At 38.6% G+C, this 60,004-nt stretch overlaps 8 protein-coding genes and 2 long non-coding RNA genes across 17 annotated transcripts in view; 5 read left to right on the plus strand and 5 right to left on the minus strand.

Annotated features, from left to right (window-relative positions):
- The window catches only part of LOC112283588 (uncharacterized), a 3,358-nt gene extending 1,375 nt beyond the window's left edge, over positions 1–1,983 (minus strand). The window contains exons 1-2 of one of the 3 annotated variants that reach the window (XR_012217726.1): positions 516–1,139; positions 1–326 (exon numbers count right to left, since the gene is read on the minus strand). The exon at positions 1–326 is cut by the window's left edge and continues 1,375 nt beyond it. Coding sequence is in view for 1 of the 3 variants with exons in the window: in XM_090251364.1 (XP_090107490.1) it covers positions 192–326; positions 912–1,139 (363 nt within the window). In the remaining 2 variants the exon portion in view is untranslated. Of the gene's footprint in view, positions 327–515 lie in introns of all 3 variants that reach the window. The other 2 variants (XM_090251364.1, XM_024522482.3) reach the window with 2 other exon arrangements.
- LOC149989177 (uncharacterized) lies at positions 250–1,875 on the plus strand. The gene is made up of 2 exons (XR_016503417.1): positions 250–378; positions 539–1,875. It is a non-coding gene; the product is annotated as an uncharacterized LOC149989177 (long non-coding RNA).
- A 4,253-nt stretch (positions 1,984–6,236) lies between the features above and the next one.
- LOC112283511 (pre-mRNA-processing factor 19) lies at positions 6,237–12,257 on the minus strand. The gene is made up of 18 exons (XM_024522263.3): positions 12,072–12,257; positions 11,717–11,802; positions 11,529–11,600; positions 11,329–11,391; positions 10,984–11,070; positions 10,604–10,748; positions 10,100–10,224; positions 9,735–9,851; positions 9,456–9,551; positions 9,065–9,124; positions 8,820–8,894; positions 8,530–8,634; positions 8,111–8,227; positions 7,899–7,976; positions 7,496–7,592; positions 7,209–7,260; positions 6,977–7,047; positions 6,237–6,708 (listed from the first exon to the last, which is right to left on the minus strand). The coding sequence occupies exons 1-18, from the start codon at positions 12,082–12,084 to the stop codon at positions 6,599–6,601; spliced, it is 1,569 nt and encodes a 522-aa protein (XP_024378031.1). The 5' UTR covers positions 12,085–12,257; the 3' UTR covers positions 6,237–6,598.
- Positions 12,258–14,530: 2,273 nt separating this feature from the next.
- LOC112283512 (tyrosine--tRNA ligase 1, cytoplasmic) lies at positions 14,531–17,356 on the plus strand. The gene is made up of 6 exons (XM_024522264.3): positions 14,531–15,482; positions 15,655–15,737; positions 16,081–16,226; positions 16,374–16,479; positions 16,842–16,901; positions 17,094–17,356. The coding sequence occupies exons 1-6, from the start codon at positions 14,732–14,734 to the stop codon at positions 17,112–17,114; spliced, it is 1,167 nt and encodes a 388-aa protein (XP_024378032.1). The 5' UTR covers positions 14,531–14,731; the 3' UTR covers positions 17,115–17,356.
- A 4,413-nt stretch (positions 17,357–21,769) lies between these two features.
- On the plus strand, positions 21,770–23,831 carry LOC112284074 (DNA-directed RNA polymerases II and IV subunit 5A). The gene is made up of 4 exons (XM_024523592.3): positions 21,770–22,446; positions 22,613–22,792; positions 22,933–23,046; positions 23,247–23,831. The coding sequence occupies exons 1-4, from the start codon at positions 22,132–22,134 to the stop codon at positions 23,370–23,372; spliced, it is 735 nt and encodes a 244-aa protein (XP_024379360.1). The 5' UTR covers positions 21,770–22,131; the 3' UTR covers positions 23,373–23,831.
- Positions 23,832–24,191: 360 nt separating this feature from the next.
- LOC149989178 (uncharacterized) lies at positions 24,192–27,456 on the minus strand. The gene is made up of 3 exons (XR_016503418.1): positions 27,261–27,456; positions 25,279–25,365; positions 24,192–24,435 (listed from the first exon to the last, which is right to left on the minus strand). It is a non-coding gene; the product is annotated as an uncharacterized LOC149989178 (long non-coding RNA).
- LOC112284071 (uncharacterized) lies at positions 27,447–33,116 on the plus strand. Its single transcript, XM_090251365.1, has 15 exons — positions 27,447–27,864; positions 28,064–28,297; positions 28,406–28,530; positions 28,675–28,891; positions 29,103–29,228; positions 29,480–29,733; positions 29,986–30,093; positions 30,476–30,617; positions 30,807–30,975; positions 31,107–31,264; positions 31,425–31,748; positions 31,925–31,999; positions 32,219–32,288; positions 32,406–32,563; positions 32,772–33,116. Exons 1-15 carry the CDS (start codon positions 27,601–27,603, stop codon positions 32,919–32,921), a joined length of 2,574 nt encoding a protein of 857 aa, XP_090107491.1. The 5' UTR covers positions 27,447–27,600; the 3' UTR covers positions 32,922–33,116.
- A 781-nt stretch (positions 33,117–33,897) lies between these two features.
- LOC112284070 (putative receptor protein kinase CRINKLY4) lies at positions 33,898–37,897 on the plus strand. Its single transcript, XM_024523589.3, has 3 exons — positions 33,898–34,730; positions 34,954–36,299; positions 36,579–37,897. Exons 1-3 carry the CDS (start codon positions 34,487–34,489, stop codon positions 37,668–37,670), a joined length of 2,682 nt encoding a protein of 893 aa, XP_024379357.1. The 5' UTR covers positions 33,898–34,486; the 3' UTR covers positions 37,671–37,897.
- Positions 37,898–37,989: 92 nt separating this feature from the next.
- Positions 37,990–41,014, minus strand: LOC112284073 (AUGMIN subunit 2). The gene is made up of 6 exons (XM_024523591.2): positions 40,545–41,014; positions 39,842–39,976; positions 39,594–39,698; positions 39,087–39,155; positions 38,776–38,889; positions 37,990–38,564 (listed from the first exon to the last, which is right to left on the minus strand). The coding sequence occupies exons 1-6, from the start codon at positions 40,656–40,658 to the stop codon at positions 38,136–38,138; spliced, it is 966 nt and encodes a 321-aa protein (XP_024379359.1). The 5' UTR covers positions 40,659–41,014; the 3' UTR covers positions 37,990–38,135.
- Positions 41,015–46,221: 5,207 nt separating this feature from the next.
- LOC112283654 (uncharacterized) lies at positions 46,222–50,416 on the minus strand. Of its 6 annotated transcripts, none has more exons than XR_016503419.1 (4): positions 49,180–50,024; positions 47,694–48,820; positions 47,438–47,503; positions 46,222–46,683 (listed from the first exon to the last, which is right to left on the minus strand). XR_016503419.1 is itself a non-coding variant. In XM_090251368.1 (4 exons), coding segments are annotated over exons 3-4 (1,062 nt in total). In that variant the 5' UTR covers positions 48,755–48,820; positions 49,180–49,301; positions 49,527–50,020; the 3' UTR covers positions 46,222–46,682. The 6 variants fall into 6 exon arrangements, 5 of the variants coding, with proteins under 5 accessions (XP_090107494.1, XP_024378455.1, XP_073390941.1 ...); XM_090251368.1 differs by lacking the exon at positions 47,438–47,503 and having other exon boundaries at positions 49,180–49,301; positions 49,527–50,020; XM_073534840.2 differs by lacking the exon at positions 46,222–46,683 and adding an exon at positions 50,076–50,416 and having other exon boundaries at positions 47,341–47,503; positions 49,180–49,922.
- Between the last annotated feature and the right edge of the window lie 9,588 nt (positions 50,417–60,004).

The raw sequence follows: 60,004 nt of genomic DNA on the forward strand, positions 1-60,004 counted from the left end.
GAGGCTACAGAAGAGATTCATTGCCTCAGCCACAAACTACTTAACCGGCTACACGAAGGTTGTTTGTCCTCGAAGCTGCGCACCCACTCGAGGCTCCAGACAGCACTCGGAAAAGCCGGGCGTCCACAGTGCGGTGCTACACCACTCCACTGCGGAGGTAACAAGTGGCGGACCGTCTACGATAGGGTATCTCAGGAAGCATTGCGAGAAGAGAAGCTCGCGATGGCTCTAGACCTGCGGAAACAGAAGAATCGAAAGAACCACGGGCCGTAGTCGTAGGCTGAGATCAGCCGCTTCGCCCTGTGTCGGATTCGAGCTGCGTCACTCTGCAGCACCGCCCGCAATTTTGATCACGGCAGGCATCAGGCTTCAGCAAAGGTAAAAGTGTCATAACATGTTTTTATTATTATTATTATTTGAATTATATTTATATGAACAAAGGATCTACTTTTCTTCCTGAAAAGAAAGACTACAACAATACAATCTTCATTACGATTTGGATTGCTTGGGCTGACCATCTGCAAGTGGTGAAGTTCAGAAATGAAAAATCGCCATGCCTCCAGCATTTGTGCATGTTGAATCCGTCGAGATTTGTCTATAAGATTATTGCCTCCAGTTTCGTTGTAGTTCGCACGAACAGAAGAAAAACAATTCGGTTTATTTCAGGCATTGCTACCCAAACCCCCTACAGAGATGCGGATCAAAAACACTCGGCGTATTCCATCGCGTATCTGGAACGACCATTCGGGTACAATATACGTAGGATCCATGGACGAAACAGAGATATCGGATTCATCGTCGTAAGAAAACCCAATTCCGCGAAGGCAATGCAGTTTCATTTTGTGGCCATCAGAGGCGCCTGCTCGGGGAAGCAAATTACTGTTGAGTGTGAGCAGTAAATTTTGCCTTACCATGCATGGGTTATCATGCAACCCTCGCTGTCGAGTCTGCAGCTGTAGTTTCCCACGCAATCCTGAGGCAACAGATCTGAATCCACCCGTCGGCTGACGCCTCTGCTTCTCCTGACTCGGCAAGGCATGAATCAGACCATGGCAGTCTCTCGCACTCATGCTGCCCTGGATTGCTGATGCATCCCCTGGACACCGGGATGGTACTCCTTCCTTGCCGAGGAAAATCATTGCAGAGACAACGAAATTACGAGAATTCTGAATAACGTGAAAATCGGTGGATAGTCAGGCAGGCAGGCAGGCAGGCAGGCAGGCAGGCAGGCAGGCAGGCAGGCAGGCAGGCGCAGCAACGGATCCCGAAGCTCATGGCCAGACAAACGGATCAGACAGACATCGTGGGGTCCCATGTGGTTCATGCTTTGTAGATTGGGATCTTGACTCTCACAGAGACGACGAATTTCCGCGGGGGAAGTCGCACAGGCCCCCACTGCCTTGAAGCCCTTGGATCCACACAGCCCTCTCATGGCATTGATGAGCATCCCCCCCCCCTTTCTGTTGGTCCGAAACTCTTCGCCTCTCTCAGTCAAACTTGCTTGGATTTATGCTTCAAAACAAACTCTCGCGACACCGAAGTGTTCAGTCTTTCTTCATAGTGCGAGTAACGGAGAGAGAGACAGAGAGAGTGATGGGAACCATTTGGGAACGATGTGGGAACGGAAAATATTCGGATCGTTATCATTCGGTCAGGGTGGAATCTTTCTAAGATTTGTTTTACTTTCTAAGCAGTAGTCGTAACGTGTGGATCAGTAAATCCCAGGCAATGGGGCTGGGTTCATATATTTGCTGTGTACCACAATAGCCATGCTAATGCTGAACTGGAACACAGTTGGCAAGAGAATGTCGCCATAATCCTGGCTCATGCTTTTAACCACCATCTAAAGGAGGTACACTCCAATGCATATAACCAGCTGCCTTGCATGTATGAATGAATGAGGGTGGATGGATGGATGGATTAGTTTAAGTGGATGTTATGATGAGCGGAGGAAGTAAATGAAGAGTGGAGTACTCTCCAGAAAAGAAAAAGAAAAAAAAAACAAAAACAATCACCACAACCACATGGAACAACACCCTTTGTGCCATCATAATTGAGGCCTTACACACAAAAAAGGAAAGGTCTTTTGTATTTTGAATCAAAATGGGCGCTGTTGAATGGCATCAAATTAATAGAAAACTCAATTATTCATGAAAGAACATCAAATGCATGATGGATGTTTTTTTTGTCGTTCTCGGTGTTCTGAAGTCTTTGAATTCTTCAACAATGGTGTTCATCTTCTTTCTTTCTTTCTTTCTCTACTTATTTATTCTTTTGAATTGGTATGTACACAATTCCTTACCAGTTAACTTAATTACTTTTGGGGGAGGGAGGGGGGGTGTGGACAACAATGTTTGCATCGTTAATTTTATACTATAGAAAAAGCACAATATATAAATTTAGTAAAATTTTAAAAATAGAAAAAAATAAGAGAGAAAAGGACTGTCAGAGAAAGTGATCCCCATCAAAGGTCAATTGTTGCTCTTTGCACAATTCAGAAGCTTGTGGGTATGACAAAAACTTTAAAGCCAGAAACTTGTTCAGACCATTCTCCTACGGGCAGTGCCCAAAAAGTCCCCTATACTCTGCCCTTATACTACCCCAAGTGCTGCCCCCTTTTTTCCATCACTGCCTTCCTTCCCACCTTCCCAATTGTTGTCTTAACCCACAGGATGACGTCACCTACCACTCTTTCCATTTGCATGCTAGTGAGTTGTTCTAACTATCACAGAGCCCACACCTGGAAGTCTGTCTCAACATGCTTCACAAGGGCTTCTACTTGTAAACAAAATCCCATCACTCAGTAGCTATGACTTTAGTACTGGAACTGGAGGATAAGGAGCATATGCCACGAGTCTTAAAATGACTAGTGGCTCTCCACCGTAGAAGATTCCCTCAGTTTTGGCTCACCCGTAGAAGCTTCTACAAGACCTTAGGTCAGGAAGTCCATGACACCCCCCTCGCCTCCAACGTGGCAGTAATATTTTACCCGTGGGTTGTGGTAAGGAGACAGACTCGGGTGTAAAATGTCCTCGTGTCGAGGCTAACACCAAGGCTGGCAGGATCCGGCTCGGAGTTGCTTTGGGCCGTTGCCAGGTTCGGCTGAGCAGACAAGGGAGATGGCCGGGTGTCGATATCTGGCCTGGCCCCAGGTTTGGATGCCGAACCCGAGGCTATGCTTCACGTTCTCAATCACTGGAGGCTTGGATGTCAGATTCCGTAACAGAATCGTCCACTCTGACTTGCTATTTAAGGTAGTTGACCTATTTCTGATAACGTAAGAATTTTAGCATATTTTCCGTAAGTGTATGGAAAAATAAAAAATATCCTCATCATGGGGATTCCAGGTGTTTTCACACAATTTTGCCCTAAAACGGAATTCATATTAATGTTTTAGCTGAAGATTCTTTGACCTAAATCTGTCATATAGGCCAATCTAATTATGACCAATGCTAAATTAAGACTAAGTTGGCATAAAATTCTTAATTTCTTACTTAGTGGCACCATGGAATTGAGGCAAAATGTGAATTAAATAATGTGAAACCAATAGGTGTCAAAACTGATCAATATTATTATGTCAAGTTGATTGGAAATACACCACCTTATAGATCGAAAATGGGGGATGGTAAAGAATGGGTTGACTACCTTAATTATCTTCAAATGACTCTAACATGTGAAACTTATTGTAGTCCAGAATCCACCAACATTGGTGTCTAATATCTTGTTAGCTAATTAAAATAATAATTGGTACTTGGTATTTTATGATATGTATGTTTATTATCATTGTAGCAACCATTTCATGTGTTCCAATCAGTATTGTGGCTACTATGCCGGAATTTGGAAGGTTTGTACAAGTTTGTCAATTAATAATGACTATTATTATCATTAAAACATGACTGATTAATTGCTTAACTGATTTTTCTGTTTTTTGGTTTTTTGTTTTTTATATTTGAATTAAAATGAATATGTAATAAGAAAGAAATTATATGACAAAAGCATCTCAAATGATATGCAGAGTTACCTTGGTTACACTACCAAATTATTACACGCTAAAGTTCAGTTGCATATGTAGATTAATCCAAATTAAAGATAAAGTTATGTTAAAATCAAATTGTGAGCTAGTGTAGCCACTACTAGTTGGTGGCAATACTGTATAGTGAACATGGCCTACCATATTAGTTATATCTTAACAAAATTATGTGTCCAAATCAATTGAAATTAAATTGCAAGGCATGTTGTTAGTGTATTTATACAAGTAAACATTTATTTATTGATCATACACTAATAATATATGTATATTAGTGGAAATACGTACAATTGTACACAAGAATTATTTTGATACAAAATAATACAATGAGAAAGGCAACATATATGAAAGAAAAACACACATTTATATATTGTGAAAAGACAAAGACAAAGATATATATATATATATATATATATTAGTTATGGAACTTGAGTTTTACCATATACTTGTAGATTGGGTCGTGAGCTTACATCCAATTGCATTATTAAATTCTATTCTTGTAATATACTATTTTTTTTTAGAAAATTGTTAAATTGACGCTTATAACCATGTATATATATTGTACAAGTCCACTTTATGTACTTTTGGACCTTTGAATGTATATATATATATATATATATATATATGCAAAAAAAAAAAAAAAAAAAAATTCTAAAGAGTTGTTGGGATACAAATATTCAAAGTATTATGACTTTATTATTATTGTCTATAATTTTTTTCTACTAATTTATTTAAATAAATAAATAAATAAATAAATAAATAAATAACTACAAATTTGTCTCATTAGAAGATACTATGTTCATTTCCTTTTTATTCACTTTTTGAAATTTCAAAGGTTATAAATATAATAATATATAATATATACAATAATATATATATTTAAACAAAAAACTAAAAAAAGATATCTGTATTTTAGCAATCAAATGAATAAAAACTTTAATTGTGAATTAATCCAATAATATGTTTATTAAAATCTACAATATGTATAAATGGAAAATTTTAAGAGTATTGTTTACATTGTTTAATTGTTAAAATAATATTTTGAAGTTTATTACACTGGAAAATCATTTTCAGAAAGATCATAAATGGATGATTTGGTGGCATTTGTCTTCCAGACCGAATCTCTTCACTCAAATGACAAGCTTGGCACATAAATCTATAGTAAATAAATAATGATTAAAAACTTCATAAATCCTAATCTTGTAGCTGTACAATCGAATAAGTGTCAACCTGTTGGTTGAGCACCTTTTGTCATACCCACGAACAGCTTTCGGTTTTCTTCTTCTATTCCACGTGCAAGAGTAGTGAATTACGAAAAAAACGTAACCGCCTCTTAATTTCTCCAATTGTTTACTTTGGAGTTAAAACCTACAAGTCGGTTCATGCTTGAATACAGTGGGAGTTTCTCTAGGGCAGTCTGCCTGCAGTCCTACCCGTGTTTAACATTCCTCTCTTGGGTGACACTGAATTCTTTTCTCGTGATAGTTGTCTCAAGTTTTAGACATTCTTTTTGAAGGATCTAATAAATAACTAAATAATCGAATAACAGAGGTTTTGGTAATAAGTGACATTGATCCAGTGTGTCATATGATTAAAAACCTATACCCATTTGTCATGGAAGGGCCTCGCTAATTGATAGATTATGGCGAGTTTCATGAAATAAACTAGTTGATGAAATGGTTTACTTGGCGGTTAAGGAGTACGAGCTTTCAGATAATTTTAATAGCTACAGGCAATGCTTTGCACATAAAGGGGCAGCAAAACAAAGGGCATTTGAGTACCTGTCAAAGGGCATATAAATGTCAATGCTTCCATAAATAATAATAAAATAAAGATAAAAAAAATAAAAACCGTAAAGAAATCATCAACATCGTGTGATGGTCCCCAGAGGCTCCTTCAGATGTGTGAAGTGAGGCCAGGATTTCGTCCACAGATAGTGTGCAACTTAAGGAACAACCACATAATTTCCCGTTAGGCGTGCTGAGTACTACGAATGTCAGTGATTAACGATAACTCTGTCAACTAAGAGTGGATTCATCTAGGGCTGGATCTAAACTGACAAACGTTCTAAAAGCAGAAGGGTAGAAATGAAGGATCGAAAGAAAAAAAAAAAAAAAAAAAAAAAAAAAAAAAAAAAAAAATCGAAACGGAGCGCAACATGCCGTCGATTGCGCAAAACTAATGCGACATGTTTGAAGGAACTTCAATGTACGAAAAAGACAGAGGTTTAATTAGCTGCCAAAGACAAGCTGAGGAAAATCTGAGACTTGGTGCAACTTGCACCACAACAAGAGATAGCCTGAGCATCTGCTAGCTTCCATACTGCTTAAATTATAGCAAGCTAGTGACACACAACGCAATTTCACTTAAATGACGGCCCTACCAAGACATAGCTAGATATGGTCGCAATTGATTAACTTTCCCAACCTCTTCAGATGTAACGTCTTCGCTGAGCCAAGGCACAATGTAATCTAACCCATTCAGAGACTGCGAGAAGGCCCAAACCACGGGGCTCACAAGGACTGAAAGTCGGACCACCGCTCAATTTACTCTTCAAACCAGCTCAGGGTATTAAGATTCAGAAGTAGCCGTAGGAGCACCAAAAATACGCAGGTTACGGTCGCTGCTGCCAACTGCCAAATACGACGCATCTGGACCAAATCGGACTGACGTCACTTTGCCTGTCATGCAGAAGCAGAAAGAGAAGTCAACTCGGTGATTCGGGTGAGTTGAAATGCAAGAACCTGAGTTGTAAGCTGCACCTAGAACTGACTGAACATTCTGATAACTGATTAAATGAACTAGTATTATCGTCAAATAGAACCCTAAAAATTTCTTCGACTAAAACACGCTGCAAGAAATTACAAATCTGAACTAAAGTCATCCCATGGTCTCTAAACAGTAAATCAAGTTGGTCACAATAAGCATCAAAACAAGAAGAGTCATCACCTGTCCCAGAAAGATCAGGGAAAACTTTAATGGTATTCCACTCCTGCTTGACACTTGCTACTTGATACAACCTGCATGACATACCACAATAGAGAGTTGCAGCAAGTACTTGGAGAGCCGATCAGTAAACTAAGTAAGGAGGAAGTCGACAAGGCATACCCGTAAAATATTCTATTCGTTAGTGCTGGAAAACCTGCAGAAGAGTGCAAGTATATTCCGAGTTTGAATGTACCTTATGTCTGAACCGCCAACAGCTAGGTAGCTTCCACTGTAATCAAATTCAACTGCACTCAAGCAAACTCATGTTACAATAAAACCTCATTCAATACTATTTTTTTAAATTACATCTTAAACACCGGTCACGAACTAGAAATCGATTCTACATGCTAAAAGTAGTTACCAGCACCAATATCAACACAAAGAGTCACAAGCAAATGCACAATATTGATGCAAAAGATTCACACAAAAGGAAAGTAGCCAATATGATTTATTCATTTATAAGAAAAAAGCCTGGCAGACCTGTATTTGTTAGTGTGTTACTGTCGTAAGGTGCAAAGGAACGGAAGTTCTTCAACTTGCGCAGATCCCACAGCTTAACTCCATCTTGTGCAGCAGTCTGGAAAAAAATCCACATCAGCAAGTAGACTAAGGTTGCAAAACCAAGGCATATACAAGGCTAACTTCAACGATAATACCAAGCTACCCTTGGCTTCGAATGGGCTGATAGACTTTCAGGATTGTCACATTAAATATACAGGTCGGGGGGGTTCGTCTCAGCCAACATGGAGCAACAGTAATTTTTCTCTTTCAGAAAGGAAAAAAAAAGAAAAAAAAAGAAAAAAAAAGAAAAAAAAAAGAAAAAAAAAAAGAGAAGGAATTTTGATACGTTATAAGACGATAGAGCTAGGATAGCCAAACTTACAGCCAAAAAGTAACCGTTCTCAGAGAAAGATATATCCGTCACGGGTCCTGTGTGCCCTTCAAACTTGGCAACATTTGCCTGAATTTCAAGTTGGCGTTAATCCCACGGCACAAGTGATCAGATATGAATATCTTCAGTGGAAATTGAACATCAATGTCAAATAGTAATTGTGTACTAATAGCAAAAAAACCGGAAAGGGAGTATATACAGACCTGAGATTTCACATCCCAAATGCGAACCAGTGATTCAGTAGTTCCAGTCCCGAGGATAAGGCCATCAGGATGAAAAGATGCTGATGTGTACCCATCTTGCACACTTGGATCATTAACCTGCTCACGTACGAAAGTTCAAGACATACAACATTAAGAATGAACACATTCGATACCATTGTGCATCATTTAGCCGATCGAGAAATAACACAGGGGGGAAAACAAACAAGGCCTAGCATATGTCATAGGCCACTTTCAAACCACAAACAGCCTCACCAGCCTCAATCTCGCAATTATTAAAAAAAAATAAAAAATAAAATGAAAAAACATCGCTGCTCCTTTATATGTTAGAGGAAAAAGAGCAATAGATGTTGACAGTAAGCAAAATGAAAAAGAGGACCTTTCACAAGGATGGCTCATACCTGTGCAAGACAAAGTCCAGTGGAGAGATCATAAAAGTTCCAGGTCTTATCAGCAGAGGCTGTGACAAAGTAATTCTGAGTGGCATGCACAGTCACTGCTCGTACCTGCAAATATTTACAAAAAAACCCTAAATAATCAACTCAGAGTCAACCATTAACCTTCTGAAACTGCCATTATCAATAGATGCTACACTGCAAGCCTGGGGCATTCTACAAATAAAAATACACACCAAGCAACAGATGTTTCAAGGAAAATGTCGTTATGTGCATTTTTAAGTGGATGAAAGTACCTCTGCAGAGTGGTCTTTCAGCGTGTGTTTACAAGTATAACTCCCATCCTCTTGTCCTTGCCAAATTTTGACCGTCTGCAATATCCCAATACAAAAGATAATGAGTTCATACCTCCGAATATAATGTTGCCACTCCATATCTACAACGGAATTGACCAAAACTGGATGAGGCTACGCAATGCGCATATGTTAGAAGGAAAAAGGAAAAGAATTCAAAAATTCAAAATCAAATTGATCCAACGTACCTTATCAACAGAGCCAGTAAGAGCACATTCGTCTTTTGCAACGAACTTCACGCTAGTAACCTGCAAATAGTTCAAGAAGAAAAGATCAATTCTTTCTATAGAATTCCCCTACCTTCAACACTCGCAACACAAAGACATTAAATACAGTTTCTATTAGGTGGAATTGCAGCGTCTGATTGTAAATGTTCATTCACCATCCAACAATAAATAAGAAGACCTTCGAAACTGGATTAACACACTGATGTATACATCAAACGATACGCTTAGGGGGACATCATGGCAAGGCGTTAAACATGTTGACGTGAAGGCAATCTACATGGAGTGCACCTTCTAAATGCAAGTTCACAGATCAAACACGCAAAAAGCAACCAATAACCAACTTGAGTCTTACACGTTTGCTGTGACCAGATAGAGTAGAGACGAGTTCTCCAGAACTTCGGTTAAACACTACAGCTGTACCGTCAACACCTCCAGATAACACAAGATCCTAAAACCGGAAAGAAATAAAATCGTGAGATTCACATCCGAGCGAGAAACATTAAGACAAACATACCGCATTCAGTTCATTAACGCAAATCCCATGCTCAATTCAATTCCTGACAATCATACGGATATTAACAAATTAAACTACGGAATATAGTAAACTGTGAGATGGAAGTAAAACAATTACTTTAGATTGATGAACATCAATAGACAGAATGCCTGGTTTCGAGCTCGAGTGCAAGGGATGACTGGTCAACTGGGTGTACTTTTCCAGAGCATCAGGAGTGGCCAATGTTGGTGAAACCTGCAAAAGCGATTTTCCTGTTACTTACAACTTGAACAATAAACTGTGGTAAGACATTGAGCCAAAACACATCTGCACATCTTATCCAACATGGATACTCCCAGCGGTAAAAGATACTCTCAACTAGAAGTAGCCATAAGATACAAAATCTCTCCAGACATAACCTCGTCATATGTACACACCACCTAAAAATTAAGAATGGATCAGACCAAAATGAAAACCCAACTTAGAGGACGATGAGAACAAACCTGTCGCTTTTTACGTTGTCCAGAAAGACGGGCATTACAATCAGTCAGCTCTTTGATTATGTCGGATGAAATGCCCTGCCTTGGTTTCTTTCCAGGGCCTTCAGATTGTGTGTCTGCTTCAGGAGCTGTATTTTCGATTGAAAACTTAGAAAACTAAATGCAATATGTTGATTGTTTCGCTCCTTCTTCAGAGTAAGTAAACCAAAAAAATACTTCAAGAAGCCCTAATCCTATTGAAACAAAGTAGTTGCTTGTCTTACGAAAGTATAGAATCAAGAGAAAGTTCAACTAAAACTTAAAATATCGAAGTAAACCGACGTAATAATGATCTTTCAGGAAAGACAAATTAAGAGTCACATATATACGTAACGTATATCACAATGTAAATTATGGGAAGAAAAACAAAAAACAGACTCACCACCATAACCATGATTCTTATACGCACTGTCTTGAATAAACACCCGGTTCACATGAGAACTCCGATCATCATAAAATTTTACGTACCTCTTTTTCCGTTGCTAGTAACAGTTGGAGCAGCCGCAGGGGCCGGTCCAGCAGTTGGTGCTTGTCTCTCCGCCTTCAAAAGAAGCTCTCTGGCCTCGTCTCTCTCTTTCTTCAAACGAGCAATTACTCGGCAAGCGGCATCGTGCTATTTCATCCAATGAAAGATAACATCCAGCTTCAGTCCTTAACTGAAGCCTACTAAGACACCTCAGGTACATGATTACAAATAAAATGCACAAGCACTGCTTCAAGCTGTAATGATCAGCAGTCGTAGAATTTCGTACAATTCCAAGCGTTGACCAAATACTTAAGCATTCACCTATCGTTCAACGAGAGCTCATTTTCAACTGCCAGAAAGTATTGTACGAGAATATGCAAACCTGATAGAGTGCGTGGCTCAATTCTTGGCGAGCAGTATGTAGCTGCTGCTCCAGTGCATAGTTGGACAAAACAACTGCATCCCACTCCTGTCTCGTACACGCACACATGTATAAGGCTCAATATTAACCAATAGCATTGAATTTGTGAAGTAGACAATGTAAATTTGAGCTGCTTATGTATAAAATCCATACAAAATAAATTCATCCACAGTCTCGACTGGGACGGAGCGAATTGGATTTAGACACGTGAACTTCATTTGCGAGAACTCCATCAAAAACAATTCAGTGACTTTCCGAAACACAAGTTCATATCTTTCAAGCTAGAAAAACCCTAATTTGACTTACATTTTGAAAGAGTCCAAGCATTCCCGGTATGCTTGCAGCTTGCAAAGGCCTTGGCTTCACAGCCTGCAATCAATCACGTAGGACTGTTTTCTCAGCATTCAACGTTAAAAATCACTGATAATGAGGCTATTGTTGCTGAATACATTTCAACATACAATAATGAAGAATTAAAAAAGTTTCAGAACGCCATATGCGGAGACCTTGTTTGTTTTGATTGAGATGAGGTCATCCACAGACATTGCCTCTCCTGTTACAGGGTCTGTTCCATTATCCTGCGAAGACCAGGGCATCACGTCAGCTAATCACCAGTGGTAACCTCCTCGATTATTTCGTGCAGGTAATACGAGAAAACAAACAAAGAACATGCTCGATGTCGCGGAAACATTACCGCTAGGTGCTTAAAGATCAACCTCCGCTCGAACAGCAAGCCAGATTTGCGCGACACCACAGGGTCTTCAGGTGTCACACCTGATACTGCAACCACAAAAAAATAGAATTAGCTGCACTATATACCTACTATTGGCAAGACACACTTTCCGGGGTCCAAACAATCAGAGCCAATCTGGTCGCTGAGGCTGTCCAACTTGGCAACCTATCTCGGCGCAGTCCTCACGAAGCATTATCCAACACACCGATTGCGAGAGGGTCTGAAATGTGACCGTTCTAAATTCCCCCCTACCCCCTACCACTATCACAAAACTCGCGAAGCAAACACATCCAGAAGAAAAGTCTTGATCACGTACTGGAGCAAAACATGGTGACGGTGAGTCGTTGAAGGCCTCCACGGCTGGAAAAATAAATAAACGAATGAATAACAGCAGCAGCAGCAGCAGCGTCCCGATAGAACCAGCACTGCTCGCTCGCAGAAGGCGGAGACTACACACGCAGGATCGCCATCGCGAACGGGGGAAAACAATACAATACGAAAAAAAACAAAACAAAACCGAGAAGAAAACGGCAAATTGCGAGAGGAAGAAGAATACGAAGCGATTCTAGGGTTTCGCAAACCGAGCTTAATCGCGCAGGCCTCGTTTTTTAATAATCAGCTGCAACCGTTGTACTTCCGGGTTTTGCTCAAATATATATTCCACACAAACAAATTCATTATTTCTCATCTTGTGTTTCTTAATCTTTTTTTCTCAACGTCTCTGGCAAAACTATCACACGTACTTAGGATTTCTTTTTGCAAGTTTATTACTGATGTTCTCTTTTTCTTAACTCTATTGCTTTTTTAAGTTAAAAGCTTATCTTTTGAGATACAATGTATGTAATGTGATGTGAAAATCTACAATTGAATGGTAGAATGGGTTGAATGAATCATAAAAACTATGTACTTCTTTTTTTATAAATTGTCTATATTATATTCTAATAGACTCAAATATTTGAGTTAGATTAATATATTTTTTAAATAATTATATATAGAGAGAGAGATATTATATTCAAATTATGAACATGTAATTATTAATATTTAAATTAAGTTTTTTTTACATTTCTATTTTTACTAGTGATTTTGAATTATTAAATATTTGTAAAATTTTGTGTTTCACTAATAAAGTATTTGTTTAATTAGTTAAAAATTTATATCATGAATTGACACTATTCTTTGTTTGATCAAAAATTATTTTATATTTTAAAATGATATTCTAATTATCATGTTATTTATTATGATAATTGTTATAAGTAGAATATCATTCTACTTATGAATGATCACACAATTGGTCTAAAACAACTTTCATTATTAGATGTGGCATCTTAGAATAAATTGTGATGCAATGTGGATAAAAAATATATTGCTCCACTCACCAATTCACAAATGCTATTGTAACACTAGCAATATTTCAAAGTCTTATTTAATTGAACTTTGATTATCTTCTAAACAATCATAAATATTTTGTAAGAAACTCACTCTAGTATGATGTACATTTATAACACATTTGGACCCATTTTATAATATATTTTCTTTAAAATATGGAGCTTTTTTGATTTTAAGAAAATTCAAACAATTGTCAACTAGACTCTTTACAAGCAAAGGACATGCTTTTAAAACGACATTTTCTAGATCAATGAATATTATACTAGAAACTATCCAGTTAGCATATTTTATATTTGTTAAAAATAAGAAATAAAAAATAATGGTGATTATGATTACGATACATTAATGACATGTTTGGGATTGCTAACATATAAAAAGTGCTAAAACATGGTAGCAATATTATCAAACTTTTACTACCATTTAGTCCAGATTTTTACATTAAATGTGTATATTCTTAATAATAATGATATCTTAATATATTGTGTAAATATATAATTAAAATAAATCATATATTTAGTAGATGCTAAATTGAATGTACTTCATTAGTATTTTAATTATATTATGTTTTGTCAATTGATAAACATTTTGAATCTACAAGTAATTTTTAGTATAACTGTTAAGATTTTTAATAATATCAAATGTGTACAATTTATTATTATTATTATTAATCTTATTGTTTACAAATATATTTAAGAAAAAAATGTTAAGTACTGTGTTTTTAATACTAATTCTTCTAATTATATATATATATATATATATATATATATAATTATTTTTGTTCATCTAATAATGTCACAATGTTATTTTAGACACTCTATCTTTAAATTTGTTTATTTGTTTATTTATTCATTTTTGACAACTTGTATTTATTGTAATAATATATTATAAAAAATGTCCTAATCAAAATGTATCCACGTTTTTTTTAAATTAAAACTATCAAAGTCCATTCTTGATCAGTTTATCATTACATAACTGGACGATGTATGAATCATCAAACCTTTTATATAAACGGCAACACACACATTTTTATTGTTGTAGCAATCCATTTTACTTAACAAAGATGAAGTAGTTAAGTTAGCACGTACAATTTAGTTTAAACACATTAATTTATAGTTTACTTTTTTAAGTCGTATCTCCGATGAAAATGCCATCTAAAATTTTCAAAGATGAATCATCTTTCTAACAAAAATTAGCTAATATTTTAGGAGTAGCAATCTACTCTGGAATAAGACTGAAAAATTTCAAACAAATAATAAAAACAGATACCCAACAATTCCGTCGTGTTTTTATTAAACATGATTCACGTGCTGATTATGGAGGAAGCAGCGGAGAAATAGCAAAGAAATAAGAGGTGAAGAGTGAGGGAATTAGGGTTTTACTCTGGTTGCTGGAGGTGCTCATGACTAGGTGATTTTTTCGCAGCGCACCCTTCAGGTCCACAAATCAGGGTTTGCTGGTCTCGAGGCTCGTCTTAAACCCTCCTCTTCACAGCGGCGGCCTACTTGTAGTCACTGGTCCTGGAACTCGTGCATTTTTGCAGGTGGGATTTTGCATAATTGACCTCCGTTGTCGATCTCAAAGCTCTGAGCTATGGCGTCCGCCGCCGAGGAGTTGGCGTCTGTGGTCGAGAAGGTAGACGTGTGCTCAGAAGAGAAGGCTGATGAGAAGAAGGGAGAAGAGACTGCGGAGATGACATTAGAAGAAAAGCTGAAGCTGGTGTTGAGCGTCGGGGAGAATAACAAGTGCATTCCCGAAGAGAATGACTTCGCAGAGCTGCGCAATCTGTTGGCCAAGAAGAAAGATCCCGTTTGTTACGATGGATTTGAGCCGTCAGGGCGGATGCATATTGCCCAGGGGATCATGAAGGTGATCAATGTCAACAAGTTGACCAAGTCAGGGTGTGTTTTCAAGTTTTGGATTGCGGATTGGTTCGCGCAGCTCAACAACAAGATGGGTGGAGATTTGAAGAAGATCCAGACCGTGGGACGTTACATGATTGAGGTGTGGAAGGCTGCGGGCATGGATTTGGAGAGAGTGGAGTTTTTGTGGTCTTCGGATGAGATTAATGGGAGAGCCTCCGAGTACTGGCCTCTTGTCATGGATATTGCCCGCCGCAACACATTGAACAGGATTACCAGGTGTTGTACCATCATGGGTCGCAAAGAAGGAGACGAAATGTCTGCTGGGCAAATTTTCTACCCGTGTATGCAATGTGCAGACATTTTTTTCCTCAAGGCCGACATTTGCCAACTCGGCAATGATCAAGTTAGAGTGAACGTTCTCGCCCGAGAATACTGCGACCAAATTAAGCGGAAACTTAAACCCATCATTCTCTCACATCGTATCCTGCTCACCGTTAGTCCGATATTTTTCGCAATTTTGATTTATCTCTTCAATTTTATGATAATTGAAAACTAAATGTATAGCGTACTAGGCTTTTCACCTGTCAGCAGCTTCGTACAGGTTAACTCAGACTGAAACTTTGGAGCAGTTTTGCCCTTGACATGTTACAGATATGCTTCCTGGTTTATTGGCTGGTCAGGAAAAGATGTCCAAGAGTGACCCAAACTCGGCTATCTTCATGGAGGATGATGAGGTAAAATTTGTCATTGAGCTATGCGTTGTTTGGTCTTAAGGATGCAGTTAGATGGAAGAAGCATGCCGTTTGAGATATATTGAAAATAGTGTAAGCGCAGGTGTTGAAAATGTTCATGTCCATCCTGAGATGTTTGAGCAGGTCGTAGCAAAGTCTGCCTCATTGTGCATTGTTGCACCATCGCTTTGTAGCCAAGGAAGAATTTTCTGCATTGACTCTGTTGATTAAAAGTTAGCGAGGCAGTCGAAAGCATCAGGAATATCTAATCACTGCCCGAATATTTCCAATATTTGCACTAAAAGACGCAAAACATTTGATAAGTCGTCGCGTCTTTGAACTGCAGGCGGAAGTGAAGAAGAAGATAAAGCAAGCTTACTGCCCACCCCAGGAAGTTGCAGGAAATCCATGCATTGAGTACGTCCAGTACATTATCTTGCCATGGTTCAACCAGTTTGAAGTCCAACGTGCTGAGAACAACGGTGGCAATAAGTAAGACTTTCGTTTACTTCGTTTTGTTTGGTTTCATGGTCTACCTTTGTATTGTTGCATCCGAAGGAATGACTTGTACCATGCACATTGCTTCTCGAGGCTCATAGTACGAAACATATATTGAGAGCGGTTTTTTTTATTTCACAGAACTTACACTGATATTGAAGAATTGAAAAAAGACTACGCCGAAGGCTCACTGCATCCTGCTGATTTGAAACCTGCGCTCTCGTCAGGAATAAACAAGATTCTGCAGGTATGGCTCTTGATATAAGCTGACCATAGCGTAGTGATTAAAAATCCCTACTGCACGTAACCTGATGTTCACATATCATTTGTTATTCTCCATTTTTTAGTGAAGTTGATCGTGCACCTTTACCAAGCTTCACGTGTACAGATGCTTCCTTCCTGAAATGGTCAATTTGCTCTGCCTGATTTCGTGAACTTAAAGTCGATTCTTGGGTGTTGGTATTTATAGAATATTTTGATTTTTTTTAATTTAAAGTCAAAATTCAAGGAAAACAAAGACTTGTCTTATCAAACACGTTGGCAACCGTGCCGGTCATGGACAATTCAGTTGGTCTCTGTGCTGATACCTTGTTGATATGATTGAAACAGCCTGTGCGCGACCATTTCAAAAACGATCCTAAAGCGAGAGACTTATTGAAAACAGTGAGGGTATGTATTACCCGAGAGCTTCAACGACCTAAATTTGAGCATGCTTGCTTTTTGAGTTTGCCTCGTTATCTTAAAACTTTGGATGCTTCAATGTTTCCTCTTTTGTACACTTGTTAAGAATTCTGAAATTTGCATGCATGATTGAAGTCTATTGTATCTGAATTGATGTGTTTTTCTGTTTTCTTTACACAGAGCTACAAGGTTACAAGGTAACGCACCTCACGATTTCCTAAAGATGGCGCGATTGGTTGCTTTGTTGCCTAGCTATTCGATCATCTAATTCTGCGGAAGTGGTCCTGGCCCTGGTTTGAGCTCCTGACGGAACACATACGGCAAGTATCAGTTCTTTCTGAAGAATCTGTAGACCCTTGTTTATGAGTTAGCAATTATGATGACCATGTATTCACTTCGAGTGCATTCTTTGTAATGGATATTTGGAAGTTGTCTGAGCGGAACTTGTGCATGCTATTCGTGGTGGTTGTAAATCATTTGTCCTTTTTGGATTGTGGTGGTGTAGTAGGATTGAAGAAGTTGCCTGGATTTATAAATTCAAATGTGATATGTCGCTTGGACCAAATCCAATATGTGGTGCCCAACAAAATGAAATATACTTGTGAAATCTGATCAAATGAAATACATCACAATTTCTAATCAAATGTTTTGTAATGATCATTTTACTCGGGACCGTCGCGTACAAGGCAGGAAATGCTTGTTTTTGTAAAGACCTCTAATTTTTCTCATCACTACACAGGACATAGTTAACACTCAATAATTGTGTGTACCAAGATGAAAATTTTATTCAGTCCTGAATCGTCATTCATAGATATTGGACTAGTCTCCCCCATTCAAGTTCTCAGTTGTTTTGGAATTTTCTCTAAGAATTGATCATCAATTTGCAAAGCATTGATGTCTTCAGCACGTCATGTATCTGAAGCCTAGAAAAAATCTGTTATGATTATCACACAGTTTCATAGAATGACCACCGAGATTTTTTTCGTTCTTTCAAGAATATAAACATGTGACTACCTATTTCATTCATGTAGTAGTATCCAATTCAAATTCCAATTCAAATTGTGATTACCCATAAACATGTTTACCATTCTAGCTGTGATTTTGATTCAAATTGAATTGAAAGATAGAGACATGTTAAAGATTATATATATATATATATATATATATACCAAATGCTTGAGTACTTTGTAAAAATATATAGACATACCAGCGTAATGATTTTAAGGTAAATGTTTTAATGTTTTCCTCAATTTATTTTAAAACAATATCATTATTTTAATTTGTGTGTTTTTTACTATAAAAATCTAAAAATTAAAAAGAAAGAAAAAACAACACAAATATTATTTCCTATGGCACATGAGCCACTCTCATGATTAGAGGTGATAATAAAAGAAAGAAAAAACAACACAAATATTATTTCCTTTGGCACATGAGCCACTCTCATGATTAAAGGAGGTGACAATGAATGATGCTTTAGACAACATTGACTAAAGAAGTGTTGCTAGTTATCTATTACCTTAAAATCTATGGTATAATAGTAGTATATTATAATTTTAATCCAAAAGTCTTATGTTCAATTCTAGTTGGTATCAACATCCTAGAAATGGATCTTATTTGCCATTATTTGACCCTTATATTAGAGCTAAGAGTGGTAAGACCATTTGGTACATAGAGGTTTTGCATTTGTGTAAAGAATTGCAACAACATACAAAACAATACTTTCTCCATTTTAGTTTGTTTGATTTGATTTTGCTTTGAAGAAATTGACACAAATAAAGTGATATGTTGAAGTGGTGCAATGTAGTAAAAGTAGATGGATGAAATCATCAATATATAGATAGCATCTTAGATGGATGCACATAGTTAAACAAACATCATTATCTTTAAACATGTAAGTTGTGTATATATATATTAATTAGTGAAAACATGTGTCATTGGGCAATGAAAAGCTATAAAATAATTTGTTGTACATATACTATACTAGAGGTCTTTTTGCAAGTTATGCATGGTTTTTGGTTAATTAACATTTTTTTTGATTTTGGCCAATGAGAAAGTTTCTTTATGTCTTTGTCTTTAACTAAGCTTTCTTATAATGTAGATATATTTAGTTAGCAAAAAAATCACAAGTGTTAGTTTTGACTTTGAAACATGTAAAATTTAGGATTCTTTCAATGATTCGATCATCAAATTACTAAATAAATATATATTCATGTCTTACTAAAATTTCATGTTTTGATAATCTATTGTAACTTATTTTAAATAAATCTTTTATAATTATCACATTTAAACCAAATAAAACAAATTCTTTTAGTTATGCATGTAGTTATAAGTAGACATTTACTACACACACTTGAATTTAGTTAATAAATCTAAATTAACTAAATTCAATTTATTTTAAAGTAGTCATAATCTATTTTTAAAAAATTAAAAAATTAAAAAAAATAATGTGGTTATTAATGCAATAAAACATTAGACTAATTGTCAAAGCTGTTAAAATAGTAATAATAATAAAAATAAAAATAAATCAATCAAAACCGAATTATTGTAATGAGAAAATATATAAAAAGATTGATTTTTTTAATGAAGAAATATTGGAAAAAGTTACACATTAGGTCAATGAATTTAAAAGATAAGGACAGATGATTTGTTTTGACAAACTTCAGTAATCAAAAGCAATATTTAAATTTATTGTAAAATTATCAAAAAAATTAAGAAAAAAATTATAATTTTATAATAAAATATATTGAATTATTTTACGTAAATTAAATTTTCATAAAATAAATAAAAGTGAATATAAGACAATCTCTACAAACAAACAAAACAATGCAGAAGATTCAAATTATTTATTTTATTTATTACTTGATTAGTCTTTAAAATAGACAAATTATTAAGTTTTGAAAATTATAACTTAAATATTTAACTTAGATGTATTGTACTTCAATTTTTAATTTTTTAAAAATTAAATTCATTTTTTTTAATAAAAATTGTATGTGTATTATAACACCTCCAAGTAGATGTAAAAATTAAACACTTTCATAAAATAATATGACTATATTGTAATAAAATTTTAAATTATAAAAATAAATATTTTTATTATAAATATTTAATGCTTTAAAAAAACTTAATATTTATTAAATACAAAATATAAATATAAATATATTCACCAATAGTTTTTAATAAATTATATATATTAAAAAAGTAAAAGATAGAATTTTTTAGTAACTTATTTATTTTTTTGATTATTTTTTATAAAAATTTGTTACAATTTATATATACTAGCATGTAAGATCCTTGCTTTTATTTACAAAATAAAGACATTCGAGCTCAAGAGAAATATAGTCTTTGTATGATAGTAAAAAACTAGAAGGGCATGGTTGTCCTTTAATTATATTTTATTATATTATACTATTTTATGTATTAAGTCTTATTTTTTTGGTGTGTCAATTCATTCTTACTTTACTTATTCTCTTGCAAAAACCACATTTTAAATAGGCACTACCTCCTATACTTACCTAACTCTTTTTTAAGCATCTTAGTTTTAAAACTCCCCTCCTTCTCTCTCTCTCTCTCTCTCTCTCTCTCTCTATATATATATATATATATATCTATATATATTTCTTTTTTCTTCTATTTTGCCAATATTTACTATGCCAATATTAATAAGTTTAAGGTAGATGTATAATTTATTGCAATTCCGTATATGCAACTTTTAATCTCTAATTTTATTTTTACACAACCTAACTAAAAAGAATATAAAAACAAAATACAACTTTAGCAACACTGTTCTATCAAATAAGGTATAACAATATAAACTATGGATACAACTCAATAGCATCAATGATTGCATTCTGCTTTAATTCAAATAAAAAATGAAAGTATAAAGATTTTTATTTTATTTCTTTCAAAAAATTAATATAATGAAGAATTGTATGGACAAAAGCATTGAAGATAGAAATAATATAGAGCCATAAAATGCACATTAATAAGAGTATATCAAATTTTGGTATTAAAATCATAAACATAACAAGAATCAGGATTTAGAATAAAAGACTAGCTATTTTATTTTTTATTTTTTATTTTTTTTTGTAGGAATGTGTTTGCAAGGTGCAAGGCACATGGGTATTCATGTGCTAAAAGAGGGGTGTCCATCTAGCAATTTCCTTCTTTTATTATATGATTACTAAACTTTTTTTGATTCATAATTTGAAAAAGAAAATTTATTTGAACATCATTGAAATATTTTTCTTATTTTATGATAATGTCTCGGGTGAATTGAAATAACAAAGTATTTTCTACATTAACTATATATATATATATATATATATATATGTATATCTATATATCTCTATATATATATATAGATATATTGGAATGTCTATGATATTCTTATAAGAAATTAAGTAACCTTAACTTTTGACAATAAATGAACCTTGTCATGTGCATATCTAAAATTAAATTTTTTTATTGAGATCACTTTAGTAGGAAAAAAAACAAAAAAAATCATGAAGAAAACTGAGCTAAATTGAAACAAACACACACATGTCTTAATGTGGCATTCTTGTTTCGCATCCTTCAAAATGTACACTTCTACACTCCTCCACTTACAACAATCAAGACCACAATTCAATTCATATTAGAAATGTAATCTAATTCGTTAATTTAAACCACTGAAGTTTCAAGCATTGTAAATTTACAGTTCAATAAATGGCACGAAGGGGTCCCTTATTGGGTCACTTTATCAACGGGGACCCGTCACCGTGTCCATTGTGTTCTGAATCAGGACCCATGGTCGCACAAGGCTCCCGTGATACCGGCCATGAGCGATGAACGTCGCTCGAATGGCGGCGCAGCGTCGCTTCATTGGCGGCTCGACGCGCAGCCTTTCCTTGAGATCATTGTGTTATTTATTTATTGATTTATTTTTATTTTCCATTTGGCAGCAAGATCATAAGAGTCTTCGAAAAATCAACTCTCTCAGTTCCGGAAAGTTTGCCTTACGGTTTCGTTGGTTTGAGCTCTGAGGTTGAGCATGGCGCGTCGAAAACGTTAGAAGAAGCGCTTATTGCAATTGCTCTTGAAACGGCCAAATTTATAGTGTCGTAGAGTGCAAGTTTGCGAAGAGAATACCCTGCGCTCGTGTTTGGATTCCCGCTTTCATGCAATTCAATTATATCTCGCTTCGTGTTTCCCTGATTTTTGGTTTCGGAAACTGAGGTGCATGCTGTACGTACCTTTGCCTTGGTTGCTCCTCCTGGTTGTATTGGTGGTAGTCTATTTAGGGTTTATCAGCTTTTGTTGTTGTGAGAGGTTTGAAGAAGGGTTCATGATGTCGGGTCAGTCACTCGACGAGCAGTGCGCGCGGTTATATCGAATTCGAAAGACTGTCATGGAGATGCTTCGTGATCGGGACTATGTTGTGGCCGAGTTTGAGCTTAATTCAACTAAGGAGGAGTTCCGAGAGAAGTATGGGGATGAGCCAAAGCGAGAGGACTTGGTTATCCAGAAGCCCAAGCGTTCTAATAATGCTGAACATGTTAGTTTTCTTGGCGCGTAGTTTTTGACGTTCTTCCAGCGTTAAAAACTTGTGTAATTATGAAGCTTTTATGACCAGGTTGCTTGTTCATACAATAGATAACCTGCTGCCACACGCCATCATTCCTGAAAGCTGATGACAATTGATGCATGTTGTCATGATCTAGATATTTGTATTTTTTCCGGAAGAAGCGAAGGTTGGAGTGAAGACCATTAAGACTTATGTGGACCGCATGAAGACGGAGAATGTGCATAGGGCTATTCTTGTTGTGCAGCAGAACCTCACTCCCTTTGCAAGACAATGCGTGAGCGAAATGTCTAGCAAGTACCATGTGGAAGTTTTTCAGGTCAGCCGCGCTCGTCTCTGCCTTTTTTGACTGCCGAGTCTGTATTCTGAGTCGCGAAGAGGCCCCTGTTGGAGATTTTGAAGTCTTCTGGAGGGCTTTATTGTGATTGGGGGTTCAACTGAAAGAATTGCTCATGCCAGGAAGCAGAGTTGCTGGTGAACATCAAGGACCATGTTCTTGTTCCTCAACACGAGGTGTTGAATGCCGAAGAGAAGATCACTTTGCTGCAGCGTTATACCGTGAAGGAGACTCAGGTACATACTCGCTTTCATTCTTTCCCTCGGTTGCAGGTAAAAATGGAGAAATCAATCACCATTCAGCCGTCTTGAGACCCGTATTGCAGTCTCTGGAGGTCACCATTGTCTTGTTAAAATTGTGATACACTATACTGTATGCAGTATTTAGTTCTTTTTGTTTCTTCTGGATCTGAGAAGGCGCGGTATTGCTTTTGCAGCTCCCTCGGATGCAAGAGAATGATCCTGTAGCGCGGTACTATGGTCTAAAGCGGGGACAAGTGGTGAAGATCATACGACCAAGTGAGACTGCGGGTCGATACGTCACTTATCGGTTTGTCGTGTGATTCACCCATCCAAGGTTTACGTTGGGGAACTACAACGCGTCTGCAACACACAAACTCTTGTAATCGTCATCGTGGTTCTGAAAGCCTGTTTTTAGTACTGCGAAATTTTTCCCTTTTTGGAGTTTGCTCACTTTTTATTGTCAGTATTCGAAGGAGCCCGATTAAGAAGAGGATTTTGGTGTTACTGGAGAGGGAGTCAAGCGCTGTGGCGATGTCATGTGCCGGAAATCAGTAGCCTTAACTCACCTCAGTACCACCAGAGGCATGGGCATATTACCAAATTGGAGATTGTAACAGCACCTCATCGGTGGGCATTGAGCCCGGTACTGGTGAAGAAGACCAGAGCAACTATCATGTGCAGGAGAACCCACGCCAAATCTAGACCATTTTCTCGATTGAAGTTTTGACAACTTTATGTGTAAAAGCTGACCGTCTTATAATACATCGATATTTTAAGAACTCGAACTGCCACTTTTTCATTATCTATTTGTTGTCCTCTCGTTTACAAAGTCTCTCGTTTACAAATTCTCAAAAGTCAGATAGACTATGTGGTTATTTTGGTTATGACATGAAGCATGGTGTTCATTATTACAGCACATTCTCGTGTTCTACCTGGCTTCACCTGCGAGCAGACCTATTTGTTCTGCTCAATGTCGTTCGCAGCGCTTCTGACTGCCAGAAAACTCCTTGAGTTAACATGTAGAAAAATGGGCATGCAAAATGTGAATTGAAGGCTCCGGAAACTGTAGGATAGAAACACATACTTACGTCGATCAATTGTGCAAGCAGCTGTGAAGAGTTTGCAATGCCAGCCGTAAATGTTGGGAAGATGTGCTCATTCCTTATGTGCTCGTCCTATTGAAGGCAAATATACCTAGAAGCAAAGTTCAAGCATAATACTTGTGGTCGTGACAAGTCTGTCGAGCACAACCCAAATTTGCGTAGCACGTGTAGTGCATCCACTCGGACAAACTTTCAGTTTGAATCATATCCTGAACCCAGAACTTGTGTAGTCATCTATCCAGCAATTTCCAATGTGTCACACGAAGCAAACAAACATGACCTGTTACACACCAAACACAAATAAGTGGGGTTATGAATTACAGGTGTGAATATCGGAAAGAAAACAAGAACATGTACTAAAATGGTTGTCATAAGGAGCAGAACGCAGCTGCAATCGACAGATACAACAGCATAAAGCCAATCGTACAAAGGTTATGGAAATCCCGTACAAGCCTAGTGCAAGGAACTAGGACACTAATTGGTTTTTCATCAAAGCTTCAGAATCAATGTCCTCAAATTACATGCAGAACCACAATATAAGAGCATAGTAACCCTTCCTCTTGCCAGGTCGAAGTTTTGCGAAAGTAAGACTTTCAATGTATCAAAGCATAGAGACTCGAACATGGCACCGCAATATTGGGTCGTTAAGGCAGGAAGACATTCAATTAAAATCATAAATCAATGAAAGTCAGTCCATGTGGAACTACTAAACCACCACAATACAATGAGGGCCTCCATCCATACTAAACCTGATATGACTTTACAGGTACTTGGCAGCTGTAAAGCTTCTGACCACCTTTCTGCAGATAAAATAGGACCACCAAGCACTCTAGCATTGCTCAAAGTCTGTGCTTGTCTGAGCGAGTAATATTACAATTCTTTTGATACAAGCCAAACTTCCCTCCAAGCAGTAGGAAAGAGGAGCTTACGAATTGCACTACCATAACAACACATAATCCTTGGACCTCGCTTATGGATCTAAGAAAGAAAGCATTGCCCATTGCACTATGATGAATGTGGAACACACGATGTGCCATCTTAATCTATTGGTGGCCTGGTTATCTTATTGAGAGTAAAGTGGATCTGTTCCATGTAATCTAAGTTGGGTAATGAGATCAGGTACCTCGTAGAAGAATAATTGTAAAGCCGTAGCTGATGCGAGTACAGCATGAGTCGAGAAAGCCACATCGCTTGGAGCTACTGAAATCAGCTGTTTGGTAGCAAACATACAATTCGATTAGCTATTAGTAGTAGAAAGCGAGATGCTCGCAACTGAATTAGAGTACTGAGATAACTTGACGTAGGTTCTACGGAAACACATGAACCGCATAGCTGGATAAAATGACTTTGAGTATACTAAGTATCTAGAAAAACATTTCTTAGAAATTCGCAGAAATACGAGTTGCTCTGCTTCAGCCATTTATTTAATCACTGACCAGAGTAGGATTTCAAGCTTTAGAACATCTATTCTGCACACTTCAATAGAGCAAGATGAATATTTAGAGTCATGATATACAGTACATGGTTTACTACATCGTATTATTAGAGTTTAGCAAATATCTAGGTTAACACATGACGTTCATTATTTGCATTCAGTTGGCGAACATTGACCTAACATTGCAGCATAACACCCTATCAAACGTCAGTTAATGTCTGATTCACTTCTTAACCCTTTCCGTGTGTCGTTAAGAATGACTTCAGGCCAGACCCTGATGGACCAGGCTGTGAACGCCAGCCAACCCATCAGCTTGTATAAAATGTAATCCGTTGGTGAGTGCCATCCCATTTCAACAATCCTTGCTTACAACCCTCAGATAGTCATCTGCTTTACTTCCAGGAAGAATGTTAAGAAAGTAGCCGATGCTATCCGCATTGTAATTTCCGCTACAATGTTCTAATGAGCAGCGCAGAGGTCAACCATCCTCTCTATATCTTTATTTTATTTTTTTGAAATAACAAACATGAATTGGGAAAGATAGCACATTTGTAAGTGCTTCAAATCGAACAGGAGAAGACCTCGCTATTATACTAACAACAGAGTTTCTGATACCTTACTAATATAACATGTTTGTTGATACCACCCGGTTGCGCTACTCTCATTCCCGAAGGAATAAGGACCGCTAATTGGATCTGTTAGGATCAGACGAAGAGGACGGCGCTTGTGCATAAACGACAGACGTCTCCTCTTGAGTTTCGACACTATCACATCCATTAAGTTAGCTGTCTAGGGTTGTTCAAATCAGCTCACGTCCCGAGATAAGTTTTTCTATCTGAACATATCAAAACCTGTACACAAAGCTTGGCAGGATGTGAATCATGTGCCACAAAATTGCTTCATGACACTGAGATCACTTCCGAATTGACTATTGAGCCCGATTATTTAAGTATCCGCACAGTTCATCAGAATTTTACACCACATATCATTCGTCTTTCAGCATCTGGCTAATTTCTCAAGATTGCCTAGCATTCTTCTGCGCAGGATCAGATCATTAGGCAGTTTCGAAAAACTGATAATCGATATCGCAAAGAGCATATTACTGAAACACAATTCCAGCTTTGCACCATAGAGACCTCAATACAAAATTGGCATCGACGCAAATACGTCTACAGAGTAACTGGGCCCAATCCAAAGCAAGTTAGTGACCCAGCCGATTTGGTACAACTAGATTCCACCCACTGCGCATTTGCGAGCACTGGAATCAACCACGGTAACGGAGCAAATACTTGTAAGAGAAGCATACGATGACCCCACACAAGTCTCCACTAGAATCATTCCCTGGAAACTTGAAATCCTCAAGGACCATTATTCAAACCAAATTTTCAACTGAGAAAAGCCTTTTGTCATCTACTATACAGATTGACATAAGACCGCGATCACCAAGGCGAAAGACGGAAGAAGACCTATCCAATCTGTCTCCTAAAGGGGGATTCAAACGAATCTCAAGCTTGGTCGCTTTGCACCTCCTACAATTCTCTACAAGCTCGTCCAAATTTCTACAGAACAAACCCCAGAAAAAAACAAAAAATAAACAAAAAAAATAAAAAATAAAATCTAAAACGTGGAATGCTGCTAATCTCACATTGAGTGGAGGCTGCATTACTTACCAACACTTGCTCCTCAGTTGCGCGTTTGGCCCTAGCAGCACTGTGGATGCAAAACATCAAAACCCCGCATCATTCATGCATCTCTCTCTGTGTAAAATGCGAAAGGAAAGGGTAGGGCCCAGCGAGGGAACGTGGCGTTCCAATGGTTTCGAAGAGTTGGACAGTTTGACCGCATGACTGCGCGAGGGATGTTGCATGCCAGCAGGGTTATGGGTTGGGATTTCGGATTTGGCGCTTGAAGCCGCACTAGGGAAAATCGAAGAAGCCATTTGTAGGAAGAGCAAAGAGACGCCAATTGGGTGCAGAGGAAGAGTGTGGGGAGTAGGCTTGGAGCAGAGAAATGAAGGTGCAAGAATTGGAGGATTTTTTAGAGGTGCATGGAGCATTGCTGGCATCGGCGGGGCTGCCGCCGTCACTGCACGAGAAGCTGTTCGACAAGCTGTCGGCCGATGTGTTCGACGGCGGCAACTTCTTTGAGATTGAGCCGGTTGAAAGCGGCAGGCAGCGTCGCTTGGTTTTTTCGAGCCAGAGGTTGCCTAAACTCGGAGATGTGTTTTTGATCGATCATGCCTGGTCATTCCGTCTTACTCAAGCTCGCTCTCAGGTAATGCGTAGCTCATAGTTTAGAGCGCAGGCACGATGATGATTTCGTGTTGACATTTGTTCAGGATTGATTGCCATATGGTGCCAACCTCTACGTTTTTTGGGGCGGGGGCGTGGTGAGACAGCTGTTACGTGTGACACTATACTCTGCAGATAAATGGCCGGATCGGTGTTTGATGTGATTCGATTTGTCCTGGCAGCTTGAGCAAATACCAGGATTGGTTGAGAGGATGGCTGCCCTCATGTGCGTGGCAGACGATGTTGAGGAGATTGACAACGTTGAATTAGAAGGAACAAGTGATATTGAATCAGTAATTTTACACATTGCGGCAGAAACAGAAGGGAGGGGCGAGAAAACTTACTGGCTGGAACTCGATGATGGGAACGTTACTGATGAAGTTCTTCATAAACTAAATCTTTCTGCCAAGTTCCCGGTAAACTTTTCACGGTTATTATCTGGCTGATTTCTTTGAAGATAATCTGTCACGTTTTGACTCCCCGCCTTGCCAATTCTTACGAAACACATGTGGTAGTTGGTGTAGGATTTAATAGGACTTAGTATGTGGAACAATCCGCTGGAGTCGGTGGAGGAAGTGATGAATACCGTGGCAGGTCTCAGCAAGTTACGTGCTCTCTGGCTTAACGAGTGCCCTGTTGCCTCAAACAAGTAAGCTCTGAAGTCATGTACCAAATGGAGTATCTATTTTTCAGTGGTTGTAACGAGTGTAGCGTGCTTCTTTTATGAATACTTACTGCACTATGAAAATGTAATTTATTGTTCTTCTGAGAGTGTCTGTGTTTTGATGCACAGAAATGACGAGCTTCAAGACGCTTTGGGAAGAATGTTACCACATCTTGAGATTTACAACAGGAAGCTCACGAACAAGTATGGTTTGTGGGCAGTGGGTTTCTGTGCCGGCGTATTTAGTGCAAATCATCCTGGCCACCTTTTCGCGGAAGATCAGGCGCTCGAGGACGTTACATCACTTGATCTGTCCGAGCGGGATATGCAAACTTTCTCTCCACATGTAGGATGCTGCTGATTAAACCTTCTACCTTTCTCATATGCTTTTAAAGTTACATATATATTTTTATTGATTGTTTATTGATTATTTGATGATCTTTCTCATTTGTTTATCCACGAAAGTATTGAGTGTCATTGTTTCATATAAAAATTCTATATTCGTAGTAGGAGTAGTACTGATGAGGACTTGTACTCATGTCTTTATTACAAATCAGGTTTTCAATCCGGAAAAGTTACCGAATTTAACTTCATTGAACCTGAGAGGGAATCCGTTCGCCAACGAATCTGCGGAGAGCCTGCTTGCAACAATTCAAACTCTTAAATCTCTGAAGTCTCTACAGGTCAGCTTCCTTCGAGACCAAGACGTGAATGAATCTCTAAAAATTTAGGGACAGCTGATTACATGTTAATAGGAATTTTCAAGTGCCTTATGTCGATCGTATGTTCACTATGGACGTTTCTTCGAGTATGGTCACTTAGGGAAGATATATGTGGTAAGTACATTCAGGTAATTTTTGCGTAGCTGTTATGTTTTAAGCATAATATACAATTTTAGAGGGACGAGCAGTAATAGGACAGTTGTGGATTGCAGGTGGATATTCCAGGACCTTTAGGAAATGCTTCTTCTATTGCAGAAGCTTTACCATTCGTCTTAGAACTGAATGGACGTTCTCGAGACAAGTTTCTGGGCGAAGAGAATAACGATACAATGAGCAATCTCGAACCGCGATTGCCTATGTTTTCAAAAGAGGAACCTCTTATAGAGCGGGTCATGAGTGCAATGTGGCAATATATCAATACATACAGGCTGGCAGACGAAGAGAAGTTAGATGAAACACCTATCTGGTGAGTAAACTGTGCTTTCAGGAATTTTAGTTCCGAACTCAGTACCTCGGTGCGAACGGTGCATTGGTCACAACATATCAGATAGCCTTCAGTTGTTCATTAATGACTGCAAGTCTACTAATTTTGTTAAAACTGCGCTAGTGTCACATGATTCGAGATTATTGTTAATCTGTGTCTAACTAGTGACATGTGTTGCTTGTAGCATAGCATTGTCACCTTCATTTCTCACTCTTATTTTTGGTGTCTGCTCAGGTATGTGATGGATGAACTGGGTTCCGCACTTCGTCACAGTGATGTACCCAATTTCCAGGTTGCACCCTTCATGTACTTGCCCGACGGCACAATTCAGTCTGCTATCAGGTTTGGGCTCTTGTTTTGCTCCTCTTTGGACTTATTTTTTGGCGCTTTTTTATTCAGAGACACGTGTTCTTTTCTTCCTGTACTTTCCCCCCTAATCTGCACTTACTTATAATAACTAAAGCATGTGTAAAGTACACAATCTGGTCGATATCACGAGAATTTCTCATTCACGTATGGAGACGTCAGGGGCATTAGCAGTGGCTTTCTAGAATGAGCTTCAATGCTTGCAGGAGCCACATGGACATTCAATCTCTATAGAATAATGATCCTTTGTTTTCTTGCGTTCATTGCTAGCAATTTTTAGCGATGCTTTTCATTTTAAAGCTTTGTTTGCTTATGCACAGAAAGTTGCATAAAGTTATTAACCAGGAATCTGTTGCAGTTATTCGCTGCTTTGGCCTGTTCAGGACGTTTCAAGTGGAGACGAGTGCACTCGTGATTATTTATTTGGTATTGGAGAAGATCGGCAGCGTTCCTCCCGTTTGGCAGCCTGGTTTCACATTCCTTCTGAAGTATTCCAACAGGCATGAGAATGCCTACCTATTTAAAGTCATTTCACGCAAATCTTTTAATGCATGTACAATCAGATGTCTTTGAACTTATACAGATTTCTGGAATAATATCTAGTGGCCGTCGGACATTGTTCGGGCTGGCAGCATTATCACGTTTTGCATGGTGGATATAATCAATGATGACTCTGTCCCTTCCCACAGGCTTATGATTCGCACATGAGTGCGCTGAAACAGCCCATTGTAAGAGAGCCAATCGCCTACAATGATCCTCCGACATCAAGTATTTTTCCTCAAGACGGAGCATTTCTATCTGTATTCAGTGATATTCCAGGAATCTCAGACTTTTTGACCCATCCTAAATTTAAGCTAGGTAGGCCTCTTGCTCATTTGACTGAGTTACGAAGTTTTGTTGATGGCATTAGAAAGTAGAAAGGATCCTACGAGCAGCCATGAACGTCAGCCATTAAGTAATATCAAGGTGATTCTTGTGGGTACTTACAGTTGAAGAACCCAAGGAAGCGGACATTGTCTGGACGCATATGCAAATAGATGATGAGTTTCGGAAAGCAGCTGGTCTTCAACCTCAACAATATGTCAATCAGTTTCCATCAGAAGAATGTATCGTTATGAAGCACAATCTGGCTGAGACAATGCAAAAGGTCCTTTACTCTTAATATTTGACATTCTGGAGGTGTTTTAGAGGAACGTTAGAAGCGAAATTTAATTAGAAGTTGCTTTTTAACTTGGCTAAAGCATAGTTGAATATTTCTTTTTCAATGCTCAGTTTTATGTACTAATTCATTCTGAGGGAATTTATAGGCCTATGGCACACCATCTTGGTTACAACCAACTTACAACATGGATCTTCAACTAGCTGCTCTTTTCGGTGACTTCTTACAACGGGAAGAAAACAAACAGAACAATCTGTGGATTGTGAAGCCTTGGAATATGGCTCGAACCATTGACACGTCTATCGTGGGCAGCTTGCCTGCACTTGCGAGGTTGGTAGAAACTGGGCCCAAAATAGGTCAAAAGTATATTGAGCAGCCTGCTTTATACAAAGGACGGAAGTTTGACCTACGCTATATCGTTTTATTAAGGAGTCTGCAGCCTCTTGAAATCTTTGTGTGCGACGTATTTTGGGTGAGTCATTCTGTCTCGCTGAATTGCTCTAGAACGTGATTTCAAATTGTCGAAATTGGCTTTATTCATCTTCTTGCTTATTTCTACGGTGGGCTTGAGTAAGGTACCAAGCTATATTGCTGGACGTTGTCTTTGGGAGGTGCGCCTGGTTAATGACCTTGAATGTGTTCCTGCAGGGCCGTTTCTCAAACAATCAGTACACGTTAGAAACAAACAGTTTAGCAGAGTATGAAACCCATTTCACTGTGATGGTAAGCATTTCGAGTTCTTCCCTTGAGACTGGCCACGTTTAAATTCGTTAGGTGTATGATGTGCACAACAGCCAAAGCTGTGTAGATGACGTTTTGTGTCTTTACAGCTTCATCAGGTACAAGTTCTGTCTTTTAGTTGATATTGTCTAGGTGTGCTTGAGTTTGTTTGCATATTGTTCTTGGTTATAATTCGTTGTGAGTTGTCTGGATGAATTTCAGAACTATGGGCGGACAATGAATCACCTCGACACTCACTCATGGGTTCCTGAATTTGAAAAGGAGCATAATGGTATGACTTTTTTTCTAGCAACACTTCGAACTTCAATCGGGCATCGTAGTGTACGAACCTATGGAAGTATATTGAAGGTCTTAGCACTTAACTGATTAAGTGTTTAATTTATGGCAGTGAAATGGCAAGACATACACAGGAGAGTGAGAGAGGTCCTTCGGGCAGTTTTCGAAGGTGCAGCTGCTGTTCATCCAGAAATGAAGTCACCCACATCTCGTGCCATTTATGGAGTTGACATTATGCTGGATGCGTCGTTTCAGCCTAAGCTGCTTGAGGTCATTTTCAAACTCTAATCAGCTCTGGTCTTTATTCTCCTGCTTTATAGCTTGAGGAGAGATTGGGTTAACCGATAGAATCGTACATGTGTGAGTTTCTCTTAATATAGTCTTTTGGTTTCTTCCTCCCAATGCGATGTTTGCATGTGTAATTTGAAGTGTATTTTTCCATGACTTGCTGACGCATCTAGAATCTGTATTTGGCCAGGTGACATATTGCCCTGATTGCGGACGAGCTGCCAAGTATGATGTCCGGAACGTGCTTGGAGACGGTGAACTTATGAAAGGCTCCGAGTTCTACAACAACGTATTCTCTTGCTTGTTCCTGAATGAACTCAAAAATATCAGCCCTCTTTAAGAGAATGTGGCAGTGAGCTGGTTTCGTAGGCGTTGACGTGCTTATCATGCAGCTACATAAGATCAACGCACCATTTTGCATCTAGTTGAACTTATAGTGACCATATGACTGTTGAGTGGGTGTCATGACAAACTCCCTGGGAATCCTAATCCTGTCTTTTTTCGTGTGAAAATAAGATCTATTGATAGTCAATCATTTGAAGTGTGGGGCTAACCCCAAACATGTCCTTACCATAAATCCTTACTACACAACAAATCACTTAATTTTCGTGCACTCTTTTGTCCATTGTTTTAGAGGTCCTCGTAAGTACTGCTAGATATCCTCAGTAAGAACTTAGTAGGTATAGTTTTGCTATCTGATCCATGTTCAGGAGTACCAGATGCAGCTTTTATTTGCTGCTGCTCTAGAATGTACTGCGACTCACGTCCTCTTTCTCCCCTTGTACCGCCGCTCCCACACGAGAAAGTTAACACTGCTGCTTTCAAACTCAGTCTGCCTATCTTGTAAGTAGTAATCACGCACATCAAGTGGCCCAGATAGGTGATCTGTCGAGGGCCGCAAGCTTTTTAGCAGTTGCACTTCTTGGTAATCTCAGCAACTATATTTAGTCACTACAAGTTCAACTGCTCACATCTACGAACAAGCAAGTTTCTTCTCTACGATTAGTTCATGTCATTGAGGACCCGGGATTGCTTAGCCCATTTAAAAAGATGATGCAGCTCCACTCTCCACATCGCTAATCAAACCGTGCAAAGTGCACACAGATGTTGCTTGTGAAGGCGTTTGGACTTTTGCGTTGACGAGAGGCTCTCTGCAAGTCTGTCAGTCAAACCTGTGCTAACAGGCTCACCTACACCGCTTCAACTCGGGGGAGATGACCGTCAGAACGTTTGGGAGACATTCAAACATCAAGATGATGGAGCAAGAAGTCCTTAAGGAGAACTGCAAATCACACTTATCGTCCTGCACAATGATCCTTAAAAACTAGAGCGGTGACGCTGTGGCACATGAACTTTTGCGACACCGCGGAGATAAAGGAAGCCAGAAGCAAGAGAAAAGAGGAGCTGCAAAAGAGGGGGAATAATTATGAGCCTGGGCATCAAGGGCGCACTCATCACTGCTGCCTGACAAGAATTAATGGCCATGTCTGATTCCGACGGTGACTACCCTGGCTCAGACGCTTCCTGTCTACCAAGGACGGAGACACTTCTCCATGTATCGGAGCGCTTACGACTTCCCCCTCACTACCGCAGCTGAAGCTTCAACCTGTCTTCTGCTTTATTGATTAGATGATCAGAAGCTAAACGGCTGACCTTGGTTGCTCTTCAATGTACAGCTGACCCTATGAACGTCTACTTGGGCATTGGTTTCTTCTGCTGCTTGTAGTGATTCAGTTCATGCTATGTGAGTAGAGGCAGAGCGGTATAAGAGTCTAGAGCAGGAAGTGGGTTTGCGGACCAAGGGGTTATGGAGTGATGGCAATGTGCAGCGAATTAGAGGATGGAGGTGAGGTGAGGCGAGGGAGGCGGCGGGTTGAGTAGTGCTACTGCAGTTAGCAGACCGCCATGCCTGTACTCGTGCGGCCATGGAGAGCAGTGAAGGCGCTGCTCCTGGTGGTAGTTGCAGCAAGTCTGCTCCGAATTGGCGACGCATTAGGATCCATGAACTCCGTGGCAGTGTCATATGGGGGAAATGGGCAGACATTGTGTAGCTTACGTGCAGATAAAGCCAATGTGGTCTCGTGTTTCGGCAGCGATGTCGCTTCTGTCTATGGCGCGCCCCCACGCTTGCCGCTCGTCGGCCTCACAGGTTTTTAAACGTTTCCAAATGATTTAAGTTCTCTCTTCTTTGGAATGAATGAAAAAAGTGATATTAGACATGCAGGGATGCTGTTTCTCGGGATAAGGTGAACAATCGAGATCAGAGCGTTTAGTGTTACATCGAGGTTATGAGCGTCGGCGACATTGCCACTTGCTGTAGTTAGTTGTGCGAAAGATGGGTGTTAAGCGTGTGTAAGCCCTTCATATTGCAGGTGGCGATGGATTTGTGTGTGGCTTGTCCATGGGTTCGCGGCAGCCATACTGCTGGGGCAACAACATTTATGTTGAAGCGGGAGTTCCTGCCGTAGGTGACCGGCATTATGCGGCCTTAAGTGCAGGCGATAACCACTTGTGCGCTCTGCGCCAATCTGCAAGCTACGTTGCAGGCGGGCCTGCAGTGGACTGCTGGGGCTACAACATGACCGGATCTTTCATCAACGCGCCTCTGCTGTCCATCACCTCGGGGTCTTTCTTTAGTTGCGGACTCTTCGCCGCAAACTTCACTCCCGTTTGCTGGGGCGACGAGACTGGCAGTGGTGTCATCAGCACAGCTCCGAAGGGGCTTGAATTCAATTCCATCACAGCTGGGGGTTATCATGTCTGCGGCATTTTGCAAAACGGCCAACGTACCTTCTGTTGGGGCCGCTCGCTGGCATTACAAGACGGCGTGCCCAAGGGCGCCATCTTCACTTCCTTAGTGGCGGGGAAATTCTCGACATGTGGGCTTCACAAGGACACTCACCTCCCTCTCTGCTGGGGTTTCACTTTGCCGAACAACCGAGCTATGCCCACGAACGTTCCTTTTTCAGCATTAGTGGCTGGAGATTACTTTGTTTGCGGCTTGCCATTGACCCCATCTCTCCCTCAACAATGCTGGGGCTCGGGGTATCCAGTAACTCTACCCACGGGAATTGCTCCAGGGATGTGTAGCTCCCTACCCTGCATGTCCGGCACGTACAGTCTCAGTGCAGAGGTTGTAAAGGCGCTTGCTGCAAGCGGAGCAACATTGTGTCCTAATCCTACCGATAACCTGTGCATCAATTGTAGCAAGGGATGCCCGAGCGGCATGATCGAATCTGTGGAATGCACATCGACAGCAGATCGCCAGTGCAGCTACGATTGCTCACATTGTAACCACAATGCAACATGCTCGGCAGCTTGTTATAACCCTTCAAAGGCTCCACGTACGGAATCTATCCAGATTCCGATCATAATTGGGGAGCTTGTGACCGCCGTGGTGGTGATAGGCGTCTTGCTCATAGTAGCCTTCTTTTGTGTTCGGCGAAAGCTTTCGAAAGTAGCCAAAGTAGAGAATATGAAGGTTGGTCACTTTAAGTCAGCGGCACAGGAACAAGCTGTTAGAAAAAGTTCCTTCCGATCGATTCCGAAGGTGAAACCACAGGATGCGCTCGAGAAAAAAGTCCGTGCCAAGTCTTTCACCTACAAGGAGCTTGATGATGCGACGAAAGGCTTTGCAGAAGAATGTGAAATTGGGAGGGGGAGCTTCTCCTGTGTTTACAAAGGTGATCTCGGCGATGGTCGCTTGGTGGCTGTCAAGGTAAGTTCTCGAGCTGAAATTAGATTTTATTGGGTACAGTTAGATATATGTTCATCTAGGGCACTCGTCTGTTCTGTCCGTGTTTACTGATCATGTTTCAATTTTTCGAGGTTGCTTTTTATTCGTATCTTGAGGAAGAATAGCTGGGAATATATTATCCTTGAACTTGTGTGATGTTAAAACTTATGGTAGCAAAAGAGCATCTTCTTGTGGGTCGCTTGCACACCTCATTTTGGTTCACTGATTTGACTTGTGGGTCTCTGGTCGATTCTGCAACAGCGTCCAGCAATCCCCGCATCTAACCAGCAATCTTACAACCTCCAAGATTTCAACAACGAAATTGATCTGCTTTCTCGTCTTAACCATGCCCACCTGCTTAACCTAATCGGCTATTGTAATGAAGGAAGCGAACGGCTGCTCGTTTACGAGTACATGGAGAATGGTACATTGTTTGAACATCTTCATGGATCAGAAACTGAACAGTTGAGCTGGGTGACGAGGGTGAAAATAGCAGTGCAAGCGGCTCGTGGCCTTGAATACTTGCACGGTTATGCTTGTCCGCCAGTGATCCACCGCGACATTAAATCTGCAAACATTCTGCTCGACGGCGGATACAATGCACGGGTTGCTGACTTTGGCCTTTCTTTACTTGGTCCTTCCGACAGTAGCAGGCCCCTAAGCGAGCTTCCAGCGGGCACCCTCGGCTACTTAGATCCCGAATATTACAGACTACACTACCTCACGACGAAGAGCGATGTATACAGCTTCGGTGTGCTCTTGATTGAGATTCTGACGGGAAAGATGGCTATTGACGAGTACGAGGATGAAAATCTGGTGGAGTGGGCAGTGCCACTCATTAAGAAAGGGGAAATAATGTCCATTTTAGACCCCAGATTACAGCACCCAGCTGACCCTGAGGGGTTGCTCCGAATTGCAAGAGTGGCTGCGAGGTGTGTACGGATGCGAGGGAAAGATCGCCCTTCCATGGACAGGGTTACCACCTCTCTGGAGCGATCCCTTGCTCTTCTTATGGGCACACCATCGGATGGCCAGCTGATTCTCCCTTCGGAGGTTGTTCTCGGCAGCAATAGGTTGCATCCCAAGTCCTCTCGTAGTAAATCATCCCACTCACACCTTTCATCGGCATTGACGGCAGATAGTTCTTGGCAAGCTCTGGAAGCTGAACATCAATCAATTGCTTCCTCACGAATACAGCGGAGATGGCCTTCTGAATCTGATGAAGAAGCTGTACAAGATCACGCAAAATTGAGCGTCGTTATCACTACCTCTGAGACACAAACCACGACGGTCAGCCATCTGCAAAAAGGTTCAGAGATTGCTCCCGCTTCACCTCAGCCTGCTCGTGTATAACTCAGGACCCCGACTTATACTTGGAGCCTCCAAATTTTGCATTATGTGTGTGGGTTGAGATAGAAGTCACTGCAGGCAGTGCATTTAGACAGATTGCTGTTAAGGGGCCCATCTCTCTTGCTGATTTTAGCATGAGCGTATATCACATTCTTTGGATCTGTAGCCAGATCTTGGTGAGAGTAATACGCTGTACATTGAAAATTATGGCAATTTTTGCGTTGAACTATCGTAAGGATCTACTGTAATTAGGAAATATTCCAAATTCAACCTAGCTAACTTTCTTGCATGGTGAGACTTACCCATGTGAACCACTATGATATACAGAAATTATGTTTGTTAAGTGGGCAGAAATCATTATACAGTGTCCTCATTACTGCCATTACAGTGAACAGCACAACTCCAAGCCAGCAAATAATTTCCCAGAGTAGGGTATCATAATCAAAATATCCCAACTAATTTTTGAAATTATAATACTGCACCAGCGCTTGGTGATGGGGGCCATGACATACGTCTGGGTTTCATGCTTTCTAAATATTGCTGCTCAGCTTGTGGATCTGTAATCCCCATTGCCCAGTCTTGTGTCGCCAGTTGCATCTGCAACTGTCTACGGCTACGCATGAGGACATCATCTGAGCTGGGCTCTTCAACTGGCGTGTTCCATGTCGACGTGGGTGGAGTTATGCACTCAATTCCAGCAGGAGTTCCAGTCGGGGTTACAGCAGGCCCAGGAGTTCCAACAGGAGTTCCAACAGGAACTCGGTTTTCCTTCATCGGTGTTAGGGGGCCTCGGACGCGAGCTTGGTGAAGTGCAGCTACTGCATCTCGCATTGTCGACAAGGCCTCATAATAGCGTGTGCATGCGGCCAATGCTGTAGGAATAGGTCTCAACAACTCCTACACCCCAAACAGAGTACACAAGCTTCAGAAACAGGGGTAGACTCTCAAGTGAACATTGACATGATCACACCACACTTGGTAATAATTAAAGGTCAACACAAAAACTAGCTTGGCCACTCATTCCAGAATTTGATGATCATGTGAACGATCTCGGCGAATCTTAAAAATAAGAATTTTAAGTGCAACAAGAGAAGAGAAGCCTAGGTACCCCCCAAACCGCTGGAGGTTCTTTGAAATTCTGAGTCCATTGAATATCAGTTGTAGCTGCAGTCAAAGCCCCATAGTCTCCAGCAGCCTTTAATAGCAACTCGGAAAACTGACGCTGTTTGTGATGTTACACAGAGAGTTAAACAACCAATCAGGAATCCGCATCAATGAGAGGATATAGTGTCTGTTGCATCGTATCATAGACATGAAAGCATATTATAGCATTTACATTATCCAGTTTACATTGGTGCAAGTTCCCTGTTTAGTGGTAAAGAAAATCGGCAGATCATACACAGCCCCAAGACAACGTACCTGATATTCAGTCTCAACTGGAATACAGTCCAAACTGTAGGGTTGCTGCAACCGTGCAATGATTCGATCCTGAGCACCAACATAAGATAAAGAACAATATCACCATTGTGTAAAATAAATAAATAAATAAATAAAAACAACAGTAGGAGATTCAACCTTACACCTCAACATCAATATTTCGCAATCACTTGTACACGACCTCGCCAGAGTGGTCCTCAATAGGTGACACATCCACTAGCTACAATGTAGCTAAAAACTATCTTCTAGCAAATGTTCTCAATACAACTGACTTCCTCAGAGAAAGCGTGACCCGACAGTCATAGACTGTGAAAAGAATATAGAAAGTCCGAGCAATACTTCAAACTAGGATGTGTTTAATGATACAATAAGGAGTAAGGAGCAATTCGAGCAACCAGTGCTTTTCCTCAAAGCAGTTTGCTGTAACAAAAGACTACAGTCATGTGAAGTGGACAAAGATCTAAAGAGATTGACAAGAAGGAAGATTACCTTGTTGTGAATAACATCCTGTAAGGTAGCAGTAGTCTTGGCAAGCGCCTCGGACTTTTTCTTTATCTCACTGACATGAGTAAGATGCGCAACCCTCTCATCATCCTGTCTCCCCGTCACTAGCCATTAAGACTAAATAATGCGTATCTTGTGTTCATCTGTATTTTGCTCAACATATTTAATTCATCACAAGAATAAAGACGTGCGCCGCAAACTGTGAAGACCTGAAAATTTATGAGCACACGCACCTGGCGACCTTGAAGCTCGACTTGCAGGTTGGCTAAGTTGCGCTGCACTGTTGATAACTCTCGCAGCACACGCACAAGGGCCTCCTCATTTGCTCCTTTCCCTTTGCCTCCCTCCCCAACGGCTCCCTCTGTATCCTGCTCCCATATCCTTCTCTTAGAGTCTTCCAAAGATTTAACATTGACGGTCAAGTCTTCCAGAAATACATTCTTCGACCGATCTGACATTATTCGTGCTGTGGACGCCAAGCTTAGGTCTACGGATTTTCAGATTCCATTAAATGGTTACAATGCCAATGTAGAATAGGCTCACATCCTCCTACACTCCTTACACAATTCTCCAGGGTGAACACGAACCAACGCACCATTCGCCATCCTTGACAATGGGAAAAAAATCATTTCTAGTTCAAAAATCCCCCGAGCGCAAGTTACAGGCCCTTCCAGCTGACATAGAATTACAGTTGCAACACACTAAACCTCAACTTCTAGTCTGCATCTAAAGCGTAAGGTACTCCAATGTGTACAGCAGGGTATATGATTAAGCTCACAATCCCTCTTCAACAAAATAAATAAATAAATAAAATTAAATCCTAAAATCATCATCTGTGCCTGATGCATCAAGCACAGAAATTCTCACGGAGAACACTAAAAACAAACAATAAAAACAAATAAAAACAAAAAACAGCGGAAGGTGAGAAATGTGTACAGGCACGGGGAATCCCAAATCAGCAGCCATGGTGAGCACGTCCGCCATCCCCCCTAACCGCCGCGCAGGTCGCTTCCCGACCCACGCCATGTCTCCTCCATTGACACTGCTCATTCTTTCAAGCTTCTTGCACACCACCACCACCACCAACACCCTCAATCCAACACCTCAAATCCTGAAATCTAAGACAACCTCGACGCCTCGCTCATTCTTCAGATCCCTTCGGCTCTGCTTTCAACCAGGCCCTCACAAGAACCTCTGCGATGTGTACTCTGCGGCTCTACTGTGAACACATGCAGCTATCCCATTACTCCACCTCTGCAAACTGACCAAACCTGTGGTAACTACCCACACAACCGAAAACCCAACATCCTCAAAGACCGTGGGGGCATAAATCATGTCGGTGGAATGCAGGAGTTGATTGATTTTGCAGTTTCAGAAGCAATTGAAGGCGTCGCTCACTAACTCATGCCTCCGAGCGATCGTTTATAAAAGGATTCAAAATCAGCTGCTGTCCCTAGGAACGATATCCATCCATTCAGACCAATAAACGAATGTCGGTCTCCATCTCCGTAGATGAACGATTTCGTGATCTTCAATGACATTCATGACCATTCTTTCATCCATTTCCACTCGTGCGATTCCCTGTAATAATTCTTCAATTCCTCTATCGATTTCACTTCGTTTTATTGTCAGTTTTAATAACTTTTGTAGAAAAATGGTCATGAAATGTGTTATTATGATCTGCATACTTAGAAAAACCCAAGTGTGATATCTGAATTATTTAGACAAGTTCATTCAATGCGCATTCGAATGACATCATTAAAGCAACTTTTACCAAGTTCGCTTTGGGTTAGGGGCTACCATACACCAGGAATCAGGGACAATTTGTGAAAAATAATGTGCGAAATTCACTCTTTCCATCAAAGAAAAACTACAGCTTTGTATTTTACACCAATAATTTAGGGTAAGTTCGCAGGAGTGAAATATTTATTCCATCCGAGAGAAGTTGTGAGATAATTTATGGGCCATCAAACTATTCCGCCAGCAGCTACACAAATCATCACCATCATCCTTCCACTCCCAGCGCAAGCAACCCCACTCTGCGATGTGAGGCTCTTTGCTCAATCTAATCATGAGTGAGTGGATGTACTCAGCAACACAGAAGAATGGCTGCTGCGACATTGCTGCCCATAGCTTCGGCCCTTTATTTTTTCAATTCCATACCACACTTGCAGGGCCATCGCAAAACTTCGATTCTCTTCAAACAACAAGCACTATATTCTCAACAATAATGAGATTGGCAATAAAGGATCGGAGTTTGTTTGTACACGATGAAGAACCTGGTGAGAATTGAGAAATTTTGCTAATAGCCAAAGTTCGGCAAGAGCCCAGCATATCCTAATGGCCATTTGCGCCGAGAATTTTGCCAGGTCGATTAGGATATGCTGGGCTCTTGCAGAACTTTGTTCTTCGTTGGTATTAGATTATCGTCCGCTCTCATCTACGCGTCACACTGCCACAAGAATTCAGCGTAGCTTTTCTGTATGGTATAGTCCCCCGGTGACAATTGAATCGCTTCCGTGTACAACTCCTCTGCCATATCCGCGTCTCCCAGCTTTCGCCACGCCATTAGTGCCAGTTTCGAAAGCACTTCTGCGTTGCGACTGGCTCCCTGTAGAACGGCCTCGAAGTTGGCTAAGATCTCAGTCTTGCACTGTGTGTCCCTCGCTGCAGTTTTATGTACAACCAGAGGTGTCATGAGTCCCAGACCTGCATCACCCCCGCCTCTTTTGCCATGGTGTACACGGCATTGTTGATACAGTTCGATTCCAACTACTGTCGATTCCACAACTGTGCAGGACACAAATTTCGATTCGCCATGAATGGGTCGACATTCTTCATTGCTGATGCACTCCACCCTCCTAATGACCGATGCAACCTCCAAGCTCTCACAAAGAGCAGCTCGAGTCTCATCCATGCGTCTCATCTCTACTCCGCCTCCCGAAACCTTGTCGGGGATCGCTACGCGAGCAGCCGTCAATGTAGCCGCTTCGCACCGAAGTGCAGCATCTCCCGACTTCGAAATCGACAGACCATTACCCCTCCGAGACAAGTTACAAGAATGCATGAGCGCTTGCTTAGCATACAGTACCGGCTCCACTCCACACCTCACTTGAGCGACAGTAGACACACCCCAGGCACCAGCTGTTCTTACCACCATCGCCATGGCAACAGCAATAGTATCGAATAATTTCCTTAAATTATTCGATATTTACATAATTAACACAATATTGTAAACACAGTATCGAATAATTTAAGGAAATTAAATTCGGGAAAGAATTTGAATTTATGGATAATGTCTTTTATTTTAATGAACTTTTATGACCATCTGCAAAATACTTGCTATTGAAGGTTCTTCAAGCGTATTGTGATTTTTGTAGTATCCAACATTTTGACTATAACAACTCTGAAGAATTAGTCTTTAGGTTTTGTTAGTGGGTACAAAAAAGAAAATGTGAGAAAAATCAATGCAATCGTATCAGATATATGCAAAAGAAAATGTGCTACAACATTGTGTTTACATATTCTTATGTCTTCTTTCTTAATTATTTGTTTTAATAGATTTTTGTTATGATTTCTCAAAGTTCTAATTTGAAGGATTCTATGTTAGTGGTGGTAGACCAATTAACCAAGATGACAAATTTTATGTTGTGCAATAAAAAAAAATAACATGTGAAAAATTAACCAATACAATTATTTAGTATTTTTTAATTAAACATATCAAGATAAATTGAATGTATATGGTTAATACATCTCTTGTATTTGCAAAGAATCTCATTTCATTAAAATAAAAGACATTATCCATAAATTAAAATATATATGGTTAATACATCTCTTATATTTGCAAAGAATCTTATTTGTAATAATAAAAAGCTTAAGACGAATAAAAGTATTTTTTGGGTTTTATTTATTTTTATCTTAGTTTTATTATAAAATTAAAATTTTAGAATGATTTCTTTGGCAGAACATTCAAAAAAAGCAACCAGAAAAGAAATAGTTTGTTAAAGAGTAAAACTTTATAGAATTATCTTCCAAGTTATTTTGATAAGTTATCATTTTAAAGCATTATTTAAATTTTTTATTACAATTTATTGTTAGAGTCTTCTAATAAAAAATTATTTAAAATATTTTTTTCATTATTTATATTTCATAACAAAGTAAATATGAGAATTAAGCTAATTAAAGTAATAAACTTGGTTATACCAATAAATTTTTGAGGTATTATATTCTTTGTATAGAAAATATTATTAATGCAAAGGCATAGGGTCTTCTATCTATTGTTTCTAATATATATATATATAAATTTTATCAACAACATCCAGGGTTATCAAAGAGAGCTTAGTTAAAAGTACAACATCATAAAAATAAATTAAGTAGAAAATTTTCAACATAAAGTTTTATTATTAACAATGAGTTTATTAGAAAAAAATTCAACAGAAATTTTTATAGTCAATGTCCATCCAAAAATAATATAACTACTAAGTTATCATACAAACCACAAAAAAACTAGCCTTTAATGTTACAAGATTCTTTGTGAGATGCATTAAGACTAGTTTGTTAAGGAGTGAAACTTGATTAGAGAATTGTCCATTTGTTTTTGAATTACAACAACTTGATTATAAGTTAATATCATAAAGTGTAATAAGAAAAATATTACTTATAGCTTTTGTTTTGAAATCATATAAGAAAATCTAGTGACCAGAAGCACACTTCATAAAGATTTATTTATTTATTTATTAGGTGCATTTATCTGTTTATTAAATGTAGATCAAATGACAACTTAAAGATTTTAAATCATGTATGAAAGTAAAATTTTGATGCAATTGATATTGACTTTGACAAATTTAGTTATTTGATGTAATCTGGCAATATGTTTTGATTATATTTGACTTGGTTTATATATCTTTAGATAATATTTTAATTCAATTCAAGACAAAAAAAAAACATTGTTAGATTCAAAAATCAATACACAATTTTTAAAATAAATTTAATATTGTGTAATAAAAATTAAAAAAAAAAAAACTAAAAAAAAAAAACAAAACAATAACAACAACATGCAATTTGTTGATGGCAACAAAATGTCAATATGTATTGTTCAAGCTTCTCTTTTGTCACACAACATCAGCCTCAATTATTGGGGCAAGAATTATGCTTTACTTGTTAAAATTAGAATACAAAGCCACCAATATCTTCCCATTATTCATATCCATCATCTTAGATTGGGGCCAACATGTTTTTTCTTCTCATAACATTGCGAAGGAAATAGACATTACATTCCTGGAAACATCGAAACAAACTTGTTTTCACATCTCATCCATTACTTTCATCACATGGATGTACAGAATCTTATGAATGGATGAAATACTGTCAGTCCAAACCCGCCGAAGAATTCGCAGCAGTTTGAACGATGGACAAGTTGTGAGAAATTTTGTGTGCCCGCTCTCCAGGTGGAAGAGCGGTACGCGGCTGGTACTGCACGGTAGGTTCTAATTCACACCTTTGAATTGTTACGAACGGATCTGAAAAAGGCCCGGAAATAGAATCCCCCGTCGTTGCACGGATAGAGTTGGGTCAGAGGTGCATGTGGGAAAATTAGGTTGCAGCTCTAGTGTTCTGGTTGTATCTTAAGAATCTACGCTTCTCTCACCTGCATGTGTGGAAGTTTGAGAATGATGGATCAACCTCGAATTCACACATTGTTCGGTATTTTGGTTGTTGGCGGTGTGGTAATGAACGTCTAGAGTTTTATCTAAAGCACCCCTCTTTGATATCGACCGCTTTGGTGGACGTAAAGTTTTCGTGTAATATTTTTAACTCTAAACAGAAGACATTTAGTTGTCATATCGGCTGCAAGTTTCCGCGTTCACCGTCACGTAAAGCATGATGCTCCGATCATAGTATTGTGACATGGAAACGTTACTTTTACATGCGATAATTCACTTTTAAACTGAAAATGCAGATAAAAGCAGCAAATTTTAACACTTCCAATCAATGTTGCGCATTCGAGAATATTCTCTGTTCATAAAATCTGTATTTTAATTTTGAACTTGGCGCTTCAGCTGTGAACTCAAGAGACTATGCTGGGTGAAGGTGAAAATCCATATATCAGTATCATAAATCCACACAGGAAAATGGTCCCAAATGTGCGACATCAATTCGAAGTGTTGTGAATGTCAAGTTCAAGGCAATGGCCACATTATAATTTGAAACCGTGCAATAAGTGAGAAAGCCTTAAGGCATTACGGCACTCGTGCAACAATGGTGCTCACAGAAAAAGACGACTTCAAGCGCCTAGCATGGAACTGTACGAGGGCTGCACTGCATCGTTGTCACAATTACTTCGTCGAAATTGACTGCATGCAAGAAGTTGGGTAAGCTTAGTTCACACGATTCATGTGATTGACAACCTCGTACCAGCCTTACAGTACCCAGACTCACTTCAGCCTGAGAACTTTAATCTCAACGCGAAGGGCATAAATACCAAAACTATTCTAACGGGTGCAGAACGATTAGGATGAGCTCAAGACGTAGCCAAGAGCTCGTGAAGGAGTAGCACTCCACCAAAAAGCAACTAACCAAATACAATAGCATGTGCGCCTTACTTGTGATCATGTTCCGTTGCTAATTACTGTGGATTGCAAAGATAATAAACAGATACAAGATGGTGTCGCTCAATAATCTACGAGCCCTTTCTTCCTACATAGATCTAAATGTACAAGACAGATTCTATGGTTGCTGTTGGGCAGGACATCTACGATGCCAAACTATAACTGGATGTTTACTCTACCCACATGAAAGCTACACTGAAAGGCACGACTAATTGCTAAATGGAATAAAATCTTGGTAATAACCAACAGAGCTGTCTGTGCAGCTAATAATGAGAAAAATGTAATCTAGGGTATTGTGAAGACAAACAGCCACTCACAAGAGATGAATCACATTTACTGGGTCCATTTGAACTATACATAATAGTCTGACCGGTGCTTTTCGATTTCGAACACCAAAACCTTGTTCACAATCGTCCATTAGTTGTCATACTCATCGAACCGGTTGTATATATTCTTTTGGACGAAATCTGTCACAATCACATGCTAACACATCAGAAACCATGGGTGCCGCAAGAAAGCAGGGAGTATACATAAATAATATGCGTGTGATAACAGCAGAAAAGGAATACTCATTCATTCAGTCGTCATACAGATTGCGGAGATTTTATCTACGTAAAGCAAGTTTGACCAGCGAACTCAGAACATACACGAACGCATAAAGAACATTCTTGCATGCACCGTAGACTTTCGCGATAAACCAAAAAGCGTGAAATTGGAGATTGAGGCTGCTAAGACAAGTTACCAAGAGGTATGAGAACAGTGGGTTATAACAACTATCTCTACACGCTTACACCCGTCTGCTTTTTATTCAGGTGCTAGTGGCACAAACACAGGAGGGAATTCCAAGATAACGTTACGAACAGAAAATTGTGACAAACAATGACCAATTTTAAAAGATTGATGATGGAATCGTACAAAATTTTGTCTCAACAATCAGCAAACGTCATTTCGACATCTACCATTATAAAACAGACGGTTCACTATCTATTGTTCGAGAAATGATCTTCCAAGGGATTCAAATGTCCGAATAAGGTGAACCAGTACGGAATATTTGAAGCTCTTGTATGCAATCATCAAGCACATGGTCGTGACGGCTAGAAACTGCGTGTGCAGATGACAAGAAGTAAAACAAATTCCACACACGTCCCAAGTTGCATACCAACGAACTGGTCATGTTTAGTGGAATGACCACATATTCTTCAATAGAATATAACTACTTACAGAAATGGGTTCTAAAGCTCCTCTTCGAAGGAATCTCTCTAAGTAATTTGCCCTATCTAAGCTTCCCTGCGGCATCAAGAAAAACATACCAACAGGCTTCACACAAAGAAGCACCTCAAAGGTAGTCAAATTAAGACTAGAGTCCAGGAGAAGCCGCAAAATCAAAAGAATAAGGATAGAACTCAAGTTTATAGTATGTATTCTAAATTCTGTTACAATTCACATGAGTTGAATTTGTGCAGCAAGAAGTGTTTACCATTTAAATGAACCGGTAAAATGTTTGATAGGACTTTGAAGTCTTCGGAACTTCATCATAACTTCTTCATGTTGGGCTTCTCTCTCAGCGAGACGAATGCTCATGACGAAATACCGATCGCGAAGATCTTGCAATTCTCCCTCTAATGTCTTCACTTGAGCACGTAGCTTCGCAACCTCCTCGTCTCCACCAGCAGCAGGTGCGCCTGGAGCTATCTTAGGTTCAGCAAAAGCATCGTGGAGCTGTGATTTGTACAAATTGTTCACCTCTATTGTATCAGCAAGCTCTGTCTCCAGAGTCATAATCCTCTCAAGCAACTTGTTTCCGGATTCAGAGTCCCCATCTCCAGACCTCGACTCCAACAATTGCTCATTCAACTCTTGCAAATGCTGAACTTCTTTCTGAAGCATATCCTTGGTGCTGAGCTGAAACTGAAGCTCCCGTTCCCTTTGAGAAAGCAAAGTATTGTGCCTCTGCAACCTGGTAAGCTCCATCTGGAGCTGCTCCATACCAGAGTTCTCACCGCCTGCCAGCAGCTGCTCGTTGGCGAGCTCGAGACGATCAAGGCTCTCAATGAGCATGTTCTTCTCCTCTTCAAACTCACGCTTCAAAGCTTCGTTCTCAAGCATACTCTTCTTCAGAGCCAACTCAAGATATCTGTTCTTTTCGACCAAATCTGCGTGCTCACCAGGTGATGACCGAGGCGACATCGGACCAACAAAAGCAGCTCTAGGTCGAGTCTGCGGACTAGGAAGCGGACTGGAAAGGCCAGGCTTGATTTTTTGATCATCTCCATCTGCTAATTTCTCAGCTCCGCTACTGAGCTCTGGATTCATAATGGCATCTCCCTTGGAAGCCTCCCAGTTCCGCGATACAATCCTCAACCTCGTCTTGGGATTCTCGATCTCTGCCTCAGGCTCTCTCTGTTTCTGACATATCACACGTTTGATCTCCCCATCCGGAGAATCTGTCACACCACTCTTATCCAGATCTGATGCAGATTCAAGAGAATTTATACTTAGAAGGACATCGTCTGCATCCATGGTCCTATTCACTGTCATTGCCTGAGGATGGGCGTTCAAAATGACGAGGTATCCACCACTCTCAGGAGCAGCAATATTTCAAACCTGGAAACATAACAAAGAGGAACAATGAGCCAAGGACGTGATATAACAAGTGACGTATTGAACTGATTTAACGCTTGCCAGGGCTTAGCCACTTCAATTCTAGGTCAAAGAAAGGAATATATCATCACATAGATAGCATGGCAGACTGGGCACTAAGCATCACATGTACACGAATACTGCCAGATTTACTTCAAGGGTTAAGTGCCATCGATCCTAAAATCACGCCTAAAATCCTGCGATCTAGATTTTGAGAAAAATCGCTGCGACCATGGAAGGCGGTGCGCATCTGCGTAACATTGTGCGCAGTTGTGTCGCCCAAAGCTTACTCTTAAGCAACAAAAGGCTGTCGGAAACCTTACCGTATCAAAATATGTGTGTAGCGCGATATAGGTGTGCAAGTGACGCTGCCAAGCAGCAATCCAAAATGCACTGCGCCTCACTTCGCTAACTCCACCAACCTCTACATCCACAGCAATTGTGCCTTCCAATCCCAAAACTTAACAATAATTAGCATGAACTCCCAATTCCGAGAAGGAAAGCTACCACAGCGTAACGAACCGGTCTGCACAGCTACTAATCCGACCTGCAACTCGCCAACCCAGAAGAGAAGGATTCAAACCGAACACATCTGTAGACTAGAACGGCCGACAGACCAACACGCAAGAAATCAATAATAGCCAGTTCCGGCACAGACACCGATCCACACCTTCGTCGCAACCAGAAGTCAACGAAGAAGGCGTGATGTATTGAAAACCCAGACTATGCTCTTTCGCAGCTCAGACGCGCTCGTCGGCAGAACAGGGCAATATCGCACCGCCGAGCCCACAACCAACACTTTCACCCCTTAAGACCCATCTCAGGTATACATGCAAGACCCCGAAATGATCAAGAGTAAGTTCACGCCTTAGCGTGCAGTGAAGACCCGACCAAGAAAACACTTAAGACTCGCAGACATTTGATCCGAAAGGAAGAGTCAAGGAGGTCGAGACATGGATACAAACATCCGGTTTCCCCCTCCAATTACGACGTCGTAACCGCGGACGGAACTGGAATAGTGGCGCCGTTCCCGGTAGCACTTACATCCCTGACATGAGTTACAAATCTGACGCACGACCCACACAAACCATCATCATTTCTAGGCTTCTGTTATCATCACTGCCCTGTCATCACTCAAACCTAAAACACATAAAAACACATTCTATGGGGTAGGGGGAGGGGAAAAACATTCAAGTGTCATTTTGTTTCAGAAACTAACCCGCAATGATTAGGCCTGCCATCTACCTGCATCGATCACCACCCTACAACTTCCGAATAAAGCTTTCTGACACACTCTGGATCCCTTCTCATGTAAACCCATAAAATTTACCAAACGACCTCAGAATGAAGTATACAAGGTTCGCTGCATTTCACACAAAAAATAAACATGGGGAACGGTAGCGACAGATGGTACGCTCCACGAGACACTTGCGATAGAAAGTTACTAAGCTGGAGTGCCTTCACAATATTTCACCACCACAGCGCGACAAGTTCTCACAACTGCATGGTTGCTAAACATAGATGCCTGGACCCAGCCTTCATTTGGTCCTCACATTCGAAGATCGGTTGTCCTGGTCCTTCCTCAATCAAAAGGGCCCACAAAATATGCAAGGCGGGGATAAACTTCGGAATCGAAGGGGAAATCTCCTTTCGGTTTGGAACCGGCACTTTGGCATCTCCCCGCGCGGAGAGAGGGGTACGGCGGCGATGGCGAGGCCCGGCAAGAAATAGTCACATTCCCCCATTTCATCTCCGATTCACACCCCGCGATCCGACTCCGTTGCCATTGTTCCCTGTAAATCTCGACCGAACACAACTTTCTAATCTAATTCAACGAAGCCACACACCGCGAATTTGTGTTTCTTTCCTTCCGTGAACGCAGATTTTTCAAACTTTCTAATCCGGGAGATGCAGGTGGAGCTCCTCTTTCAAAAGCCCGCCCAAATTACTTTTTCTTTTTAACCTTCATTCACTCCCTGTATTTACGACGACAGTGATCATACCCGGGAAGCTCCTTCACACAAACATCATCAGGGAAGTCGGGTATATTAATCCGGGTATTAAACCAGGTATGTAAGGGTTACAATGATAAGCACTTTGAGGATCTCGAGAAGGGTCTCGCAAAACACTTATTTTCATCTTCCGTTGGGAGCGGTTATGGGTGAACTTCTCCTATAAACGCGTCTTTCAGTTCGGTGTACACGTGCTAATTGGAACGTGTCTACAGTTGATTGGATGTTATGCGAGGGAGAGCGCAACGATTGGACATGTCATGACAGTTGTTGCATCAATGCAGCGGTTGTAGGGTCCACCCCACGGTGGGTGGGTAGGCACGAGATTCAGTTTGAGGCTAGACATGTAGATCACGTACTTAATGTGATTCGGAGCACAAAATCATTCACTTTCATATTTAAAAACGAATTACGCTACAAAACAATGAAAAAAGTGGCCGTCAAATGATATTTATATAAAAGTTTCATGTTTACATTCACATTTATTTACGTGCCAATCCAAGGGAATAAATAATAGGATGTGATACAAAATAAGCTTTATATTTTTTTTCATGTACATTTATAATGTAATTGAGTGTTTTGAGATTGTTTGTAAAATTGATTTTAGATGTTTATGGCTGTTTGGTTATGATGATACCTAATAAAATTATCAAAAAAATAATGTGAATATGTGAATTTTAAAAAAACATTTTGATGACATTAAAATGTCTAAGGAAACTAAATACATCTAAATTTTAAAAAATAAAAAATGCTCTCTATTTACTTTGATTTCTCTCTTTTATGTTTTCAATTGGCATTGTTCTTTTTTTCTAATTTCTTATCTATTCTGTAGTACAATAAAATTTAAACAATTGTGATTAGTGTGTTATTTTGTATTATCAATGTAAATATATATATATATATATATATATATATATTTTTATAATCTTTTAGCTGATAAATCTGATACAATAAATAACATATAACAATAATTATTATTCCTATTATCATTATTTGTATAAATTAACTTGTATTTATTATAATTATTTTGAAAAAACCAACATTAGTATTGTTTTATTAGAAAAAAGAATATATATATATATATATATATATGTATAATTAAACTACTAAAACTCAATTCTAAAAAATTTCAACACAAAGCCCTACAAAAAAAATCTATCTATAATGATTACAAGATTTCAAATGTAACTTTTTTATATACATTCATAGAGAAATACAAAAAAAAATCCCACTTTGGCACATATTTTTATTGTAAATTCAATGTTGTATTGAATTGGTTCACCTTACTGTATTGTAATGTTTTTTATAACAACCCAAAAATACATGGTTAATCAACTCCGTATTTTATAGATTTGTTCTTACAAGGAATTGATATATTCTATTACTTGCTACAGTGTTTTTCACTTAAAAGGACGATTTGCCGTCACATTTGCACTTCGGACAAAAGAACGCTCCCACCAATTGGCAATTTTCTACAACTACTTAGCAATACACTGGAGTTTCTACTTCTAAACTTCTTTCTTTTTCCATTACTTCTACATAGTTTAAAAGAATCATCTTTACCACTCTGAGATTGCAAATAGATAATGTTAAACCCAGTCAACCATCTTCCTACAGAATATCACAGTTATACTTGTTTGAAAACCTTGTGCAGCAAAGATCCAAAATTGCCAATCACAACACCCACAAATCTATTTTGTACCCATTCTAAAACATGAATAAGTATATAATAAATAGAATGAAACAATCAAACAAACATAAAACTATTCACACCTTTCAATGACATTCATAGAAACTCTAACAACAACAAGATTGCCTCAGCTTATGATTGCAGCTTCTTTGCTAGTCTACACACTCGTGATTTTATTATACTTTATTTTAATTTTGTCACTCAATGATTTCATTTCAAGATTCAAGTTGGCTTTGACTTCATTTGGTTCTACAGATTTGGAAACCATTCAATCGACTCATTTAGTTTTATTTTTATTAATATATCTTAAATTTTTTTGTTTATATTCAGTGTTGACATTTACCTGGTTGATTGCATAGATGTCCCTTCTATTGAGGCAATCTATCTATGTTTTACTTTTGTATTTTTGTTAAAGTGTTTCAAGTGTAGCACTTATTTCATGTGTAGAATAATGTTATGATTTGGCATGACTCCAAGTTTGTTTCTTTGAATTCTTTTTGACAAAAGCTACGACTTTAACATATAACTTCAATTTTGGCTTTGCAAATTCAACTTCCTCCTTAAAAACTTGTTGAACTCCAATTACAAATATAACATAGTTCTACATTTGATTTTTATTTGGCTCTCAAATTTGTCTCTAATTCATGAAAATTATTTTTCAATGAATATATATATATATATATATATATACGTTTTAATTGTCAATTTTGTTTTTAGTTTTGAAAACCTAGTCCTTCATGACCTTTCTATAAGCTAGGAAGATCCTTTAATAGTTGGTAGTACTATTTTATATTCAGATTTGTTTGCTTTTTTAGTCTTTTATGCCCAAATGCTTCAATTTGTAATGCATTCTTTCAATACTTATGGAAAACAAACAAACAAAAAAAAAAAAAAAAAAAACTTACATGAAAGTTTGAACATGACACATGTGAGATAATAGAAGAATACAACTCCTCCCTAAGAGAGAAGAAAGCTAAATCTTTAATAAATCCTCATAATATATTTAATAGTTTTTTTCCGTTGTGGAAACGGCCAAGCAACACGTCGTCCATTTCTGAATCATCAACATTATTAAAAATAAAAATAAAAACTACATCTCAGAGGAAAGGACAACAAAGATCCAAACCATTAAAGGAAAGAATTAGAAAACAACTAAAAAGGTGGAGAATAGCTGGCAGAGAGTAGCAATAGAGTACAAGTGAAGGAAAAAGCATGGATCACAGTAATACACTCACTCACTCTCACTCACTCACTCACTCGCTCATTGTGTGCAATCACCGCACAGTGATGTTACTGCAACCGCGTCCTCGGCATCCGGATTCAGCATCATCCCTGCCCGTTTCCGACGTCGGGAAGTCGGCGTTTTCTGGTCCTTACTATAACACATTCCCTGAAATCTGACGCCCCAGCCAACCATGTAGATCGAGTGTTACAAATTGGCATGTCTGGATCCAATCGTGACCTCAACCTGAATGGTAAACAGGGTTACAATCGTCGTCGTTGGTCAACTCACCCCGCAACGGCACTAGCGAGGCAAATGCTAGAAACTGTAGCACTCCTAGACTCGACCGCACATTCAGGCAATTCTAGCTCTCTCTGAGCTGCAGAGAAAGGCGCTGTGAGATGGTTCGTGTGAGAGAGACCAGCGGAATTATTTATCTTAGTTTGCCGTTGCGAGGTGAATAAGCGAGAAGGATTCCTACGTGGAAAGTACGCCAACCTCAACCATGAGAACTAGCGAATGTATCGAGCCGAACGGGATTCAACGGTGGGACTGCATCTTTGCTGAGGTTAATCAGGTGATTAAACTCACAACCCGTGAGCCCATCTCCTTGCTCAAATCGCTTCGCCGCTAAGAGTTCATTCTATAATGACATGAGACGAAAACCAGCGCCGTAAGTTGTGGGTGGTGCCGCAAGCATTGAAACCCGGGGGTTGAGAGCAAGAAGCTGCGCTCGTGCAGACATGAGTGATGGTGGAGATGGTGGCCGCATGAACTCTGGAAGGAAGGGAGAGATTTGCCGAACCCTCGTGGAAAACCACCGACACCACCGCTCCACGCACCTGCTAAGCTTGTCCCCGAGCCCCAAGTCCGCAAATGAAAAAGAAACTTCACTTGAGGTCTCGGGATCTGGATTGGTCCGTTCCCAGGTTCTCTAATACTGGGAGGAGCTACCCACGAAGTTGTCCGTGCGAAATACTGTTCTTTTCTTCATAGTTCATGAAAGTCTGGATTTAAATAGTGATTTCTATTGAATCCACGAGCTCGCTGATTTATTTCTGGGAATTATAATTTTTTATCCTTTGGCATGTGCTTCTTCGTTATGCATGTGTTAATATTAAAATAAACATATAAAATTAGTGTGGGTTTTTTCACATAATTGAACAAAGTCAAATCTGCTTAGTCAAAGGATTTTATTGTGTATACTACGTGTTCAAATATTTTTTTGACAATAATCCTCAATCAAAATCTGTTTGACAAACAATTTCTTGTGTTTCATTGATTAATGTTATGTTAGCAAAAGCTCCTTTGTACTTACCCACATATTTGAATTTAAAATTGTAGTATTTTAAATTAAATATCCTAAAGTGTTATTATGTTGTATCCTCCGTTTTTCTATTTTCTTCATATACAATATATCAATTGATAGATTCTATAACATTTTAGTACGTTATCAAACCTATTGATATTCAGATATAAAATAAGAAAAAAACTCTGCATTAACCTCTAAAACCAAATCAGGGCTCAAGCGATTTAAATAAATATCTGCGCATGTTTTAAAATATAGATTCACTTTCAAGAAAACAATTTTTTAGTTATAAGAATTTTATTATACATACGTTAAATCAAATAAAATTTGTGAAGAATCTTCCATCTCTTGATGTCTGTACAAAATTCTCTAAGATCCGTGGTTGGTATAGCCGGATTATGCTAAGACATCATTTAATCTGTAATAGAACTAGTTTAATATATTTAAAATAAATGAATAAATAAAGCGCAAAATAACTTGTTTCATTCCTTTTCAATAAGACAGCAATCTGTGAACAATCACCCAAACCTTCTCAAAAAACACTTGTGACATTAACAAATTTTCGAATAATAATAATAATAATAATAAAAAGTAGAGACAAATCAACCAAGAATTTAATTTATTTTAAACAATAAACGTAAACTCAAATTTTGAAATTTTAATTTAAAAGTTCAGTCTGGATTGATCCATCTTCTACCCGTTTCACAAGAATCAGAGATCAAATCGAACACACAAATCACAGGTGGGAGAAATAACTATAACACAGTGTAAATCATTAACAAATACTAACATGATGCCATGAGTTGCAGATCTTGGTGGGTCATGTTCATCATCCGATCAATCACGAACACTTATCAAAGCTTTGAACCTTGTCTACGGTCACTGGCAACTGCTTACAAAACATGTAGAATGGGACTTGTTTCGGTCGTTTTTTGCTCTCTGATAAGGATGTGCATAGCTCAGAGTTACACAACCCAACTGAGCATGCTGGACAAGTGAGGAAGCAACGGGCCTGTGCTAAGAATAATGGATCAACATTCATTAAAACCTCACATCCCCGCACAGTTTGCTACCCTGCTCTTAGTATTCTGCATTGTGTACATGCTGGCAGCATCAGAATCTCGCGGATCTGGTGGAGTCTGAGCTGTTTGTGGGTGCTGTTTCTAAATAAAACTCTTCTGTTTCTTCGTCACATACCATGTTCCGGAGTTATTAATGGCAATCCAGCGGTTGTGTTGACCGTGAAAGTTGTCCCCAGGTGCTACTTGGCTGTGATGGTAGTTTTACCGACTCGTGAAGAAACTGAAACGTGTGGTGATGTCTTGAGTTGAGATGCCTGGAAATACTCCATTCTGTAGGGTCTAAATTTAGATATTGATATGACAGAAAACGCGGCTACAAATTTCTACGCTGGTTGCAACTTGGATCGAAGTCAGACTGGTTTGCGGTTCGAAGACGCTGCAAGGTAAATAACTTCTCATCTAGCCAGATCTTCTTTTCTAGATAGAGCGAAAGCAATCGACAAGGTTGCAGTCGAGACAGAGACGTGAAAGAGCATGGTAAAATCCAGATGCCCGAGCCATGAGGTTCGTTGTTCCTACATTGCTCGTAGATGAAATAACTTTATGCGGGTTCGTTTGCCGCAGATTCTCTTGTCTGAATTGTTAGATTGAAAGTCAAAGATTGATCCCTTCGATATCTGACGACTCTGAACGAATAGATCAGATTGCATCATTGGAAACGCGACTTGCACTCTGATATGATTTCCAAACAAGTCACAAGAAATAGGTATCCAATGAGGTAGGTACCACGCACGACGTTGAGAGGTTTAAAGGCCCGCAGCGACTAATTAACTTCTTAACTCTAGCAAAAGCAGCGTAGAGCGAGAGGAAACTAGAATCTGAACCATTTAACCTCCACAGAGATGGCCAAGTCCTTCATCGTTTTCATTTGGAAATATCCGTGCGAACCCAATGGGAGAGGATCAGTGACAGCTGCCTGTCGGCGATGGAAAGTATGGTGATTCCACACGCGCCTATTCCAGCGTTCTGAACTTCACTCCTCAGCAGCTTTTAAAAGCTTTCGTTCTCATCAGCTGCCTCGGAAGAACGCGGATGCGGCGAAAGCTTCCGAGCAGCGGCTGCTACGTTAGAAAAGTTGAGCGATTAGAAGCACTGTGCCATGCCAGGAATAGAAATATCAACAGACAGTGCTATATATTCATGAGTAACTCAAAAGCTGAGGCATGTCAAAGTTTATTTGTGTGTGGTATGCAAAAAGAAAACACAGCAAAAGAATTCGACAGCGGAGATCCAAAGATGGGTAAAGTATATATATATATATCTTCTTAGTTCCCATGGACGTAGCAACATCCATAATATAAAACGAAAACCAGTTTCTAATATCTTTCAGTGGAAAGACCGAGTCCATTCGTCTTATCTGCTCTACCTCTTGTTCAAAGCTTCATGAATTGCACACAAGACTCAGCCTTTTGCTGCGAAACTAGCTTTGCCATGAGATCTTCTCAGCAAGAGAGTGTCTTTGACCATTTCATCCCACTCATGTTTGTGAATATGCTGCGTTCAGATGTGCATAAACTCCATTCAGCCTGCCTGGATCCTGCACAACGTCGGGATGAAGTTCATGAAACTTACCAATATGCTTAGAAAACTTAAGTTTATGTGGTGCCCGTGTGAGCAAAACCTGCAGGCTTCACCGCCTTTAGTATTAGACTGTAATATAAATCATACAATAAAATCGTATTAAAAGCATTTTTAAAGACATTTTGAAACCAACGGTTTTGTAATTAATGACAATGAATTTGACTTTAAGAATAATAAAACTTAAAACGTAAATATTACATGTATTATATACTCAATATTGTTAGTATTTTATTATAGAAGCATAAACAAAAAAAAACCAAAAAAATTAATTAGACCTAAGTCTTATTCTAAATTCTAAATTATTGTAACTTATTTTACTTTATTTTATTTTATCTTAAACCCTAAATTTTTAATATTAATTCTGTGAATATATGCAATAAATGCCCAAAAAACATGATTAGTTTCAAGTCCAATATTAAATTATAAATCCTATAACTAGCTATATTAAAAAAAAATCCTAATCATCAATGTCTAAATCTTAAAATTAGAAAACTCTATATCTTATAGATGAATGCTTCATTAATTTTTATTTTATTTTATTATTATTATTATTATTATTATTATTATTATTTTTTCAAATAGAAATAGAAAGATTATCAAACCTATTTTTTTATTTAACTACTATAATATGTATACAACCTAATTCTAAACCAATTAATTTATTTCCATAGCATACATAAGGTCTATTTCTAAATTAGTTTTTTTTTTTTTTGCTATAGTATAAACAAGATCTAATACCAAATTAATTATTTGATTACTACTATGCAAATGAGATTTAATTTTGATTTATATATTTTATCACTTATTACGTAAAGAAGATCCAATGTTGAACTTGTAATTTGATTGCTACAATGTAAACAAGGTTTAATTCTATACTTTTTATTTGATTGCTAAAATGAGACATAATACTATATTAGATAGTTGGTTGATACAGTGTGAATAGGTTTCAACTTAAAATCCGCCACTTAATTGATATGATATGAACATAATTTTTTTATATATTAATAATTTCAATGATACAATATCAACATAGTACTATCCTAAATTAGTTATTTTCTTCTACAATCTAAAAAATATTTAAAACATTGAATTGACTACCTCACAATTATTATGAAAATAGAATAAATTTTATTAATATTTTTAATTTATTTTTTAAAATATAAATACTTGTATCAAATTTAAACTCTACTATAAAAGATACAATCATAAAAAATAAGAGTTGAATTAAGTTAAAAGTTCAAAAAAAAGAAGCAAATTGAAATAAAATATTCTTATGAGTCTAAAGTTAAAAATCTGAATTCCAAATCTTTAAATTTTAATAATAAATATAAAATAATCATCAATGTAAAATTAAAAATAAAAATTTATAATAAATTCATATTTTAATGTTTAATCCATTATCATGTATACTACCAAAAAAATGATTAAAAAGAAATCAAAATAAAAGTAAGTTCTTAAACAAAAGTTATTAATTTTTATATCTCCTAAATAGAAAGTTTATATAAAAGAAATCACATCATTGGAATAAAAACCTTTGAAAATGAAAAGAAAATAGTCTATTTTATACAATAGTTCATAACCTTTAATTTGAAGTGCATTTGAGAAGATATAAAAAGATATAAAAGCATTGATTTTTTTATTAAGTTTGTTTCTTTCTACTTCTTGTATATTTCAACTTTTGAACTTTTAAAACATATAAAGATAGATTTCAAAGTCTTATTTTGATTAATGTAAAATTCTAAGTTTTATATAATACATTGAAGTATTTTTTTTTTTAACTTTACATCATGAAGAATAATTTTATTATTTGAAATAGCATGTAATTTTTTATTTATGTTTGGAAGTCTTACAAAATAATAAATACTAGAATAAAATTTCTTTTAAAAAATATTTTTTCAAAAATATTTTCTGTATTTTCTAGACTTTGTACATATTTGATTTTTTATCACTTAGAATTTTCCCATTGTTAAACTTAGATATTATTCTAATTAAAATTTAATTTTTAATTTTTTAATTTTTTAATTTTTTCAAAAAATATATCCACATTTTAAATGTACAAAACTAAAATAAAATTGGCACAAAAACTTATTCTCTATTATCCAAGTTTTGAAATCCCTTTAAATCAACATCTTTTTTGTCTAGACTTTAGCTCTCTAGATATAAGTTAGTATAAAATATGGTAGTTAAAAGCTCAACCAAAATTTGTTGTAAGTTGGTCAAGACTTATATATCTAAATAATTAATTTTAAATA

This window comes from Physcomitrium patens, chromosome 6 (genome assembly GCF_059467195.1).
Source record: "Physcomitrium patens ecotype Gransden chromosome 6, ASM5946719v1, whole genome shotgun sequence".
NCBI lineage: Eukaryota > Viridiplantae > Streptophyta > Bryopsida > Funariales > Funariaceae > Physcomitrium > Physcomitrium patens.

What these genes read in the sequence shown, in the direction of transcription:
- LOC112283511 (XM_024522263.3), bottom strand. An exon ending in TACTAGCAACGGAAAAAGAG is followed by an intron (nt 10,225 to 10,603) that starts GTACGTAAAATT and finishes TCGAAAATACAG; the next exon opens with CTCCTGAAGCAGACACACAA. An exon ending in TAACACACTAACAAATACAG is followed by an intron (nt 7,261 to 7,495) that starts GTCTGCCAGGCT and finishes GCTTGAGTGCAG; the next exon opens with TTGAATTTGATTACAGTGGA.
- LOC112283512 (XM_024522264.3), top strand. Translation starts at nt 14,732, where the DNA reads ATGGCGTCCGCCGCCGAGGAGTTGGCGTCTGTGGTCGAGAAGGTAGAC. An exon ending in ACCCATCATTCTCTCACATC is followed by an intron (nt 15,483 to 15,654) that starts GTATCCTGCTCA and finishes GACATGTTACAG; the next exon opens with ATATGCTTCCTGGTTTATTG. An exon ending in ACTTATTGAAAACAGTGAGG is followed by an intron (nt 16,902 to 17,093) that starts GTATGTATTACC and finishes TTCTTTACACAG; the next exon opens with AGCTACAAGGTTACAAGGTA.
- LOC112284074 (XM_024523592.3), top strand. Translation starts at nt 22,132, where the DNA reads ATGCTGTACGTACCTTTGCCTTGGTTGCTCCTCCTGGTTGTATTGGTG. An exon ending in GTTCTAATAATGCTGAACAT is followed by an intron (nt 22,447 to 22,612) that starts GTTAGTTTTCTT and finishes GTCATGATCTAG; the next exon opens with ATATTTGTATTTTTTCCGGA. An exon ending in ATACCGTGAAGGAGACTCAG is followed by an intron (nt 23,047 to 23,246) that starts GTACATACTCGC and finishes TTGCTTTTGCAG; the next exon opens with CTCCCTCGGATGCAAGAGAA.
- LOC112284071 (XM_090251365.1), top strand. Translation starts at nt 27,601, where the DNA reads ATGAAGGTGCAAGAATTGGAGGATTTTTTAGAGGTGCATGGAGCATTG. An exon ending in ATTTGAAAAGGAGCATAATG is followed by an intron (nt 32,289 to 32,405) that starts GTATGACTTTTT and finishes AATTTATGGCAG; the next exon opens with TGAAATGGCAAGACATACAC. An exon ending in TTCAGCCTAAGCTGCTTGAG is followed by an intron (nt 32,564 to 32,771) that starts GTCATTTTCAAA and finishes GTATTTGGCCAG; the next exon opens with GTGACATATTGCCCTGATTG.
- LOC112284070 (XM_024523589.3), top strand. Translation starts at nt 34,487, where the DNA reads ATGCCTGTACTCGTGCGGCCATGGAGAGCAGTGAAGGCGCTGCTCCTG. An exon ending in GCCGCTCGTCGGCCTCACAG is followed by an intron (nt 34,731 to 34,953) that starts GTTTTTAAACGT and finishes TTCATATTGCAG; the next exon opens with GTGGCGATGGATTTGTGTGT. An exon ending in GTCGCTTGGTGGCTGTCAAG is followed by an intron (nt 36,300 to 36,578) that starts GTAAGTTCTCGA and finishes ATTCTGCAACAG; the next exon opens with CGTCCAGCAATCCCCGCATC.
- LOC112284073 (XM_024523591.2), bottom strand. Translation starts at nt 40,658, where the DNA reads ATGAGCAGTGTCAATGGAGGAGACATGGCGTGGGTCGGGAAGCGACCT. An exon ending in TCGAGCTTCAAGGTCGCCAG is followed by an intron (nt 39,699 to 39,841) that starts GTGCGTGTGCTC and finishes ACGGGGAGACAG; the next exon opens with GATGATGAGAGGGTTGCGCA. An exon ending in AGGATGTTATTCACAACAAG is followed by an intron (nt 39,156 to 39,593) that starts GTAATCTTCCTT and finishes GTTGGTGCTCAG; the next exon opens with GATCGAATCATTGCACGGTT.
- LOC112283654 (XM_073534840.2), bottom strand. Translation starts at nt 48,754, where the DNA reads ATGACAGTGAATAGGACCATGGATGCAGACGATGTCCTTCTAAGTATA.